Below are 72,089 nucleotides of genomic sequence, written 5' to 3' on the forward strand. Positions count from 1 at the left end.
CACCACACGGCATGGATGTGAAGGATTTATCCATTTGAAGACATTTGGGTTCTGTCTAGTTGGGGGCTATTAAAAATAGTGCTGTTATGAACACTGATATACAGATTTTTGTGAAAATATAATTTTTGTTTTTCTGGGATAAATGCCAAGGAATGCAAAATCTGGATCATGTGCAGTTGTGTGTTTAGTTTTTTAGGAAATTGTGTTTCAGAGGGCTGTATGCTTTCATATTCTACAAATAATGAGTAGTCCAGTTTCTTACATTCTTGCAGCATTCAGTGCCGGGGTTACTTTTTAGTTAGTGGTTCTGATGGGTGTGAGGGGTGTCTCATTACCACTTTAATTTGCATCCCTAATCGGCAGTGTTGTGGAACATATGTTTGTTTTCTATCTGTATTTCCTGTCTGGTGAAATATTTCTTCCTGTCTTTTGCCCTATTTTTATTTACATTTCCTTTTTAGCCTAGTTTTTCCTATGATTAAAATTTTGCATTTGTATGGCTCAATTATCACAATTAATGAGCCAGCACTGATACATGGTATTAATTAAGTCTACTTTATTCAGATTCCTCAGTGTTTAGAGAACACACTTCTGTGACTATCGTGTTTCTTTAGGCTCTTCTTGGTTGTGTGTTTCTCAGACCTTCCTTGGTTTCCCTTATTGCTGATACTGTGATGCTTTGAGGAGTACTGGTCAGATGTTTTGTGTTACTTCCCCAAATTGGGATTTGTCTGATGTTTTCTGATGTTTCACGATTAGACTTGGGTTCTATGTTTTGGGGAGAAGATCACAGAAGTAAAGTGCCATTTTTGTCACAATATATCCAGGAATATGCTGTCAATATGGCTTCTCACTGTTGGTGTAATCACTTGGCTGAGGTACTGTTAGCCAGGTTTCTTTAGCAAGAAGTTACTCCTTTTTGCTCTCTTCCATACTGTGCTCTCGAAAGGAAGTCATTCTATACAACTCACATACAGGAACAGGGAGCTGTGTTCTAATTTTTTTTATGAGGGTGGGCTATCCACATAAGCTATACAAAGTTCTTTTGCATGAGTTTGGCCATTATACATTTTGATCCTTATGGTTCCGTAGGATTGTTAAAATTTAATTTGCATTTATTTTACTATGAATGCATGTAAAGAAACACTTGTTTAAGAATTATTTATGTTTTCATTTCTGTAAACCCTCACCTCATCATATTCATTGCTAATGTTCTATGACAAGATGAGGAGGCTGGCAGCCACCAGACTTGAGCAAAGTTCTCAGGGGCCCTAAACACTTGAGAGGGACTATAGGCACCCTGTGAGTAAACTTGTGCCCAGTGGTATTCCCTTGGCAGCCTCTGCGCCTAAAAGGAACCTCTCTTTCTCCTTCCAATTGCCTTAAGCCTCTTTTATTTTTGTCTCTTCTGGCCAGTATATGAAATCTTTCAGTGAACAACTAGGATGACTGTCTCATTTTGCATTATTTTGATAATTCCACCTACAGAATTGAATAAATTAATGATTGCATTTAAAGAGGATATCATATAATATAAAGATGAATATTAAAATTCATGCTAATAATTTAAAAAGTTGATTTTCCTTTGCTTAGATGACTTTAAATAATATTTAAAAATCACTATGACAGTTTGAGAAAGAGAGACTACAGAAGAAAGGAGAAAGCTTCCTAGGTATGTTCAATGGCACTTTTTCCTCAGAATGTTTCTAACATTTTGCCCTAAATTCTTTAATTTATATAGCAAGCCCTGCCCCCCAAACCCTTGATAAATCCAAGAGAGTATGCCTGGATCAGAGGGTTCAACATGAAGCAAGATCAGGCTACAAGACAAAAATCCTGCTCCAAACCTTGTTTATCATTGAATCAAAGGGAGCCAGAAACAACTTATTGTAATGTGTAATAGTTATAACACCCAGAAAGCAGGCATGTGGGCCTCCCAAGATCCAATGGGGAGCTTTCATCCCAAGATTGCTGGCAGCCCTCTGCCCCTCTGCAGGCTGGTTCCTTCCAACTTAAGCAGCTTGCTTCCAGGTCCTGGGGAAGAGGAGGGATTCAGTCCCTAAGGCTATCTTTCTGTGAGCAAGAGTTTTCTTTCCCTCAATGCCAAGAGGTTTCAGGTGTGAACAAGAGTATATAGTTAGTCTAAAATCAAAATCAATAAGATCAAAGGAGAAAAGGGAATTAAGATAAACTTGATAGGGCCAGAATAGTTCCCAACAGTTGTGTGCACAGCCTCCTTCAGGAAATTCAATGCTGGATTCTAAGCTATGATTACTAAAGACACCAGTCACTGGTTGGATTACTAACCAGTTAGACCATTATCACCAATTCAGGCCATGAGTAACTTTTACTTAATGGTGGTGGGTCATCATTAGTAAATTAAATAGACAAAGTAAAGAGCTAAATGAGATAAACATTTATCGTTCTTTCCACTTAAAAACAGCTACAATTTTCTTGGTGATTAAACACCAAATTACCTTAGTAAAAATCTTGTGCTTAGAATATGTTGCCAACATGGCTCTTTTGTGTCACCCTGGAGATTGTGGCTGAATTGGGGCAAAGGATCACACTGTTTTAATAAGAGACTACAGGTTTCCAGAAGTCTTTTCTAAGAAGGGAGGGTTCATGATTTTTCTTTTCAAGTCCAAGTTAGTGAAACATCCATTTGACTAAATAATCCTGACTGTGGTCACTTGGCAGGAGAAGGCAATGGGGACACTAAGAGGAAATTCACCACTAAGGGGAGGGAAATTTGCATCAAGGCTCTTTCTCCACTCCAAGGCCAAGTTGGTTTTAGGAGGAGTTGACTTAAGCTCACCTTTAGTTCAGGTCATGTCCTTTCCTAGCTAGCTCTTCTGGTACTGTGAGTTTGATAGGAAAATGGCCACATGTCTGAAGACTGAAAAAGCCACAGCCCTGGGAACACAAGTTCACCCTGGCATGGAGCACGCCAGTGGAGAGCCATGCTGACGAGGGAGGCATTCTCCCCTGTACTCTGAGAACACAGCTTTCCATCAGGTGGTGACCGTGAAGCTCTGAATCTCAGTAGTCGATAGAACTTGCTGGACTTCCTGCTTTGCCTGCATCGCTGCCGTCTCAGTAGCAGCAGTGGTGGATAACAGCCCCTTTGGGCAGATAGATCCCAATGCTGGCATCCTCTCCATGAGTGTTAGTGGGCAGAATTTACCTCACTAGACTAAGGAATCACCCTCTGAGATTGCTGGCTTTGTGGAAGAAGGAGATTGAGAAAAGAAAATAGATTTTCATGATCAGTAAGAAAGGGATCTGAACTTATAGTGTGAAGTTATTTCATAATATAAATTGGTGAAGCAAGACATTCCACTTAAATGTCATTGAAGCATTGTATTGTATTAGTTTCCTATTGCTGTTATAACAAGTTGCTGTAAGTTTAGTGTCTTAAACTTAAAATAACACAAATTTATGTTCTTACAGTTCTGAAGTTCAGAGTCTTGACATCAGGTGTCAGCAGAGTTGTGTTCCTTCTGGAGTCTACAGTGGAGTTACTCCCATCTTTTTCTGGCTTCTACCTGCTTTTCTTGACTATGGCTAATCAAAGCTAGTACAGTACCATCTGCATAGCTCTCTTTTCTGTACTCATATCTCCTTTTCTGGTTGCCTCTCCTGCCTTGCCTCTTGCTAAGGACTCTTGTGATTACATTGAGTCCACCCAGCTAATCTAAAATACTCTCCTTACCCTAAATCTTTAATTTAATCACATCTCCACATGTTCTTTTGGCATATTTAAGAACATATTCATAAATTCTGGAGATTAATTGTAGGGGCCGTTATTCAACTTACCATAAAATGAGGGAGTGGCTACTTGCCTCATATATAAGTTGTTGAAGGACATGAGATTGCTCTGCAACTTTTTAAATTTCTACTCAGCACCCTTTATCTATTTTCATTTCTTGTTGCTTCTGGCTATGCCATTCCTAAACTGCTACTGATTAAGCAATCAGATGGTAAGCTTGTTAGTTACATGACTACACTAAATAGAAGTACATCCTTAAATGTAGGCCTAAAGGTCATTCCTGTCAGCCATGAGTTGCAGTTTTGTGCAGGTGTGTCTTAATTCATATGGTGGATTCAAACAGAAAAAATAAAATTTCTGTACTATAATTAAGGAATGTTTAACGGTGTAAGAACAGGGGATCAAAACATTTTCTCAGGGGTTAGCAGTGTGGCTTAAATGGTAAAGTCCCTGCCTAGCAAGCACAAGGCCCTGAGTACCACCAACCCCCACTACCACCAAAAAAAAAAAAAATCAAAATCAAAGCCTTTTCTCAGTAGGGAAATCAAGTTTTTTCTTTATGTTCAGTTTGGGAGAGAAATGAAAAAGCTATGCTAAGAAAGTGAATGAATGAATTTGGCGGTATTAGCATAAATAAATACTGAGCATTCTACAATTTTGGTAATGATAGTTGATATAATACATTTTTCATAGCTAATTAGGGGAATGTGATAAATAGCTTAGAACTCAGAAAAAAAGTGTTTCTTAAAGTATAGTGTACTAGTCAGATTTCCATCACCATAACAAATACCTGAGATAACCATCTTACAAGGAGAAAAAGTTTATTTGGGCTCATTTCTTCAGAGGTTCTAGTCCCTGACTGATTGGCTCTATGACTTTGGGTCTGTGGTGAAGCAGCACATCAAGATGGGATCCCACAGCAAAATAAAGTCACTCACTTCAACACCACGAAGCAAAAGAGAGAAAGAAAAAGGGGCTAGAGTCCTACTATCCCCTTTACAGTCCTGCTCATTATGACCCAAAGGCCTCCCAAGAGGCCCTATTTCTTAACAATTCCACAGTTTCCTAATACGCCATTCTGGGAACCAAGCTTTAAACACATGGGCCTTTGAGGAAATGTTCATGATCCAAATATACCAATTAGTTTCCAGGAAGGAGATTTAATTTAATCTGGGTAAATGTTTCCCTTAGTTCCTTGGTGAACTGTGATAAATATATATTTTAAAGTAATAAACTACTGAACAATATAAAAGTTTGAATTTGAAAATTTTTGCTATTAAATGCAATATGTAGTTTTAAAGTATATAAATTGATGTTGAAAGCACACTGGATATTATTCAACCATTTGTTTTATGTATAAATACCTGCTACTAGTTGAGGAAATCAGATAGGCAAATTTGTTGGTTACATGACTCTAGTAAATGGAATAAACCACATTTATTTTGGTTTTGTGTGACAAACATTTAATAAGCTTTAGAAAGCCTCCACTAAATAACTTAAATAACTCTTTTGATTTGGGGACCATGAAGATACTTGAACTCATGGATCCTATCTTCTTCCTGAAGTTGTGGCACTGTTGCCCTTGGTAACAGTCTCCTTTTCAAGCTATGTCTTCATAGACAAGATGCTACACTTGGACCTTGTGACAACACCTATTTATCTAAAGACTGTTTCACTTTCTTCCCTCCTTATTCTTCAAAGCTGACATTCTTGAGATCGAAGTTAAGCACTGTGGTATTTATCACATTGATTTCTAAAACATACAATTCTAAACTGGCTTGCAAAGTAGATTCCAGAAACCCACATTTTATACCATGTAGCAGCCATTTGAGTTTATTCATTTAATTTTATACTTACAACCTTTCCTTTTTTTTTTTTTTTACAGCAGATTTAAAAGTTACATTTCTCCCAGGTCTTCGGTAAGTTCTGACTGCTGATTCTGGCAGTGACTCCTCTGAAGCAATGCCACCACTTAGACACTTTGACAAGTTGGAGGTGACTAAAGTCCTTGCTCATGTGATTATGAAAGAAGCAAAACATAGAGTGGTCATGTGGGGGGTGAGAGAAGAACCAAGGAGGTGGGGACACTGATCTCACTCAAAGACTTGGAAGTGAGAACTCACATCCCCTAAAAACTCCTGTCTCTGGGTTTCTCCTACACTTTCCCCACTCCCTCAATCTCACATGCTCACCAGCCGCAGGAAACTCTAGGTTCTCCTTCTCTGCTCTGAGGAATGGAGGCTGCTGGAAAGATGCTTAGTATTTTGGTGAAAGGAAAGTCGAGAATCGTAGTTTTGCCATGTGAATTTAGAACATCCAAATACAGATATAGAGTTAGTAGATAAATGTATACAGTTAGACTTCAGGAAAAAGATTGTGGGTATAAATAAAAAGTTTGGGATTCATAGGTTATAAATGGGATTTGAGACCGTGGGACTGATAGAGCTAACCTAGAAAATCAATTTTGAGAGAAGAGAAAGATAGCTTAGGACTGATCCATCTTCTCTCTACATTCATTCTCCACAGTAATTATATTCTCTATGTATTCGGTAACATTGAAGGCTGACTAAAAGAGGAGGAATCAGAAAAAAAAAGAATGAGAAGGAATAACATCTTCCTACTTATATTTTTACATGAAATTTGTTGTTCCAATTTTTTAATAATGCCTAATTTACTTAAGGCTCGAATTTTCCTAATTTTCAGCTTTTACTCTACCCTGAGCTGTTTCTTTCTAGCTTCCTTTTAATATTTTATTAGCTATTATGGAATTGGCATCTTGATGAGTCTAAAGCAAAGTCACAAGGAAATCAAGTCCCTTTAGCCCCTTCTCCAAAATTGGGAATAGCACTTACCTGTTGATGTTCACTCTGCCAGATGGAGGTTAAAGGATATGTCTTTATGCCATTATGAATACTCACATCAATTACATTTATTATTTCTTTAAATTATCTTTTACTAGGCTTCATACTATAAAGCTGTTCAAAAGAGAACATGGTTGCCACTGGATCTTAGTCTAGATTGTGGTCATAGAAACAGGAAATGCATGCATGCCAACTTTTATTAATTGTTTTGGTCACTTTGCTCTCAAGAAACATACTTTTCTTTAATTAAAAAATTAGGGCTGGGGCATGGCTCATGTGTAGAGCACCTGCCTAGCAAGTACAAGGCCCTGAGTTCAAACCCCAGTAACACCAAAACAAACAAAAAAAACTAAGTACAAAACTCAAAACTTTTATTTTCAAAAAGGGAAAGAAATCAAATCATGACTCCTAGCAGGGAAAACATATTAACAATAATTATTTGGACATTAAATCTAATTTTAAGCAGGTTCACTCTTTCTATCCATACTTTCCCTGAGATATTGTTTTATTTTTTTCATGTGGGAATTATTTCACTGTGTGACATTTCATGAAGGGGATGATCACTTGAAAGTATCTTGATGATTTCGTGCATAAATTATAGTTTGGCTGAGTACAGAATTCTTTCCCCTCAAAAGATATGCTAATCTTTCCTTCAAAATATCATTTTTAAAGTTTATTTTCATTTGTATTCAGTATACTGAAGAAGAAGTTTGGTTCCAACCTGAGATCATTTTCTTAATAGGTATTTTTTTCTGTTAGAAAGAAGGATTTAAAAAATATTATCAATATCATCTGATATTGACCAGGTAACGTTTCCTTTTCCTGGTAGTGATGCAAATTTCTCTTCCACTCACTTCTTTGAGTTTGCTTTTCCTCGTGCTCAGTTTTATCCTTCTAAACTACCCATGTAACATGTATGCTAGATCTCCTTGGTCATTTCTCACAACCTCTTGTCATTTGTCTCATTATTATATTCTTATCTTTATCTTTTTCCTCTCGGTGCTGAGACATTTTGAGATTAGTTTTTGTCTGCCTCTCAGTTTCTTTCATTATCCAACCTGCTAGTCACTACTTCCATAATTTTTAATTAGATTTTGACTTATTATCTGAAAAAAATTTTCCCTAATACTGAATATTTTTTCTAACATCTTCCTTACAATGTCATCTGGAATGTCATTGAAAGTGTCAACTGCAAAAGTATATATTTATACCAGTTCTATGCCTCTATTCCTTTTTATTTCAAACTGCTGAATCCTTCCACCAGATGTTTTTTATTTGTTTATTCTCATATACAAGAGTTTCAAGACAAGGTCAAGCTATGTCAAGGAATCTTCTCTCTGTCACCTGCAAACTGAAGGTAGCTGACAGCCTCCCAACATTGCTGCCTTTCAGAGCGGTCAAGCATCCACTGTGAGGATGACTTTGGATTGAGGTCTAGCACCCTCAACTTTGGTTCACTTCTTGAATCGAGGTTGCTATTTTTCCCGCTTAAACACTTGCCTCTAACCTGTGTTCCTTTTATGTTAGAATTCTGATGGGATTTGCTGCCAGTAATTTCCTGGGGTTTTTTCTCTTCGTGCATGGTGAAATGAAAAGGGTTGCCATTCTGTTACTCCAACTGCCTACTCTCTAGACTTTCCAAACTCTGAATAGCACATTTCCAGGACTGATCTCTACATTTTTGTAGTCACCTCAATGGACATGAGTCAGAGAGAAGAGAATAATAAAAATAATCAAACTATCATTTCCAATAAAACTGCCAGGGCTCCAGGTACCAACTACAGTTGCCTATAAAAATTGTAAGCTCTATATAACTAAACAGTATTATGTATGGACCATCCCTTCAGGATTCTATGTAGGTGAATTGTATTAGCCATTAGCCAGCTTCTTTTTTTTTTTTTTTGTAGTACTAGGATTTGAACTTGGGGCTTCATGCTTATGAGGCAGGCACTATACTGTCTGAGCTACACCTCCTCCAGCCCTAGTAGTCAGCCTTTTTGTTACTATAGCAAAATACCCAAGGCAGACTTCTTATGAATAAAAAAAGTTTATCTAACTCAGTGTTGGACGTTCAAGGGCATGGAACTGATACTGGCTTAGTTCTGGAGAGGGCCTTCTGAACTGTGCAGCCATAGCTGCAGCAGATTCAGGAGTAGGAACAAGAGATCCCATCTTGATACAGAAAGCCAGAAAGAATTGGCTGGGCCAGGCTCAGACTTTTAGCACAATCTTGTCGTGATGGTTGTGAGGGTACTCCCAATTGACCTAAGGGCCTCCGACTAGGCCCTATCTCTCAACTGTCCCATCACTTTCCAAAGGACCAAACTCTCAATACAGGAAGCTTTTTATTTTTGGAGGGGGAGGGTGACAAACAGCATCTAAACCATAGCAGTAGAGGTTATCCGGGCTGCCCTGAGGAAGCCTGTGATGCACTGTGACTCCATCTCATTTTGCCATCTTCCTTGCATTGTCTGAGTTTTACTTTTGTAGCCCTCCATACATGTGTGCTCATCAGCTTCCTGCTAACAGCTTGATAACAAATTAAATAAGAATTATACTTTCTTGCTGATTTCCAAGCTGAGTAGAAAAGGTGCCAATCAGTCTCCCTTTTTTGCTCTATAGTTAGCCCAGGGTTGTGTAACATCATAGCTGTTACTGCCCACTGACCACCTTCTCCTTAACTGCCACCACCTCTCCTTAGTAGGCCATTCTGCTGGCATGGTGTAATTCTTACTTAACTTTCTTTTCTGCTAATGAGTCATCCTGTTAAAAGTATTTGAATATCTCATCTTTTAACCACAACTACCATCTTCTTCCAATCCTAACTCAGCAGGATCTTTTAAGCAAAATCATTTCACTTGCTATTTTTTTTCTCTCCCTTAGGGAAGTTATGAGTCAGACAGAATTGAACTTAGATATGGAGCTTGACTATGGCAGGTGCCTTTCATCTCCTAGAGAGAAGGAGCTGTACAGAAGGGGAAAGAGAAGAGAAAAGGTGGGGAAGGTGGATGATAAAACTGAATGACTTCTATTGCCTTGAGGCTGGATTGGCATCATTAATTAATTAGGTATGTTGAGGGTTTTCAGATGGTCAATCTTCTTCACAACCAATAAAAATAAGAGAGCTTTCAAAGCCAAATTAATATGCTATTTTGGACAAACAGCATGTTGATAAGTCCCAGTGAAAACACAGATTCCCTGAGTTTGTACACAAAGGGCTGGAAGGAAGAAAGCAAACTGACATTCTGAGAGTCCTCTACATGCCAAACACACAGCCTGCCCTTTTAATCATTTCCAATCTCAGTTGATACAGTTTTCTTTACACAATTTACCTATGATGCCTAGAGGGCATAAATAATTTGTGCAAAGTCACAAAACTGGTAAGTGCCAGAGCCAGGATCTGAATTTTAATTCCCCCATTTTGTGAGCTTTGTATCATTTCCTCTCAATCCTACTTCATTGCATTAAATCTGAGGCCAGAAAACTATGGCTGATGACTTGCTACCATTGTAAACATATGGAAAGTCATTCATTTACATATCCTCTAAGGCTGCTTTTGTGTGCAAAGGCAGAATAAGCAGCTGTGACAGTGGCTGTAGGGCTCTTAATCTAAAAGTTTGCCAGTCTCTGTGTCTCTGCACTGAGCATGCTCCAATGCTTCTCAGACTTCTCAAACACATGGAAATCTTGTTTAGATGCTGGTTCAGGAGGCTTGGGATTCTATGTCCCTGTTTCTGTTCTGCAGATCATACTTTGAGTAGAAAGGATATAGTCAGGAACAGTACAGTCTGAAAATAACTATCTACTTTTCTCTGAGGTTCTTTGGGGTTGGAGATGACAAATACCTCTTCGAGTCCCCTCCCAGGTGAGCTGGTATCAACAAATTGAGTTCTGCTCATCCAGAGAACTGTGGCCAACACGGGGAAGGCCTGGGCTGGTATAGATGGCCCTACTATTTCTCAGAGAAAGCTTCAGCCTTCCTCCTTGGTTAAATGTAGATAATAATCTCCCAGGTGCACACCTGTGGGTCTCAACCTTGGCCTCACACCACAGTTCCCTAGAAAGCTTCAAAAGCACTCTATTGTCTACCCTTGGTAAATTTCATGTGACAGGGCCAAGCCTACAATTCTCGACATTCGTTTTATATGGACAGCTTTTCAAACCACCTAATGTCTCTGACTCACTCAAACTGAATACGTCAGAATCTCTGAATGTGAGAGCCAGACATCAGAATTTCAGAAATCTTCCCAAGTGACTCCATTGTACAGCCAAAATTGGGAATCAGTAATCCAAGGTAGAGAGACTAGAGAGCATTCATTCAAGATTGTGGTTTTTGGTATTGTTTTGTTCCAAGATAATTCTAATATGCAAAGAGGACTGGATGTCTCTGATCCATGCTCTCACATAGCACTGTCAAGAGTAGAAGGGACTATGTAGGGATCAAAGTTAATACTCTGATAGTGACACAAATGAAAATTATATGCTTCCCAGTGTGACGCATACAGTGTCACTTCTGTGACATTCCTGCCAAAAAAGGCCTAACCTGAATGTAACCACAAGGAACCATTAGGTTAACTCAAATTCAGAAGCATTTTTAAAATGTACACTGTATTGTACTTCCTGAAAATGAAACATCATTCCCAAAATATCATTCATAGAGGACAAAGAAAGATGGAGGAACAGTTACAGAGTAAAAGTACAAAGTATGGAAACTAAAAGGCAAGGAATAGTACTGGATCAGGAAAAAAATGTTACAAAAGGTTAACATTAGGATTTGAATATGAACTGTGAATTACATAACAGCATTATATGAATGTTGCATTTCTTCATATCAGTAACTATACTGAAATTAAGTAAGAAAATGTTTTGTTGTTAGGTAATACACAATGCAAAGAATAAGAGGAAAAGGACAAAGTGATGGCTACTTACTTCCAAATGGTTCAGAGGAGAATTATATATACACACACATATATATATGAACTACATATATTAACTATATATAACTATAAATATGAAAAATCATATGTAAATGAGATGACAGAAAAAGCAGCAAGTGTGTGCCTACTTTTATGTCACTGTAACAAAATCCTAAGGAAAAGCAACTTAAGGGAGGAAAGATTTATTTTGACTCCTGGCTTCAGTGGTTTCAGTCCATCATGGTGGAGAGGGCATGGTGGAACAGAGCAGCTCACATCATGGCAGCCAGGAAGGGGAGAGAAAGAATACCTACACTATGGGATTCTCCTTTTTCCCTTTTATTCTCTCCAGGCCCCAAGGCTATAGGGTGGTACCTCCCATGCAGAGCAAATCTTTCCCTTGTTAATCCTCTCTGGCAATGCATCACAAACACAGGTGTGCTTTACTACTCCTTGGCATCCCTCAGTCCAATCAAGTTGACAGTCAAGATTAACCACCACAGCAAGTAGTGTAGGAAATGTCACAAAATGTTAACCAGTGGTGAACCAAAGTATATAGGAGTTCTGTGCATATTTGTGCTTCTTGCGACTAAATCTTGGTAAAGTATGTATGACAGTTGATTTTATTTTTTTTTGTTACTTTCCTATAAAGTTGGAATTATTTCAGGAATGAAAGTTAAAAATATAAAGTAATACACATTTTATTAAAAATTGAATTGTATTTGGAAATTTTCTAGATAAAAGATTATCGCCCATGCAGTGGAAAGCCCAGCCATATGGGAGGAGAGTAACTCATAGTATGCAGCCATGCTCCTCAAAGCAACTTTCTGGTTTATACATCTGATTTACCACTAGTTGAGTTTGTAGTGGACTGTGGACTCTTTTCCCATGTCACCCAGGCATGGGCATATAGCTGCAGAGGAAAATATGACAAAAACATGAAAGGAGACTGAGTAGAGTCCTCTGTCCTCAAGCAAAGGAAGCAAGAGTGTGTGTGTTGCGTGGGTGGGGGTGGGGGGGTGGTCAGAGTGCTAGTCCCACCTCTTGCAGGGGAGGAAGAATTGTTTTTGCTCATTCTAATTCTGCTACTTTCAAAATAGCATCACTCACAAAGTCTCCTTTCTTTGTGGTTTAGATGAGGAGACACCAGCATGGACACCACCTGAAGGAGAGTGACAGCATCATAATTGGGATCCTTGACTGGAACACAAAGGAAAGACCATGCAAAAGAACTGGAGGGCTTTGTGTGGCTTCACCTTTGTAGCTCCTGGAGTGCATATTTCAACAGTATTTTAAATAAAGTAAGTTATACCTTTCAGACAGCATTCTTTTTAATCATTACAGGATGTTTTAGATGTCGCCACTTCTCACGTAGTCTGAGGACTTCTTGCTTCCTCTTCTCCCCTTTGTCGTGGTGATTTGATCAGTATACATAGTCACAGCATTAGGTTTTCGAATACTTCTGGCTGGATGTCAGGACCTCAGCTCGAGCCAAGCCAAGCATATCTGGGGCTGATTTCAGTGTTTTGGCCTTGAACCTTCATCTTGCTCTAGATCATATTGTTCAACGTCTTCCTGAGTTTCTCATTTGTGACCCATTGCTTTATCTTTGCCTTTAGCTCTACACTTATTTCTCAAAACACAACAATGACTAGAATCTTCCTAACCAATTTCAGAGGAAGAGAATAAAGTTCAGAGTCACTGAGTAATTTATTAAATCATACATCTAGTAAGAAAAGCAATCAGGACTAGACACTGGCCCACTCCAGTTCTGTGGCTTTCTACTACATGACCTTTCTTTAAGCAGAGATTTCCTCTTCCACTTGTATTCAAAGGGATAAATATCCAAGAAATAGAACTGATATTTTCTGCTGTAAGTCACAAATTAGGGGGCCAGAGGTGATCATCTTGTGTTTGGTAAAGTTACTAAGCCTAAATGAATAGCTGTCAGGAAAGAAGTGAGGGTTTGGTCTGCTTTCTTCCTTTCACTGATACTATTTCCTTAGGGTGGACAAAAATAAAACAGAGTCATGTGATTGCAATGAAAAAACAACTTCCTTAATGCAGTATGTGATAATTTGGAAAAGAAACTCCATAAGATAGTATTAAAATCTTTAAGCAATGTTTACTCCTCCAATAGATTCTTCTCTTCTCATGTCTGGACACTGAGTTTAGTAGAAAGGAACTCACCTGCAGAGACCTACAGTTCAGAGAAAGCTGGATGCAGCCTGCTGCTCTCAAACTAACCTTTGCTTTGATTACTGGGAGACTCTTCTAGCTTATTTTATCTCGGTTTCTGGTTCCTATTTCCAGTTGCAAATGCTGAATGAATGCCTATCACCTGTGCTACTTGAGCTCATCCTTGTTTCCAAGAGGCAGGTGTTGCTCTTCCCCAGACAGTCACCTCCCCACCTCCCTGCAGCAAACCCTACAGCCATGAGTCTGAAATTCTCCCCCTCCAATTCCACCTTTTCTCATCTTCTTTCATCTTAGATTTCCCACTCCCTCCAGAAGTGGTCCTTCCACATGTACTCTTTGAGATAAGGATATAGATGCCCAATGGCAGGATAGACTTGGTTGAGGCTAGACCACTGATGGGCAACGGTGCTAGACCTAAAAACTCAGATCTTAACTCCCTGACCCAGTCTCTTTCCACTGCACTGCACCTTCGGACCAGAGGGTTTCAAAGAAACAGCAGCCTTGGGAGTCCTGCTCTGAAGCAAGCAGATGTGGATGAAAACCCCAGCACCACTGCTTGCTGCTGGTGGGACATGGAGCAACTGGATTTAATTTTCTCTTTCCACAGCTGGATCATGCATATTCCCAATTATAATTCCCATACAAAGCTGTAAGGATTGAAGCAGATGATATGGAAAGTGCATGCCATAACAGCAGAGCTTCTCAGCAAATGTTATTCTGTCCTTCATCAGAGATGACTTACAGTGGTCAATCTTCCCCTCTTGTCACGTGGATGAACCTCTGTAAAGAAAACAAATCATCAGATCTTAAGTATATGGATAAATCTTGGGAGTCTGAACATGTGATTCATTTCCTAGAACTTTAAAGAATGAATAAATAAACTGTAACCGGGAAAACAAGGAAAAACATTTTAAAGCTCATAAGGAAGTTGGAAAAGTCAGGGTTTACCTCACTTATTTAAAGCGAGTAATAGCACCCAATACCCTTTCCTCAACTAGGAAGGTAACAGTCAAAAGTCTCTCTCAATACACAGTGCTAATTGATATTAGAAGCAAGATTAGGATCCCTGGCTTGTCACCTCCTGGCTACAGCCTTCAAGGCAACACCTGTGCTGGGATGTGTGATCAGAGAAAAGCATTTATATTTTAAGAGAATTATTTTACTTGCGAGATAGCCAAACTGAGGGCGTAATGAAGTCTCACCTAATAATGTTATTTTTTATTGTGTTTTATAATATAACTCTCAGAGTAAAGTTGTACATTTTTACAAATTCTCTTATGATTCCTTTATTCATTAATTTCCTGTAGGCCTTCATGAATTTATTCCTTTCCTTATTCAATGAAACACTTTTTTTTTTCTAAATACTTGCAAGCAACAAGCATATTTCACAGTTGGTAGAAGCTAAAACTCCCACCAACCCTGCCAGCTTAGTTGCTATGGTGATAAATGGTTTAAGAAAGTCTCATTTATTTTAAAATATATTTAGAAATAATTGAGCCCCTTGAGAGCAAATTGTCCTAAATTCCCTCCATGGTAGTACTTGATACGTTTCCTTTGGGGACCAATAGCCTTCAAAGGAAAATTCCCTTAATCATGGTAGCTCAGTTGCTCATATATGAGTCTCCACTTTCTCATGATTAAATTTAGGCTCAGCAAACACCCTCCTTGACTACACTCCACCAGGGATTAAGAGAAGTCTTGCCTGGTACATGGCGTTCCCTGTAGCAATTATGGTTTGGAATTTGAAGTTAATTAGACAAAATGTGATTAGGATGGAAGTGAATGCAAGAAGCTTAACAAAATGGACATTGGAAAGAAATGTGGGATAAGAACTTTCTATGTGGCCAAAGGGGAAAGGGCCAGGACAGTTACACAGCCCTGTTATTGCCCTCCCATTCCATAAGCCTCACTCTTTTACACATCCTGCTCAGATTCCATTAACTTGTATGGCAGAAGGAACATTAGGCCCATTTAAGACTGTGGATAATAATTTATTGGGGGCATTCTATGTTTCAGTACCCTATATGAAAGTATTATAATTTTCAATTTTCCCATAAACCTATGTGGGAAATGCTATTATTGTTCTTATTTTATAGTTGAGGAATCTAAGTTTCAAAATGTTTGGACAACTTCCTTGACAGTATAGGCACTGGTACTTGAACTGGGAGTCAACTGCATGCCACTGGGGGTCAGTGTCTTGCAATGCCTTCATATAGGCTTGGGGGTTGGAGCCAGGTTCTCTGATCCATGGCCTTCTATCCTGAGCATACATGAACTCCACTACCTTAGGAGATAGGGTTAATAATCTGCCTAGAATGAACACAGACAAGGGGTAGCAACCTCAAAACCTTAAGGCTCTTAGTGCTGTTTCACACAGGACGACTTACTTAGTCTGATGTAACTCTCCATCTGTCTTAATAGTACCACACATTCCATTTTCTTTATCTCCTTGTTCTAAAGTGCCATTATCTCATATATTACAAAAAGAAAAGGAAAGGATGACTATTGTCACGATGTATCAGTGGTGGCAGTACAGTACAGTAACCAAAAGTATGTGGTCTGGAGCCATATTGCTGATAGTTACCTCCAGTTCTACTACTTGATGGATGGCTGGATAATACTTCTTATGTCTTTTTTTTGGCAGCACTGGGGTCTTGGAAGCACTCAGGGCCTTATGCTTGCTAGGCAGTCTCTCTACCTAACTCTATCAGCTCCTTGGGTAATACGTCTTTGTACCTCAGTTTCTCCAGTGATAAACTGGGTATGTTAATACTGCCTATCTCTGGGGGATGTTCCTACACATTAAAAGATATGCATGAAGCTGTTAGAATGGGAAATCCACAAAGCCAGAACCTTCTGTATAGTCTCTCTTCAGTATCCAGCACACAGTTGTCATCCAATAAACACATATTAAGTAAATAAATGAATAAAAACTGATAGAACAATATCATCGGTGTGTTCTTGACTTCCACATGTATGCTCTTCCTAGAGCATTATTCTTACAAACTCGCTTATCTACCTATTATCTCTTTTAATTTTATCATAACCCAAATCACATACTTCATATGCTCAATATTAGATTTTTTACTTTTCCTAAACTGTGGATTTCTACCACTCTTTCTCCCTTTCAGTAAATAATAGCATTACTTCTCCAGGTACTCAAGTTAGAAAGTTAGGAGTTTCCTCCTCCCTTTTACTCAACATATGAGCATATACTATTGAATGGAGCTAGAATCCATCTCACTAGAGGAAATCACTATGCTCTTTAACCTGAAAATATTGCTGAAAAGCAATACTGCTTTTTCTTTTGTCCCATTTTCACCCAATCTGTTCTTCAAACGGCAGAAAGAGTGATCTTTAAGAGCATGAATTGGCATAAATTCATTCAGTTCCTCATTGCATTTAAAGTAAGATTAGTCTTCTCTATGTTGACCTGTTGACCAATCCCAGTTTGGGCTCTTTTCCCCTGTGGACACTGGGGTACAGTCACATCGACATTGACATATCAATAAATATCAGTGTTCATTAAGAAAATTTTTATAGTGAATTCACAATAGCCAAGTTATAGAAATAGCCAAGATTCCCCACTACTGACAAATGGATTAAGAAAATGTGGTATTTATACACAATGGAATTTTGTGCAGCCATGAAGAAGAATGAAATCTTATCATTCACAAGTAAATGGATAGAATTGGAGAACATCATTCTGAGTGAGGTTAGCCTGGCCCAAAAGACCAAAAATCATTTGTTCTCCCTCATATGTGGACATTAGATCAAGGGCAAACACAACAAGGGGGTTGGACTTTGAGCACATGATAAAGCACACAAGGGAGGTATGAGGATAGATAAGACACCTAAAAAACAAGATAGCATTTGTTGCCCTCAACACAGAGAAACTAAAGCAGATACCTTAAAAGCAACTGAGGCCAATAGGAGAAGGGGACCAGGAACTAGAGAAAAGGTTAGATAAAAAAGAATTAACCTAGAAGGTAACACACATGCACAGTAAATCAATGTGAGTCAACTCCCTGTATAGCTATCCTTATCTCAACTAGTAAAAACCTTTGGTCCTTCCTATTATTGCTTATACTCTCTCTACAACAAAATTAGAGATAAGGGCAAAATAGTTTCTGCCGAGTATGGGGGGGGGGAGGGAGGGGGTAGGGAGAGGGTAAGGGAGGGGGTGGGAGAAGGGGGGAGAAATAACCCAAACATTGTATGCACATATGAATAAAAAAAGAAAATTTTTATAGTGAAAATGATAAAGTTTATTAGAAAATGATTAAAATAGGGAGATATGAGGAAAAAAGGGGAAAAGCATTTCCTCTTTCTTGTGCAGGAAATGGGAGTAGAAACTCCTCATTAAGTAATTTTTACAAATGCTGCTTCCATACCTCACTCTTTTGAGATACTTCTTAGAAAACTAGCACCTAAGTGTTCTTGTTCAGGCTATGATCTTCATGTTCCTGTCTCTCATCTCTTCAGGGCTCTTTGCATAGTCACAGGCTCTGTGTAAGGCCTCATGCCTTATGATGCTGCAGTATCTGTGTGCCTGACCTATTATTAACCTTAGGCATCTTCTGCTCTATCTCATGAACAATGGTTAGGCTGTCCTTCCCCTTCCAAGTGGCCTACTTATTCCTTTTATTCCCTCTGGGTATAGGGTATTTCATTCCAGGCCTCTAAACTTCTTGTTCTATGTGCCTTCCATTACTAATGTTCACCAACATTCAGTGCTCTTTCTTCTCCTGCACACTTGAACAAAGGTGTGGCTCTGTGATCAGGTCTTCCAGGTATATGTGCTCGGGGATAACATGCATCACTTGTAGGCAGAAGAATTTAAGTCGGTACCAGATGTACCATATTGTCTTCCTCTACTGAATTGCTCAAGGAAAAATACATTTTGAGATGGAGACTTCATCAGCTTTTGTTCTTAGGCAGAGTACCAATACCAACCTGCTTTGGCCATACAATGTGAAGAAGAAATAAAACTTTTGTTCTTTCAAGCCAGTGAGATTTGAGGGGGTTTTGTTTCTGTAGCACAGAGTAACTTGTTCAGATGAATAGGATCTGGGAATGCTGCCCATTCTGGCCTTGAAGCTTTTCAATGGGCTTACATACCCTGTTGGGCACAGAAGTAAGTCTAAGAATCCTTTTCCTTTCAAGGACACTTATTCTGAATCCATGCCAGAGAGTGCACCATCACCTCATGTCTAGCCTGTCTCCTCTCCAAAGGTTGTATGGAAGCTCTATATTTCTAGGACAAGCTTTTACTAGATCACCTTGACTGGTGTCTGGATTTACGTATGGTCAAACATAAGAACTTTATCTTTATTTTTCTAGCCATCATGTAAATAATAGAAACAAGGACAAAAGCTGAAATGATCATTGGGAATTACAACCCCAACATTTTTTTGAAAATTTCCAAATTTGTATTGAAATATGGCCAACCTGCTATTATTTGGCTTGACAGCAGTGATAATGCTACATAATAACTAAAGGAAATTGAGGTACCTCATTGCAGCTCTAAAAGCTGCCCATGTTTTCAAGAAGATATCAATAATTTTTCCTGGCCAGAGCTCTATACAAGAATTTTCTGAACATGGAGCAGTGTATGATAACATCTAGTCCTCTATTTAGTTGGCTCTTGCTTGCCTACCACTTCAGGATCATGTTTCCTAACCTTTTTGTATGAAAGCCTCATTCCTGGATCACTAATACAGCAACATGTCAAAGCAGTTGCAAGGTCATTTGTTTATCACTTAGTTTTCTTACCCGACTTAAAAAAAATTCTTCCAAGTCCTCCTAGAGTTTGATTTCAGATTATGTCCAGATTTAAGATAAAAACTCAAAATGCTGCCTGTAAGCAATGGTACAGCTGTGGTGTTTTCTAGACATTGGTGATCTGTTTGTGGTCTAGCCACATCTCATCCTCAGCCCAGGCCAAGGTGGTAGTGAAGATTATGCTATGAGAGTGAAAGGCCTGTAAGAGGACCAGCTCCACAATGGCAGTCTCTTTACCCCTTGGCACTGACCCACTGACTGGACTCCCCCCTCATTGTGGTCCATAGGGACAAGGCCATGGAATCAGAAAGCAAAGGCAGGACAGGGCATGATTCCCATCTTTGTTTTATCTGAAAGGTACCATAGATCTTGTGGAAGTCACTGAGTTCAAGATACCACATAAAACCCAAAGAATTCTTATCTCCAGGGATCATCCCAAGAATCTGCCATTTGAAATGGTTTATGTCATTCTTATGGATAGGTATATTCTAGTCCATAAACAATGGATTGTTGGAAATGGCTTCAAACTCTGGCTTAACCACTTTGGGGTTATTTATTTTAGAGGAAGTTATTCAAATTCTCTAAATAACTTTTCCTGGTGACAATGCTATCTACTTCATCAAGTTGTGAATTAAAAAAAAATGAACCATATGTGATGGGAAGAACATGGTTCCTGGTATGTTGTAGTTGCACAATAATCCAAATATCAACCTTCATTCATTCAGACATTCCACAATTTTTTGAATGCTACCAATAAGAATGTTATCATCATCAATAGTACTAATACTACCAGTAGCACTCTGTAACAAACGCTATTTTACTTAATCTTCATTCTATCCCCCAATAAATGTTATAAATATGATCATTATAATTTTATAGATGTGGAAACTAAGGCATAGAAATGCTAAAATCTTCCCTAATTTTAAGTGCTGAAGCTAGAATTTGACTCTGAACTGTGAGAACCTGCTGACAGCCATAGTGCTCAGAGCTGAGTGTGTATATACCAGTCTAGGAGGCAGACAATAGACAATAAAAAAGGGACTACAAAGAGGAAAATGCTAAGGAAATGAACAGGGACTGAGAATGGCAAGTAGTAAATTGGGTGTATAATTGATTTTTTAGAAAGGAAGTCATCATTCCCAATAACGTGACATATATCCCGGAGGTAAGACTATCAGGGAGATGGAAACGCAAGTATTGGGAGGAGTGCACCAGCTCAAGGGCATAATAATGTACACTACGGTCTTAGTATTAGACAAAAGTTGGTATGTTGGGGATGAGTCAGTGTGGCTACACCTTAGCACCCGTGGGAAGGGATGGATCAAACTGAGATTGGAAGTGGAAAGAGATCAAAACATGAGGGATTTCATGGGCTTGCATACAGAATGCAAATTTTATTTCAAATGCAATGCGAAGCTTAATGACTTTAAACTAATTTATATTTTTTAAAAATTACTCTCACTGCTATTTGCAAATGGGGCAAAAGAAGAGAAGAGAAAGCAATTATGATATTATAGCAGTGGTCAGGTTAAAGGTGATAGTTATTTACTCTGGATGAGAAATCAGTCTAGCTCCATTCTGGAGGTTAAATCAACAAGATTTGTTCACATGGTGGGTAAAGGAGAGGAAAGGAATTAAAATGACTCCCAAGTTTCTGCCTTAAGTAACTAGAGAAATAATGAGACCATTTATTAAAATGGAGAAATTGTGGTAGAAATTCAGAGTTTAGAAAAAATCAATTCTATATCTGAACATACTGAACATGTGCCAGTTCAGTATGTTCAGAACACTTAGTTCTCAGAGAATAATGCTCTGAGAAGATACTAATATGGAAATCAAACACATAGGGAATATTTAAAACAGGGTAATCTTTAAACAATTTCAGCAAGGTCTTGGAGATCTGAGAGGGAGAGTAGAGTGAAAAATATGAAAGGATGAATGCTGAGTTCTGAGAATATTTCAGTTTCTCCAGCATCCTAGGGATAAACAAAGTTAGAGGACACAGGAAAAGACACAATATCAATCATACAGGTCTGTGAAAAATTGGAAATGTGCTCCAGAAATCAGGAGAGAAACCGTTGAAGCCATAGGGGATTGTCATTGGTCTGGAACCTGCTGGAAGGTGAAGGACTGATGGGAGCAGAAAAGCATGCAGGTAATTTGGAGAGCCCCATTGATCTTTAAAATAGCAGTGTCAGTGTAGTCATGAACAAAATTCAGCATAGAGCTGTCTGAAGAATGAATGAATAGAAGTAGAAAGATGAGGTTACAAAAATTTTGCCTCTTAGAAGGATGACACAAATGGGACAATAGTTGAAAGTATTGGGAGCTGTGAAAGTTCTTTCCCTTTGTCTGTTTTCTTTTCTTTTCCTATGATGGGAAGTACCAAAGCCTATTCATATGCTGCAGAACATGATCTAATAGGAATATTATAAGGATCCAGGAAGGAAATATAAAGAAAAAGAACAAGGCACTAAGGGAAGTTTTTAAGGTAACAGAGTTAACAGAGCTAACAAATTTGGGGTTCAGGGGATATTGGCCCTTAAGCAAAGAAGAGTCCTTCCTCTTTAGGACAGAAACTGCACAGAAGAAATTGTTAATGCGTGTTGATAGAGCTCCAGAACTGGCTATGTTATCAAGAGGAGATCTCTTTTTGAAGATTTCAAATTTTTCAGTGAAAAAAATACAATAGAGAAAGGAGGTTTGAAGTGGAAGAGATATAAAATAATCACTGATGAACAAACAAGAACAAGATCACCAAGAAATGAGCAGAACACTTAGTTAAGGTAGAAAGTCTATCTGAAGCTGATCATCACCAATGTGAAGAGACATCAACCTGCCCAGGTACAACAGTCCTCCATTATGCATGGGTGGTATGTTCTAAGACTCCCAATGAATGCCTGAAACTATAGGTGTTCCCCAACCCTATGCATAAGTACTGTGATAGCATGACAATTAGCAATTGAGATATAACCAAGATGGCTACTAAGTGATGATTGGGTAGTGTATGTAGTGTTTACACTGAACCAAGGAATGGTTATCATCCCATGAAGGACAGAGAAAGATGGCACAAGATTTCATTATGATACTCAGTACCATTGCATAATATACAAATTATTTTTTCTGGAAATCTCCATTTAAAATTTCAGACCACAGTTGACCGCAAATAACTGTAGTGAGTAAAACGATGAATAAGAGTTCACTGCTACACATGGTTTTTCTAAAATAATACTTGCTCATGGGCACAGGATTGACTGTGGTAGTTTTTAAAGTTCATCTGGATTTTTGGATTTGTAAAGGCATGTATGATGGAGGAAAATGACGTAGGAGATCAGAGAAGTCTGGATATGGAAGAAGCAGAGAAAAATGCTACCATAAGTAGGGGAAAATGAGTAAGAAGAATTGCCTTTGGACTTTTTAAACAGATCCTCCCAATAGGTTAAAACATTTTGGGCATATATTCTTTATACATTCTCACATAAGTGTTTTCTTATTAATATTTATATGTGTTGCAGTATTGTCAATCAAGAAAGGTGACTTTGGTAGGGTAGAAAGATTGGGAATATTCAAGATTGGAATCGGAAGATTCAAGGTAGGAAGAGACTCCACATTTGCCTGTGGTATCAAGGAAGAATTCAGAGAAATTAATCCTTGTCTTGATTTGGGAAAAAAGACAGTGTCAGCCAGATAGAAAGGGAGAATCAAAGTATTAAAGTGGAGACTCAGCATAGACAGACACTGGGACAAGAGAGGACATGGTATAAGTCAGTAATTCCTGAGTGCAGATTTTGAGAGCTGAATTAGGGAGAATGAGACCGAGGTAGGAAGGAGTGGCTACATCATGAAGAGAGTTGCAAGCCTTTTAAGGAAGCTGGGATTTATCTGGTATCTAATGGGTACCCAGGGGAACATTTTGAGCTGCTGTGTGTTATGCTTAGACTTGAACATGGAGGCAGTATTGAGATATGATTGGATGAGTTAGCCTGGAAGGGAGAAGGTGAATGAGGAAGCTCTGAAATAGTTTTGGTGAGATGTGCTGGGACACAAAGTAGGAAAAGTAAAATGTAGATAGAAAAGAATACAATATGGGAGGAAGAATAATAAGACATTGTTTGAATAGTTACTGAGTCAGGAAGAAAGATGAGTTCTCGATGGTCAGAGTTGGTACTATGTACATATGAAGCAAAGATAAGCAAAGGCAGAGAAGAGTGACTTACTTGGCAAGCATTGAGGCTAAAATGCCTGGAGGGGATTTGGGAGGTTACCTCTGAGGGTTTGGATTCCAAATGGAAAGATGCTATCATAAGCAAACACCTTTGACTTTTCCACTGGTGCTCCCAAAGGAGGAGAGAAGTTTCTATCACATCTGTATAGCAAGAATGTTCCTTAGTCTGCTGACCTGAATCAGACCACGTACCCTTCCAGAATCAAATATGGTGTTTGGAATATACTAATTTTTAAAAGACAACTGGCCATCCCTGAGGCTGAGTGGAAAAGTCTTACTTATACCCAGTTCCCAAAGGAAACGCTATCGAACATGTACTGTGTGAACTCTCAATTCTCAGGCACAGGAAGAGCAATTAATAAACCTATGCCAGCTCCCAATTATCACACAGACCTTGGCAGCACTATCAAGGAGATCTACCCTCATTTAGGTCATTAAGGAAAATGGAGGTGACATTTGCTTTTACTTCTTCATGGCAGAAAAGGAAGTTAGAGGCAAGGATAGCAGAAAAAAAAAATGTCCAAAAGTCAGAGATCACATTGCAAAGTTTAATTGGGCTCGTCTGGGGGAATTTCCCTCTCTTGTGATTCAGATATCATCTTGTTTTGGTGATAAAATGTCTTGTTTCTATGCAGAGAATTACATAACACTGTCTTAATCCATTGTATATAACTTTTACTATAATATTTTTACGTTCTTTCCAACAACTTTTGACAGCAAATAAAGGAAAGAGGTGTGTGTGTTGCAGAGGGTTACTGAACATAACTACTGTCCTTGTCATCACAGGTTCTGCCCAGCATGACTCAATTTTAGACACAAACGGGTCATATGACAGCTGTTTGAAGCTAGCTTTGGGAACTTGAAACGCTCACTTAACCTCTCTGCACCTCAATTTTCCCATCTAGGAAATGAAGGATAATAATACATTTGCTGCAGCCTCATTATTAGATTTAAATACTATAACATATGCAAAATACCCTGTAGCTTGTACTCTTTACCTGAACCAGACCAATCATTATTCTTAGGATTATAATTGTTATTATTAAGAACCAAGGGGAAAATAAACCAAAAGGAGCAGTCACAGGACCTTTTCTGGAAGCAAAGTTATAGTGGCCAGATTGCAAGCAAATGAAGCAGCAGGTGCCAGCCTTCTGAGCAGGTTGAACACATTGCCTCTCAGTCTTCTGGTTATATAGGACACAATCCATCAACTGATTCCATTAGGGATACAAGTGCCATAGTCACCAAAAACAGAAGGCAGAGAATTGTCTTTATCAGTAGCACAAACTGCAATTGGTTTATGGAACTAATAATAACTAAATTCCTACAAATGTGGAAAGCATTCTGCCCTGGGCATTTTCATGTTATGTCATTGAAGCCTCAAAGCAATTACATGAGGAGCTGCCTTATTTGCAGATAAGCAAACTTAGGCCCAGAATTCCCAAAGACACACCAGTCACAAAAGACAAGGATCAAATTTCTGACTCCAAACCCAGGCTCTTTCTGTTATGTAACTGTGCATCTTCTGCCGTGGTTCTCCAGGTCAGCAGCATAAGCGTCACTTGGGAACTTGCTAAAAATGCAAATTCTGGAACCTCACTCTTTACCTACTGGATCAGAAACTTGGGAACAGAGAAAAGCTTGGAGGAGGAATAGTTAGCAAAAGGAGATTTTGAGTTGGGTGGGCAGGGCTCAGGCAGGTAGAGAAAGATAAGATTGGAGGATCTTTCCAAAAGGAACAAAAATGAATGGAAGTAGAGGTAAGAAAGAAACTTCGTTTGGGAAACAGTGAGACGCAGGGAGATTGGTGCTCCCAGCCTGGTAAGGAGGTGGAATTTAAATTAGCAGAGAAGGCCACAGTGGTATTGGGAGTTTCTCTTGTTCTCTAGACCCTGTGAATGGTCAAGAACCTGGTCTGTCCAGAAAACAGCCTTACAACATTACATAAATCTGGCAGAGCACTGGTGGCTCACACCTGTAATGCTATCTATTCAAAAGGCAGAGATCACAAGAATCAAGGTTCAAAACCAACCCTGGCAAACAGCAAGACCCTGTCTCAAAAATATCCAACACGAGTTGGGCCCCGGTGGCTCACACCTATAATTCTAGCTACTCAGGAGGCAGAGACCAGGAGGATAGAGGTTTGAAGCCAGCCTAGGCAAATAGTTTGTGAGACCCTATCTTGAAAAAAGTCATCACAAAAAGAGGGCTGGTGGAGTGGCTCAAGGTGAAGGCCCTGAGTTCAAGTGCCAATACCATAAAAAAAGAACATGCCCAACACAAAATAGAGCTATTGGAGTGGCTCAAGTGTAGAGTGCCTACCTAGAAAGTGTGAGGCACTGAGTTCAAACATCAACACCACACACAAAAAACTTGCACAAACTGTCTCCCTCAAGGAGCACCAAGAAGGAAATCCTAGGTCTCTGTAATCTGACCTCTAACTCACCCCAGCCCCATGATCTTTCACAGTGCAGAAGGAAGTAAGAATCAAGAAACACATGCAGTCCTTGCCTTGATACAAAATCATCAAAATAGGTTGTGTATGTTCTCCATCCATCTATCCTTGCATCCTCCATCTTCACTTCATCAGTCCATCTCAGGCTTTGCTTCATAAATAATTTGAGAAGCCTCATTATGCATTTCCCTTGTTCTTGTTTGTGCCTCTCTCTGTTCCTGACACTGTAAATCAGCCTTATCTGCCAATCCGTAGAGCAAATCATGAACACTACTTAGCCATCTCTGTCTGCCCCTCATTCCTTGGCTTCCTAACACTTTCACTTCAGTCTTTACCTGTGCCCCGATCCCTGTTCTGAGCATTCAGCTCCATGATCCTCTCTAGGATCCTGGCTTTGGTTCCTTTGTCTTGCTTCTGCTGGCTGCGCTCCATGGCATCCAAGAACCACCTCCATTTATTCTTAAAAGTACTCCTTTAGTTCTGCTGGGAACACTGTTTCTGGTGTTTCCTGCAGTTGTAGGGAAGATATCTGGACTTTTGTCCTGAGTCCCGCATCCAAATCTGCACTTGACCAGCTGCTCATAGGATTAATAAATTTTGACAGTGATAACGCCTCTGGTTTGAATATCAGATTTGCTTATGGCAAAGCTGCCATCTGCTCTAGTTTCTGTTCTTAGCCTCATTTCAATTCCTTTTTCCTGCTGTGACTCTAGTGTTAGGGCCTGACCTATCTTTTTCTTCTCAAGGTATAATTTGTCTTCCTTCCTAGATTCTCCCTGGGGAACAAGCTGATCTTGTCCCTTCTTTGCTTTGGGCTTCAACACGTCTCTCCCAGAGTGTGCCCTGATTCATAGTCCATACTAGGACAGGGCACTAGAATAAAATAGGTATGGGGATTGAGGGTAAGTCTGAAAATAGGCTTTTTTTTTTTCCCCTTCCCTGACCTTTAAATCTGTAAAGACATAGAGGCCTAAATCAGAGATAATCTATGGCATGGACTAGACTTGGAGATATTACTACAAACGTATTTTCTACATAATGATGCTGAAAGAAAGTGCATGATCAATACATTTGAGGGCCTCTTTCTTTTTTTTCCTGAGAGGTGATCTTGATTGTAATTGGAAAGCACTATATAAAAGAGGAGCTATTTATTTCAGAATATCTTTAAATTAGTTAAGGTATTGGAGATAGTTTGTTGTAATTCCTGCTAGTCCAGCAGCCCATGTGAAATCAATTATAATCTTTTGCTAGTAGGAAATTTTAAAACAGGTGAGGCCTATTTAATGAGTATAATTAGGATACAAGGTTGCAATGATAGAAACTGTCAGTAATCATAATCATCACAATTGTGATGGCTAATTCTAATTGAGCACTTACTATGTTGCTTATCACTCTACTACCATCAATCCAACGAATTTCCACACTCTTGTTTGGAAAAGGGGTTGAAGTTGTGATGGAGAATAGGCAGCACAGCCTGATTGAGGGGTTTGGACATAAAAAGTTGGCTGGCCACACAGCAGGGCCCTTTCAGAGTGAAACTTCCCTCACATTTTAACTAATGTTGAGAGCCTGGCCGTCAGCCCATAGGCTCATGAAAACACTCCCACACATGTATCAAAGTTGATTGCATTTGGAAATGCTGATTCCAGCTAAACAAACAAAAAATAAAGAACAAAAAAATTTCAAAAGACAGATAAGTAAATCAGAATCACTACTTAGCCATTTGCAGTAAGAAATAGCTGTCAAGCAAAATAGCCATTTGTATCAGCCTGCCCGGGACATTCCCTCCTTGTAGGCAACTGGGTAGGAAAGCCAAATGATAATTAGGAAGAGTCCTGGTGAGCCAGGGGAATCAGGGACTCACATCAGGCTATGTTAGCCAATCACATTAATTTCCAGATGGAGCCAGTCCTTCCAGATGGGCTGGGGTCAGCCAAACATTGATAGGATTTATCCTGCCAAAATTTGCATCTCCTACTGTCTGTTTGCTGCATTCAATTGTGGACTGTTCTGATTATTTAAATACAAACAGTTAATTTCATTCTATCTCTGTAAACAAGAATGCCTCATGTACCTGGTCCCATCCATGTGTTAAACTGAGGTTCAAAGACCAACTCTAGCCTGTACTCTAACTTTGTACTACCCACAAACTAAGAATATGTTCCAGGTTTAAAAAGGTTGAAGAAATTCATGTAATAATATTTTATGCTGTGAAAATTACACAAAATTCAAATTTCAGTGTCTAAAAACAAGGTCTTCCTGGAACACAGGCATGTCCATCCATTCATTTACATATTTTCTGCTGCTACTTTTGAGTTACAGTGGCAAAGGAATAGCTGTGGCTGTATAGTGGACCTTAATTCCAACCACTACATGGCATTTTATGACCATAAAATGTTGATTAAAATCTGGAGCTAGACCTTATACAAACAAAAATGTCTCTTCAAAAATGAAGAACAGGAAAGTAAAACAAGTCCTGCCTGGCTGGCATTAGTGGGAGGGGGGAGGATGTAGAGAAAGGACGTAGGAGGATGAATGTAGTGGAACTATTATGTACTTGTGTATAAAAACAGAAAAGTGAGACCTATTTAAACGTTTGTAGGAATGGGGGCAAGGGAGTAAAGGAGAATGATGGAGGGAGTGAATTCAACTATGATGTATTATAAGAATTTTGGTAAATGTCACCCCCAGTACAATAATAATTTTTAAAAAGGTAAAAAATCTGGAGCTAGAATATAAAATCCTTGATCGTAATTAATAACAGGTGTCACTTATTGAGCAGTTACTATGTGCTGGGACACTACTTTTACTTCAAAATTACCAGTGTGATGTTTCATTATGCCTATTTTTAGGGAGGAGGAAAGTACGCCTGATAGATTGTAACTTTCCCCAGGTTTACCTCTTGATTATTGGCAGAGGTGAACTTGAAGCCGGGCTGCCTAACTCCAACACCTGTGTTTCCTCTTCCCCATCACACTGCCACTGCACATTAAATAAATCCAAAGGGTATTAGGAAGGTCCAACCCATTTTCTGGGAAATCTATATATTCAAAAAATCAGGCTTCTTTTTGTAAAAGATTGCTGTTTATTGGCATCTTCAAAGCAATCCCAACAAATTCATAGCTAGGCATTTTCTGCATTAAGGGTGACAGGACCAAATGTTATAAGACACTAGGCAGATGATGCAAGCAGTGGTATAGAACACATGGATAAAAAATCATATGGGCCTCTTTGTTTAGTTTTCCACTTCATTGTTTCATTTTTATACAGGTAAGGATATAGAGAATATTATTTCAGAAATATAACACAAGCAATAACACAAGCATTAAGCATGAGGTAAATGCAGATTTCACATTCTGTCTGAAAGAGACAGATGCTACTCAGATACAGCCAAATATTGTCACCTAGGGATTGGGGCCATAGTTCCCAGGTCTCCTGATTTTTCAAGTGAAGTAATAGATCCAAACTTTTTGTCCACTAAATTATCTGAATTTAAGACACTGTGCAAGACACATACACACACACACACACACAAAGACATGTACCTTCAGGACAAATATAACCCACAAGCTGCAAGGCTGTGACCGTCAGGCTGAATCTGGAAGCCAGCGCCTCTGCCTCTGCAGACCACATTGCTCTTGCAGATGGAGGTGTGGTAAGAGAGTTCCTGCCAGAGTCTCCATCTACACAGACAGGTCCTTTGTTCTCCCTAGAGATATCTAGGGATAGAGGCAATAAAAATCACATATGAGGCTTTAATTATCCAAATGGCCCTTTTAGCACCAAATTCCTTCATAACAGTTGTATCTAACAGGCTTTTGATCTCTCTAGGGGTACCATCTCCTGATTAAAAGTCTTTTCTGCCTTTTTAAATTCCTCAGACAGTTTTTACGCTCTATGCCAACTAATTTGGCTGGCTTTCTCCACTGCCTTCTCAAGCCTGTTGGGAGTACACCAAACCGAGGAACAGCAGGTTCGCTGATTTGTGCTCTCACTTTGCTAGATGTCTGCATCCCCACCAGGCATTTGATACAGCCTGGCCTGGAACACAAACCCAGTCTCACTTTTGACTTGTCCGAAAGTCACAGAACAAACCCAAGTGTTCATTTCCTCCTCTCAATTGCTTAAAATATTTTAACAAAAAACAGTAAACCAGTTTGAGCTGAAACAAATATATTTTTCATAGATATTGAATCGAAATTGAAAGTATCTTGAATCCTCAACCCAAACTCAGCCAAAATTTCATTTATTTTGGAATGCTGATCTGAATGTGTTTTGAGAGGGGAACCTTTCAAAAATCCACCATGGAGATCTAGAAGTTTCTGTCAGATTTCTCTCCTCCAGTTCCTAAACACAAGCTCAGCTGGTTTTGGGTGAGATAGGATACAATAATTACAACAAATTGTGTATATACACACTCACAAGAATGTTGCACATTCCTTGCTGACCTTTGGGCAGAACTTAGTTGGCACTGACTCCTGGATACCTGGTACAGAGTAGATATTCTATCTATGTCCATGGAATAAATCATGGATGAATTTCAAGAGACTTTCTCTTCTGCTGGTGCTTATTACACTTAAGCTCCCCATCAAATCATAAAAAAACCTCAAGGACAAATCATAAAATGTCTCAGTTTCCCTAAGAAGTTCGTATTTTTATAAGCAACTATTCTTTTCCAGAGAATGAAACAAGCCTCTTGCAGTAACTAGTCCCCTTCTTATAACTTGGTTTCTAAAACAGAAAAAAAACATATTCCAAACACATGGAGACTAACCAAATGAGAAAGTTATGCTCATTTTAACCCCCCCAAATTATTTCTTAACTTTAGCTGCACATAGTAAAGGTATAAAAATAATTTTAGAGAAAAAAGTCCTTTTGCCCTTGGATTGTTAAAACTGTGGCAATTGTTACAAATGCCACTAAAAGCCAAGAACAGAGGCCAAGGTGTGGCGAACTATTGCAACACACCTTGTTATAGGCTGAATATGTGAAAAGAGAGATAAAGAAAGGTAAGAGCCCAGGTGCACTTGGAATTAGGTTTCTGGATCTAGACCTCATTCAACAGTCCAGCTCTGGAGTCACCAGCACAAAGTACTGTGATCACCCTAGCTTTGCAATCCCTACATCTTATTAACCACAGAGCTACTGATTTCAAAATGGAAGCAGACATACAATAAGTGTAATTCAGCTAAAAGACTTGGATGGACAAATATCTCAAGCATGCTCTCCCAGGCAACCTTCCTTACCTTGTGTAATTCCATTCTCACTTCTATTTTCACAAGAAATCAGGGCTAACAGAGAGAACATGATCAAAAGACAAGATATTCTCCATCTCAATAAATGATGCCTTTTGCCTACCAGTTAAACAAACTAGCATCCTAGAAGTCATTCTTTGGCACCTTCCTATCCCCAGTTGCTTATATACAGCTAAACAGCTCTGGAGTTCATTCACTTCCCTGTATTTTCTTGCTACTGTTCCATTCCCAATCCTGACTATAAGCGTCTTTCACTCTACTACTGAAACGGTCCAAAACTTGGCCTTTGACATCTCTGTTATCCTTCCATAGCATGTCATGTTCTGGTTTAAAATATTTCAATGACTTCCTCTTGCTCAAGATACAGAATAAGCTCTACATTTCTCCAGTCCACTTCTTCCTCTGACCCATCTCTCTACTCTCTAGCCTCACCATTTTCCCTGGATTTCAAGAAAATTCAGCACAGGGCCTTTGCACAATGGAAATCATTCCTCCCCACCCTAATATTCACCTAACTAATTCTTTCTCACTTTCCAGAATAAATTTGAGTATTGCTTCTTCAAACAAGATGTTCTTGACACTTTTCATCCTTCTGTCAAGACCCCAGTATATGACTCATGGTATTCTTTGCTTTACCACATCTTTTCGCAGCTCTGCTCTTCATTGGTAAGATAGAAATGATACTGAAGCTCATCTATCATGAGTAAATTAAGACATGTGCGAAGAACATAGAAAGATCCTGGCACACAGGAAAATAAATGCATGTGATGAATGAACTGTCATTATTAAACACTACTATTTTTAGTAGTAATTGTAGTGGTAGGATGGGTGGGCTTGTGTTAGGAGCTAATAACATGAACTAGACCAGATTGCCTAGGTTTTAGTCTGCATTTTACTAGCCACATGAATTTTCTAAGTTTTCATACCTTCTCAGGGTCTCTGTTTCCTTATTTATAAAATGGGCAAAGCACTTAAGTACCTACATCATAGAATCCTGAAGATTAAAGGAGTGAACATATAAGCAGTGCATAGAGCAGTGCCCAGCACATAGAGTCTGAGCATTACTCTTTAGTTACATGGCTTCTCACGATAGGCAGGGCTCCTTAAACACTGGGACCTGACTTGGGAAACTCAGTTTTTGTAGGGCTCTCAAAGATGAGGCATCAAGCATTTATTAATTGTGACATTTCAATGATTACACATTTAACTGTATCACTATTAGTCTGCCAATTCTTGGAGGGAATTGAACAAAGATTTATCACCAACATTTTATTGAATCATGTACCAGGTCACTTTTGCTTCTTTATTAAACCAAATGAATCCCACTGCACTATGGTGTGTACTTGGTTTAAAAGCCAGAGCAAATCCCCTTCAAAAGAAAGTGAAGCCTGGCCTAAAGTTTGTCCTGCCATTCCTCTGTCCCCAGGCTTGACACTGAGCATCATCCCAAGATGATTTCCCAAAACTCCTAGTTGAGGTTGGGTTGTGGGATCCCCAGCCTAATGATTATTCACCTGTGGGCATGTCAGTTTGAGTTCCCAATTCCAGATATTTTAGCTCCAACCCAGGTATTAACTCACTCAGAGATGGCCACTTCTTGTGATAAAATTATTTTGACCAGGTACATATAAGATCAAAATATAAATTGGATTATGTCTTATTACATTATAATAGGGAATATTAGGTGTTTTGTAATGCCCTTTCTTGTCAACAGTAGTAGTAACAATAAAAATATCTGTTTTTTATTGAGCACTTACTATATGTGGTGTTTACTATGTAGAATATAATTTAATTTATTCCATAGAAGAAAAAAGTAAAACTAGGATAACTTAAATAATGACCTTGAGGGCATTATACAAGCCTATCTTTTCAGTAGCTAAGACAGAAAATCAATATAGGCGTGTTTTGGAAAGGAGAGCTTTGGATGTAGGGGGGTATAGGTTCGCCAACAAACAAATAGTCTACAGCTATTCATGAAGAAATGCTGTGGGAATCAGACTCTGGGACAAAACTCAAAGACCCTCCATACTACCAGGGGGCATGAACACATGCTTTCCCCACTTATTCCCGCCTGTCATTGACTTTCTTCTGCAGGGAGAGGACAGTGAGATGGATGCCAATAGTCTCACCTCTAACTGGAATCCTACAGAGAAAATCTCTGAAGGAATAGTATAGGTCATATGTCTATTTGTTGGGCCTGTTACAGAAGATATTGTACAATGGTGAGTGGGGAAAAGGTTGACCAAAAGAACTCTGGGGAATTCATTTCCTGACAAAAGGAGATGGAAAATGCATGTAACACACAAAAACAGTGCATTTAGCATGTACTCCATTTGCACAGTGTGTGACAATGTCAACAGACCCATCCACCTGCTCTTGCTCAAATCCTGCTGCTGTTCTACTTATCACATGACCTTCCATTTCCCCACAGGGGAACAGGCTCTCAATGAGCCATTGTCATTTAGCCATTGTTTTGATGTAAACTCATAGGCATATCTTGGATGTAAATGAGTTGAGAGGTACTGGTGTATACCAGGTCCTAGAAAGTTATATTATGAAAAATAGTTGATGAACATTTCTGATTATGTTTTGTGTTTAATAGTTCTTTTTGTAAATAATTATTTGAATGAAAGAGAAGGACTGAAGCTCTGCATTTGAAGCTTACAATGCTTTGAGTCATGCTACCTACCCTTTTTTTACTTCCCAGAAACAGGCTTTCCTGTGTCCACTATCCACTATTTCCACCATCAGGACTTCAAGTACCATAACAGAAATGAGAGACTGAATCACCCTTCAAGCACAGCTCTCACTTTTTCCTGCAAATGTGTTTGTCTCAAGGGAATAAAAATATCTATGAAAAGAAAGACTTTGAGTTCTGTGTTGACTCATTCTCTGGCCCAGGAGTCCCTTTGACTAAATGTTATTCACTGTCAAAGTTGACTTGAATGGAGGCTAAAAAAAGTCCTCTATGGAAACCATTTCCAATTAGGTAACCCGTTCTTTGAATATGAGGAACTAAAAGCTCAGCAATCGCCTAATCATATCAGTAACCCAGACCTGGTGCTAGTTTTCTTGGTGCATGGCCTCTTTAGAGTTGGCTTGGATAGGTGGTCACTTTGTATAGACAGTCTCATTAGATGGACACAGAGGAACAATCACAAATCATGGACCAGTTTGCAAGAGCTGATTTAAGAATGTTGGAACAAACGACTTTTTTTTAAAAAAGACAAAGACAGTACTATTCCAGGCAAGTGATGTGTGGATATGTTTAAAACTAAACACTTTAACTGATTAGGTTATATACACAAGGGCAATCCAACTGAAGTTCACTTATGCCCTGAGCACAACACCTGAGGCTTAGGGTTCATTTCAGCATGCAGTTTATTTCCCATGATTCTTGGCAGTGAATGTAACATTTGGCAAGACAAGTGGAATTAAAATAAACATAAGCACTCTTTCAGAGATGAAGGGTCTTCATCATCTTCAAGACAGCCTTAGATTTTTGTCTCTGATGACTCATTGTTTGTGCCATAATAGAGCACTGTGGAAAGCCAAAAAACATGATCAAGTGTTTTCCGGATATCCAAGAAATGGTAAGTGTTTTCTTTCAGTCACAGCTTTGGTAATGCCAGTTTGTCCCTAATTCTTGACCTGAAGAGTCCTGTGCAATCTATATGTCCTCAGTGATGTGAGGGCAAGTGTAATGCTACTTGTTAGCTATTTAACCTTCAGATATAACTTAAACACTCCATGCTTCAGTTTTCTCATCTATCAAAAAGCAGGATCAATTATAGTGACCTCATGGAGCCATAAGCAAGGATGAAAAGAGATTCAATGTGCACAGGCATCTGACAATTACTCTATCCTATAACTAGCACAGTAATATTAAATAGTACCTTTATCAATTTATAAATATGAGATCTTATAATGATGACTTATGTGAATTACAAATAATGAGTTCATTGAACTAGTGGTTTTTTTTCTTTTTATTAATGTTCATTAGTTGTACAAAGGAGTTTCACTGTGATAGTTCTACACATGTATATAATGTACTTTGATCAAATTCATCCCCTTGATTACTCTTTCTTATCCCTCCTCCCCTGCTTTTTAAGACAATGTCAGTGGGTTTTTATTAGTATATTTTTATATATGGGTATGAGGTATTTCAATCATATTAATCCCCCATTAAAGATGTAGATTCCATATATGAGAGAAAATATGTACTACTTGTCCTTCAAAGTCTGGCTTTTTTCACTTAACGTGATGATTTCCAGTTTCAAATGATTTCCTGCAAATGACAGAATTTCATTCTTCTTTATGGATGACTAATACTCATTGCATATTTGTACCATACTTTCTTTATCCATTTACCATTTGATGGACACAGGTTGATTCCATAGTTTGGCTATCATGAATAGTACTTCTATAAACATGAGTGTATTATTATTGTATGCAGACATATTTCTTCAGATAGATACCCAGTAGTAATTCTACTTTTAGATTTTTTGAGGACCCTCCACACTGATTTCCACAGTGGCTGCTCTACCAACCGTGTATAAAGATTGCTTTCTTCCCACATCCTCACAAAGGTTTGCTGTTGTTTGTTCTCTTGATGGTAGCCATTTTGACTGGGGTGAGATGGTCTCAGTGTAGTTTTGACTTGCATTTCCTTTATGGCTAAGGTTCTTGAATATTTCTTCATGTGTTTATTGGCCATTTGCACTTAACTTGAGAACTGTATCAATTCATGTGCACATTTGTTAATTGGATTGTTCATAATTTTCATGTTTCATTTTTGGAGCTCTTTATGTATTCTGGATAGTAATCCTTTATTTGATGAATAGCTGGCAAAGATCTTCTCCCATTCTGTAGGTTATCTCTCAGTTCTAGTAATTGTTTCATTTGCTGTGCAGAAGCTTGTCAATTCTTGCTCTTCTTTCCTATTCAGAAAAGTGTAACCTATGCCTATATGTTCAAGAGTCTTCCCTATGTTTTCTTCAAGTGTTTCAAAGCTTCAGATCTTAAATTAAGGTCATCGGTCCATTTTGAATTAGTTTTTGTATAGGATGAGGAACAAGGATCTAGTTTCAGCCTGTTACATGTGGATATCCAGTTTTCCCAATACCATTTTTGTTACCTATGTTGAGATTCAGGTGGCTGTAGTTGTGTGGGCTTATTTCTGGATCTTTTATTCTATTCCATTGGTTTACATGTTTTTGTGCCAGTACCATGGTGTTTTTGTTACTATGGCTCTGTATTATAATTTGAAGTCAGGCATTGTGATAGTTTAGGTATTGCTCTTTTTACTCAGGATAGCTTTGGCTATTCAGGGTCTTTCATGCTTCCATAAGAATTTTAAGATTGAATTTTCTATTTCTGTGAAAAATAACATTGGAATTTTTATAGGGATTGCATTGACTCTGTCAATTGCTTTTGGCAATATAGTCAATTTCACTATACTAATTCTGTTGAACCATAAACATGGGAAGTCTTTCCATATTCTAGTGTCTTCTTCACTTTCTTTCTTCAATGTTTTATTGGTTTCTTGGAGAGGTCTTTCACTGCCTTTGTTAGTTTCATTCTTAGGCATTTAACATTTTTAAGACTGCTGTGAATCAGATTGTTTTCTTAAATTCTTTTTCAGCCTGTTCATTATTGGTGGATAGAAAAATCTAATGATTTTTGCATGGCTAGTTTGTCAAAAGTGTTTATCAGATCTAAGAGTTTTTTGGTGGATTCCTTAGGATCTTTTAATTTTAGAACAATATCATCTGTAAATAGGAATAATCTGATTTCTTTCTTTCATATTATAGCCATTTTCTTTCTCTTGCCTCAATGTTCTGACTAGGAATTTGAGCACAATATTAAATAAGAGGGGGACAGTGGACAGATACCCTTGTCTTATTCCTGATTTTGGAGGAAATAGCTTCATTTTTCTCCTTTTTAATATGATGTTGGCTATAGCTTTATCAGATATAGTCTTTATTATGTTGAGGTACATTCCTACTATTCTTAGTTTCTTCAGGGCTTTTATGATGAAAGGATGTTGAATTTTATAAAGGCTTATTCGGAGTCTGTTGAGATGATTGTGTGATTTTTGTCCTTAATTTTGTTTATGTTCTGTATTACATTTATTGATTTGCATATGTCAAACCATCCTTGCATCCCTGGAATGAAAACAACTTCATCATGGTGTATTATCTTTTAAATGTGCTGTTGAATTTGGTTTGCAAGTATTTTATTGAGAACTTTTACACCTGTGTTTATTAAGGAAATTGATCTGGAAATTTTTTGTTGTTTTTGTGTCTTGTGTTTGTTATTAGTGTAATACTACCGTCATGTAATGAGATTGGTAACATTCCTTCCTTTTCTATTTCGAGGAATAGGTTGAGTAGCATTGGTGTTAGTTCTTCTTCAAAATTCTGAGAGAATTCAGTATTGGCTCTATTTGGTCCTGAGTTTTTCTTTATTGGGAGACTCTTTATTACTGCTTCAATTTCATTGTTTGTTGCAGATCTGTTTAGGTGGTGTATATCTTCCTGGTTCAATTATGGTAGATCATTTGCAACTAGAAATTTATCCATTTCCTCTAGATTTTCTAGCTTATTGGAATATAACTTTTCAAAGTATTCCCTAATGATCTTCTGAATTTCATTGGTATTTGTTGTGATACCACTTTTTCATCTCTAATTTTATTAATTTTGATCTTTTCCCTCTTTCTTTTGGTTAATTTGGCTAAGGCTTTTCAATCTTATTTGCCTTTTCAAAGAACTAAATTTTGTTTAATTGATTCTTTGTACTTTTTGCCCTGATCTTATTTCTTTCTGTCTACTGTTTTTGGGTTTGGTCCTGAATTAGTGTTTTCAAGGGACTTGAAATAATGCCTGCTAATTCTTCTCTATCATCTTCTTCTTTTTCTTCTCCTTTCTTCCTAGAAAAGTTTAACTCCTTGTATTTTTATGTATTCCAATACTTAATGCCATCTGATCACTCATGTGCACATGCCTGTCATTCATTTGAATAGGTGAGCCCATCTAGAGACCTGCAGTCTTGCCTGGGCATAGAAAAGCAGAAGTTATCAAGGTATATTCCAAGAAACTTACCCATACTTTCCCATTTACCCTTGCCTTCTTTAGATACTAATATCTGTCAGAGTTATGTATAGTCTTGGAAAACATAGATCCATTTGGTCAGTATGTTCCCACAATTACAATGTCTGTTGCCTGACCTAATTGGATAAAACATCATTGTTAACACTTTAGCCAGCTTTTCCTTCAAGCAGTAACATACACATAAAAATTGTGTTTCCAGACATCCTCTTTGTCTGGAAGAAGTTGTTCCTTTCTTTATCTTCTTTTGGAATTGTCCTATTAGCATGGTTAGGTCAGTAGAAGTCCCACATGGAAAGAATGGTGAATTGCCTTTTTCACTATCACATTCCCCATGTCTAAATTATATATCAGACAGTGAAAGTATAGTTGATGAATGAATAAGTGGATTTTTTTCTGGGCTTCCTGTATAAGCCAGGTTGCACCCTTTGGGTATCCTAAGATCTTCACTTCCTCAGGTCACTTTGCCCATGAAGATTTAAATAAAATTGTCTCAAACTATCACAAAACAAGCACACCATTTAACTCTCTGAAAAACAGATTGCTAATGAGTTAATACTTTCTCCTTCCCTCTCTGACCTTAGTTTCCTGTCTGTACTGAGATTTTTCTAATGTGCCTTTCGTTTTTTGCATAACATTTTTCTATACTCTCTCCTCACCTCAAAACTAGATACCCTACTATTATTTAAGCTCTTTGAAGTGTTTTTGGCCTAAGAGTGTGTTTAGGAAATTTACTAAAGGTTTATAACAATGGAAAGGGACTCCAACTCCAGCTCACACAACAAGTTAGTAACAATTGAACACAAGACATTCCTGGCTTAAGAGATTTAGTCAGTCTTGTTAGCAGTGTTCAAACCTCCCACTGATATTCTGAGCTCTTCTCTCTCCTTAAATCCCTCTCCTTTTTTCTCAAGCTCATTTGTCTTCACTTCCATATTCTGGTAAATGTGTTTTAACTATCTGTGTGTAATCTCCTAGTACTCTCATCTTTCTCACGTAAGCTTGCCTTTCCCTTCACAGAAGCCAGGGTCTCCATGAAAGAAATTGTGTGGTTGACTAAAAATTCTCCTTTCCTTTCTTCAAACATTTCTAATGCTTCCTGTTAGAATTTTAGTCATTGCAAGCATTTCTTAGTTATCTCTTGCTATTTTAATATGACTTATGTCATAGATACTGAGTAATCTTCATCTCTTTCAGTAAAGAGAGACAGTTTTTATGTTTATCCCATTCTGCTTTTTGTGCAGTGTCTAGTGATATCCCATCCAACTTTGCAAATGAGGAAGTCTAATCTTCTCTGGATTTCCCTTGAAGTTCAAACTGAAAATGTTCTTCCAAGGTAACTGCTTGGAAGTTACTTATATGACCCTGGGTTCTTTTCTTGGACATTTAGTCAAGTCTATTTAGTGCCTTTTCTAGTTTTTTTCTGGTGAGACTCCATTCTTTCATTTCTAACTCCTAATTCTTTCCAACTTTTTAAGGCATTTCTCCTGATATTAATATTTTCCCACCTACCACCCACATTGGTTTCTTACTATCTATCCATTTATAACATGATAATCTCTCAATTTATCCATACATTTCTCTTTTATTAATGCATGCCAGCTCCATTTTTATACTTTACACTCATATGGTAGCCATTGTTCCTAAACCAAAGAAATGCAGTTGCAATACATTACAAGAATAAGCTTAAATAATTAATTCAAACATTTACTGTGAACCACAGTATGCTTTAGGGTAAGCCCTGTGTAGATTCATACCAAAATTAAACATAAATCATGACTCCAGTTTCTATAGGAGACAAAATGTGTGGTGAGAAAAATCAAACACAAATTGGATACTGGTAAAAATTCTAGGTAGGTACAAGTAAAGTACTATAGAAATAAATTAAAAGGTTTTGGATTTTCTAAATGACCTCCTCTCCCCGTGGACTTAATCTTTGGATGAGTCACTTCTTGCTAGGATTCCTGTGTCTAACGATGTAATTAAGAAAAGGAAAACCTCTTGATGTTTCTGAATCTCTCCATTTTTTTGACTGTCAAAGAAACATTATCTTCTCCAGAGATTACATCAGCACAGAAGATGGAAAAAACATTTGACTTGGCTTAAAAAAATCCCTAGGTACAAATTCTGTGTTTGTTACTAGATAGAAACATGACAAACATAGCTATATACTAATTATCTTCCTTAACTCCTTGTAAGCCATCTGCATGATGATAACAATAGCAGATTTTTGTGATCAAACTAATTAAGTGAAAATATTTCAAAAGGAATTTAGAATTTGCTGCATTATTAATCTAGTTATATGGAAAATTTTTTAACATAAATGATAAAATAAAATTCCAGCCTTAAAAAGTTAAGAACTGTGAAAATATGGGAGAGAGGGTCATGATTCTGCCCATTTATAATGGCTTCCTTAAGATTTGCTTACATTTATCATTAGGGACAATTTCCTGTTGTGTATACAGTTTTATCTTTTCCTTTTTTTGCCAGAGATGCATGGAGCATTTATCTTTCTAAGAATATCCAGTGTACATAGTGATTTGCTCATTTTTAGGCATTGCATGAAGACCCCTTTATGTTAGAAGTAGAGTTGCTTTTATGAAAGACACAGACTGTAGAAAGTAAAGCCAAAAAGAAGTAATCAACATATAATAAACTAAGAAGTGATAATAAGTTTTGTCCCTACAAAATGAATATTTTCCTCTTAAAGTTCATGTTCTTCTATCCAACACACTCTTGTGTTTCTAAGTGGCTAAGGTTTTTTGACACATAATATGTTTTTATATTAATCAATTGACTAGCCATTTGGAGACAGCAGGGCATAATTTTGTACCTTATATCCTTAGAAACAGTTATACAATCCCCAAATCTTAAATTCTCAGTCTAATCATTGTCTTTTACATCTAGAAAAAGTATCAAGTATTTTTCAGGTTCATTGTAATTTGATTTCATACTTACAAGCCAGAAAGTTATTTTTTTCTACTGTAAATGTACTAAAGGAAAAGAGGATTTTATAACTTCTCCCTCTGGCTTATTCAAATATTTAATAAAGAAACTTTCCTTTTATTACTAATTTTATTTTTGCCATTTTCTTTTATATTAAAATCATAACTGAAGACAGAGAATAATAGGCTACCATTGTCTTTGAAATAGTATGTAATGCATACACAGATAACTAATTTATTCAGTGTTTTTATTCTTCATACTCTTTTTTAGTCTTCCCTCAAACTCAGGATGAAACTCACCCTTACTACAATTTACCCTCTCTACTCTTTTCCCTGATCAGGTAGGTGTATGTGAAATCTGTGAACATCCACTATAAAGTACTAATTTCAATATCATATAGCCTCAGCCCTACTCTTTGCCTTTCTGAAGCAGATATGATAAGGCACTTAGCATCATTCTGGTGTGCATGCATGTACTCATGTGTGTGCATGGCACATGCACATATGTGAGTAGTCAACTCTTTCCCACTTCATAAAAATGGACCAATGGTACTATTTCTGGTAGTGGTAGCATAGTGTGGAGAGAGGGAAAGGGAAGAGATTCTCTTCTTATACAGAAATTATAAACTGAAAAAATTATTAAATTAAAAGAAAAATTAAAGGGCTCAGGGAATTGACCAAAGGTAGGCAACAAGTTAAAGGGGTTTTATTGTGAATAATTTATGCTTCATTGGTTAAAAATGGATTGTGGCCTTACGCTGTGACCATTCGTATCCCTCCTACTCACAGATAACGTAAGCCTTTGGCTTTATAAAACAGAGAGTAGGCTGAGTTAAGAGTTGCAGAGCAACTAAAATTTAACAGAAAGATTTTAGAAATGAGATCCAAGAGGCACATCAAAAAACAGATAATAAATGTTGCATGTATGCCTGGTTAGCTACGTAAGTCTATGTGAGAGCCAGAGAACCTAGCAAGCTTGGAGAGACAGTAAAACGTTTTTTGCCTTTGAATGTGTTCTTTACATTTAGCAAGGCTAACATTATAAAGACTGACAATATCGTCTGTTGACAAGGTGTGGAGTAACTGGAACCTTCACTGGGAATCTCAAGTAATACAGCAACTTCAGAAAACATGTTGGCAGTTCGGATGATACATATGATACATTCTAAGAACGTTCGTAAATACTCCAATGTAGCCCCACCTAGCACAACAATAATGAAAAAGTAAAAAGTAAACATACCCTATAACCCAAGAACTCCATTTCTCAAGAAGTATGAAACCTGCATTTGCTAAACAACTTTATGAAAATGTTTATAGCAGCATTACCCATAAGAAATCCCAAACTGAAATGACCACAGTTGTCCATGAAATGTTGAATGGACAAAAAAAAGTCACCTATTCATATAGAGAATTTATCATCCACAATAAGGAACAAACTAAAATACAAAAAACAGAGGTAAATCTAAAAGTCCTCATGCTAAGTGGAGGAAGCCAAGGCACAAAAATCTACACTCCCTATGATTCTATGTATATGAAATTCTAGAAAAGGAGCAATGATAGTAAGTGGAAACACACTAGTGGTTCCCAAGTGAGTGGCTGTGATCGCTTTTCAAGAGTACCAGGGAACTTTTCAGGGTGATGGGAATGATGTTAAACTTGATAACTCTGATATTTGCATGACTATATGCTTCTATATACAAAGTAGACTTAAAATGGGTGAATTTTGTTGTATGAAGATTATGCCTCTATAAAATTATAAAAATGCATTAAAATCCTTTTTGTGTTATCTAGTAATTTCTACGAATGAACGGAATTGTCTAGAGACTTCTATTAATTGATAAGTTCCATTTCTTAATTTTAAAATTACTATCTATTATTCAGATGCTGTTTATGCATCTCAATTTCTGTTTTAGACTCTAGGAGTCTGCATTGCATGGGACTACTACATGCATCTAAAATATTTTTATTAATATTACATATTGTGAATTTAATTTATTAAATAAAATCATTGACATAATCTGGTTATGAGTTTCTATCTTTCTGATTTTTTCTTTTGTATTTTATAAGCATCATCACCCTCACCTACATTATAAGACATATTTGTAAAGAAACACCCACCCTATATTTGTATCTAATACTTTTTCAGTCATTATATGATAGCATTTGTCTAGCATTCTTTAATTTGTTTCACTCAATTTCCAATAGAATCCCTATGGGCACTCAAGAAATGATGATAATGTGTACCCACAACTAAAACTGAAGTTGACAGTCAACATATTGTCAGACTACAGGGAACATTTTCACTAATTAAAAAGGTATGAAACAGAAATGAGCATTATAATATAAAAGAGAGATTGACATATGGTTTTCACTTAAAGGAAAGTAAATAAATTCTTGCCTTGAGAATAAAGAATATAAAAATTCTCACCCAACATCTTTGCTGTGGATCCAAAACCCAGGCCTTTTTTATCCAATAATAAGACAACCAATTCTCTGCTGCAGTAAGTTCCTATTTTGAAGCAATGAGACTCTGCCCCCACCCTCCAAAATTCTTCTTAGTCAAGTAGCCTCAAAGATCGCAACACCTAAAAAATGAGCTATACAAAATAGGTGGAACATTATGATCTTCTAAAAAGAAATGCTACAATATATCTTGCATTAAGGATTTATATTTTTACAAATATGTGTGTGTGTGTGTGTGTGTGTGTGTGTGTGTATGGATATATACTCCATCAATAGTTTTTGTTTTTCAAAAAGGAGGAAAAAATTTGGTTTTTAAAATCATTTCTATTTTTGGGGGAGGCAGAGACAGAAGGACCAGGAGTTCCAGAAAAGCCCAGGCAAAGTTAGTGAGATGCTGTCTCAAAAATAAAATAAAAGTAATGGTCGGTAGGCATACTCAAGTGGTACAGTGCTTACCCGGCAAGTGTAAGGCCCTGAGTCCAATACTCAGTACTGACAAAAAAAATAGGTAAAGAGAAATCCAAGCCACAGAACCTAACAATTGGAAAGCACATGATCCACCTCATTATTTTAAAGACTTGGAAGAAAAATGATTTCATGAATAAAATAAGTTTCTTTAAAAAAACAAATATGAAGCAAGAAAGATGAAATGGAAAGAGAAATACAAAGGGAATGGATAGTACAAGGAAATTAGAGAAGAAACCCAATACCTCCCACAGAGTGGGAGAAAATATTTGCCAGTTATATATCAGACAAAGGGCTGATAGCCAGAATATAAAAGGAATTAAGAAACTAAACTTTCCCAAAATCAATGAACCAATAAAGAAATGGGCAACTGAACTAAACAGAACTTTCTCAAAAGAAGAAATTCAAATAGCCAAAAGGAAACCCAATACCTGAATTTAAAATTCCACTCAAATATAAACTTTGAAATTCAGAGTCTCAAATTAGGGATATAAAAGGTCAAATTTATATTATGCTGTGTCACAAATTGTGTTATGACTTAGGGGGAAAACAATAAAAAGAAAGAAAAAAGCTAAAAATGACAGTAGTGGAAGAGTAACGACTAGAAATCCAATCTAAGAATTATGAATGCCTTCAGAAATAATCACAGCAATTAGAAGCAAAAACCCAAATACATAACTGAATAACTCTCTGGATGAAAGTATAACTGAGTATGCAGATAAAGAAAAGAAAAGGTATACCATGCGTACCCTAGAAAAAATTGAATTGTGACGAATAAATATCCTACCACATCTCAAAAATAAATTTGAAAAAATAAGAATAAGACATTGACAACACTCCAGAATAATTAAACTGCAAAAGAAAACAACTTGAAAATACCAAAGCTGATTCAAATTCTGAGCAAGAATTGTTAATGGAGATCCAAAATATTACATTCCTTTGGAAGATAGTTTGGCAATTTCTTACAGAGTTAAGCAATCCAATCATCATAGTTCTCAGTATTTGCATGACTGATTTGAAAATTTATGTCCACACTAAACTGCTCATAGGAATACTTACAGAAGATTTATCCATAATTACCAAAGGCTGAAGAAACAAAGAAGTCTTTAACAGAAACATGTATAAAGTGGAATATTTTTTAGCAACTAAAAAGAAATGAGTAATCAAGCCACAAAAAGACATGGATAATCATTAAATGCAGATTGCTAAGCAAAAGAAGTCAGACTTCTAAGTCTATATATTATATGATTCAAATTATAATTATATGACCTTCTGGAAAAGATAGTTATAGTGACAGTAAAAAGATTTGCAGTTCCCAGAATTCTGGAAGGAGAGGGAAGGAAGGAATAGGTGAGGCACAGTAGACATTTTAGGGTGACAAAACGGTTCTCTATGATACTGTAATATACTATTAATCTATCAAAACCCATTGAACTTTGCAGCAGAAATGATGTACTTTAACGTACAAAAAAAAAAATCACATGAAATGACAGATATTCCCAAGAATGCAGAATGTGACAAAACAGTATCTAATACAGATGTAGGAAGCAACCTAACTGAAGGAAGCAGAGAGAAAAGGTTCTGAATTAAGCAACTTTGGGAATGAATTAAATCTATAAGATTGAAAACAAACTAACCTGAGCATGTCCACTGTACTTGGTTGATGGTTGATTCTCAAAGGCTATATGTTAACAATTCTAATAACACCATATATGTGTATTAGAATTTAACAGCGGAGTGAGTGGAGAACAGGAGGTGGGTGTTAGGGCAAACATCAGAGCAGGCTCCTCAGAACCAGACCCCGCCCCTCCCATGTGGCTTACTGGAAATTCCCACCCGAGCCCAAAGGACATTGGTCTTTAGCCATTATCACCAAAGACCAAGGGCAGCTGAGCAGATGAATGACCTAACCACAGCTTATCTTCCTTAGGTGCCTAGCAATGGCATTCCCTAGCAAGAATTCCACAAGAAAATTTTCCCACCCAGCGGCCTTCCTGGTACTTTTCCACCAGCTCCCCCTCTATATCGCCCCAGTCTGTAAGCAGCAGTGGGTTCTAGCTTCTGATAGAGACCCACTTCCACAGGCTCTCTTTCCCAGATAAAGCCCATGCTGACATTGAGCCATCTCCTTGTCTGTCTCTCCATGCCTTTTCAGTCTAATAGTGAGAACAGCTTTCTCACCGCTAGAGTGGAAAATCACAGATAAGTAACAGGAGAAGGCAAGAATAATCCATGCAGTAATGGGTAGAAGTTGGAGACAACAGTAAGAACTCAGGTTTAGTTTAATATTGATATAGATGGTTGTAAATAGGAATATTTATAGATATGTACACTTAGATGGCTTAGTGTGCCGACATATGTTTCCTTGCTTTGTCAGTTGAGAGACCATAGAAACAAAAACACCCCAGTAGCAAAGATCATGCTTAACATCTAGGTTTTGTTTTCTCTATAGAGAAAAGGATGAGTCTATGACAGGGTCTAGAATTGTACAAGATGATCTCAGAATATTTGTAGTATTAAAAACTAAGAAAAATTCCAAAAAAAAAGGAAAGAAGGAAGGAAGAGAGAGAGGAAGAAAGTGAGGGAGGGAGGGAGGGACGCAAAGGGAAAGCATTAGAATCTCTGAAGCTACTTGATTGACATTGAGGAGCAGAGGATAATGTCGCACTACTTCAAAATAATAACTTACTGTAGCAAAGAAATAGGTGTCTTGATTGGCTATGAAAGGTCTGGGATTCTGATCTACAGCAAAAGTGTTTGGAGAGAATTTTTATATTCTTCATTCTTTAAGCAAGAACATTTATTTTTCCTTACCTTGCATAACACATTTCTTTTATGCCACTTAAATAGTAAATATTATAGACTGGATTTTCACTAAAGGTAAAAGGTCACCTATCAGAAAATAACTTTCAAAATAGTGGAAGGAAAATAGATATTCCATATGAAAAGCAAAAGTGAATAAACAGGAAAATTAAAATAAGAATATAGGTTTACAAAATTATATCCAAACACACTATAAGGCAATAATTGTAAATTTTCTTAATAGAAGATAACCCATCATGTTTTTTATGTATAAACAGCATATAAATAAAACACAAAATGGTACAGCATTTGAAAGAAAAAGCTATCATGCAATTCCAGTTAAAGCCAGGGATAGACATAGTACTATCAAAAGAAAAAGAATTAAAGGCATTTTTCTGAGAGGATAGAACCTAATTTGCATTGGCGAAAGGAAAGTATAAGAGTAATACTATGAGAAACACATCAGTAACATTTAGGAAACATAGAAAGAAAAAATTTAGAATATGGAAAAACAAATCTTTTTAATTAAAGGAAAATTTTCTATAGAGTTACCAACTTTTGATAGATTAAGACAGCAAGCAAGAAAAGGAAAAGTGTGACTACTATTGGGGCATTTGTTTCATGCCAAGGTCTATGCATAGTGCTTTGCCTTCATTGTCTCCACCGAAGATATTTGTATATGTATGATTAGTCTCTGCTTGCAAATGATGATATTGATTCTCAGTGATGTTTAATGAAGACAAGAACATTTCCACACCATGAGCACAGCAGGACCCAAATGTAATAGTGGCTGGCTAGACTTCAAAGACTGCACATTTGATTCCAATGCTTTGTTCATATGTCAGATAATAATGTGAGCTTGTCTGTTCCTACCAATGGCATCCTTCAAAGTCTGAATTTAGGAGAAATTGCAAACTATGTAATTCAGTTGCTTTAATGTTAATTATATTAAACATATTTCTGCACCACACAGAAAAAACATTCTTAGTTTATTAAATTTAAGCATATAAAATTTAATCCACCAAAGAAGAAAATTTTTTAGGAACATCCTAGAATTTGAGGGCACAAAAATCTAATGAAAATAAATCACATAAAGAAGTTTATGATGTAGCCAGCTTGAAGTTGAAAATTAAATTCCTAGTTTTAAATATTTCTATCATTATTTAAAAGAAATAGAGCAAATCTATTAGCAATTTTACTGAAAAGTTAAAAGTAATGGCAAAGTCAGATGAAAGTGGAATAAAGAAAATTACCGTAAGAACTAATTTATTGGAAAATATAAAAACAATAATTAGTAATTTGAGACAAAACAGCAATGAGTAATTTGCTAAGTGATTAGGAGGAAACAGAAAGCATTTATGAGTCTATAATAATCAATGTTTTGCTCATGTATTCACACAAAATTGGGCTGCCAAACATTATTGATAAAATGTGTCCACGTCATAGGAAAATACACATTCTCCAAACTAAGTGAACTAGAAAACAGAAAGAGACCAAAAGCTGAGAAAGGAATAAAAAAATATTCTGAAGTATGGAGCTAGGAAGGGTTGTAAGAAGAGACATTGAGGGAGGATGAGCAGTAAATACCAAAATACAATTTCACAGGAGGAATAAGCCCCAAGGTTCCATAGCTCAGTAGGGTGACTATAGTTTACAACAATTTATTAAAAATCTCATAAAGAACTAGAAGAAAGGGCTTTAAGGCTTCCCAGCATAAAGAAATGATCAAGTTTTAAGGAGAAGCAGATACTAATTTCCTCAATCCAATCATTTCATGTTGTATACATCCATAGAATTACTACACTGTACATCATAAATACAAACAAACGTGTCAATTAAAACACATTGGAAGCAGTAACCAATCATGTTTCAAGTCTATCTAGAACAAATAAAAGAAACACTCTAGAAGAAAAATGCCCCAAATACCAAGCTTTTGAAGTGAATTTATTTACCCTCTTCTAAGACAGGTTTTTATGAACTATCCCACATGGACGTAAACTGTTTCAAATGCATTCAAACATAGACATAAAATTATTCCCAAATCCTTTAACAACTATAGTAGCAATAATCTATTTGTTATTTAGTTTTATTTTGCAGTGCTTCACATATGCTTAGACATGTGCTCTACCACTCAACTAAACCCCTCGCCCCAAAATAATGTATTTAGAATCTAGAAATAAAATTTTAAAAGAATATGAAAGAACATGTAAACATTTACTAAAGGACACAAAAGGAAACTCGAATAGAGTGGTATACCATGCTCTTAAGTATTGAAAACATATTGATTTCTTGTAAGTTAATAGGTTTAATGTCAGTTCATTCACGTCTCAACAGATTTCTAAAATTGATCAAGTAATTCTAAATCTTAGAAGAATGATTAACTCAAAAGGATTCCAGCATTTTTAATGTTTTATTTCTTTAAATCTTGCCCCAAAATGCATTATGTAAATTCAAACATTCAAACTTTCAACTGTTGTTTAAGCTATTTGTTTTGCTTACAACTTAAATTTCCTAGTTTAAAATTTTGCATGCTACACTAAGAATAAATTGGAGCAAAAATCCAAAAGAATGCACACTTCATGGAAAAGAGTCAAAACAGAGAATGGATTCATAGAGAAACCAACAAATGTCCGATGTACCATCCCTTCCTTTGTGTTTTGGAAAGTTGCTTAATCTCTCTCTTACCTGAGGTTTCTTCCTCTGTAAATTGGAGGTGATACCTATCCAACTGGATTCATGAATAAATTAGATAGCATCCATAAAATACACATCAGTCAGCACAAAATGTGCTCAATATTTGTGTTAGTCCCCTTTCCAATACTGTGAAAAATACCTGAAAATACCAACTTTAAGGAAGAAAGATTTATTTTGGCTCATGGTTTCAGAGGTTTCAGTACATGGCTGCTTGGCTCCATTGCCATGGACCCGTGTTGAGGTAGAACATTCATGACCCAGGCAGCATGTGACTGAGAAGGCTGCTCATCTTTCGTGTCCAGGAAAGAGAGAGAGATGATGGGGAATGATATAAAAACTGCATCGTTGCTGTGCTCTCCTGCTCCAATGTGATATTTCCAGAGGTAAAGTGAGTTCTACAACTTCCTACTTAAAGCCATCACAAGTTTCTCACTAGCCTCAAAATAGAACTCACATGCTTTACTACAGTCTTAGAATACTCACCCAGTCTGCTCCCATTCACCTCTCTGACCCCATTTTCAAATCTGTTTTCTTGCTTCTGCACCCAGAGCCACCAGTATTCTTTCTTCTTTTTATATACATAAGCTCCTTTCCTGCTAGAGTGTATTCCCAGAATAATATCATCTCCTCAGAGCCATCTGCCCGGTCATCCAGTCTGAAGCAGTCACCCAGCCACACTTGCTCTTAGCTCCATCCTTAGCTATCTTCCTATCATGCACCACAGTCTGATCCTCTTCTTACGCATCTGCTCAAGTCTGTCTCCACTACAACGCACATTCTGCGAGAGCAGAACCATCATCTGTCTGGTACACTCTCTACTTGTTATGCCTAGAACAGTCCCTGGCACACTGGCAGCAAGGAAATGGTCATTGAGTTAAAAAGAGAAAGATAAGAGGACAAAAGGACACAAGGCAGAGTTGGAAAAAGAGTATTTTGCTTTGGACTCAGAAAAATATGAATTTATATCACATTTCAACCACCTATTAGCTTTATAACCTCATGAATTTCTCAGAGTCAGTATCCTAAAATATAAACTAGGAAGAAATGTCATCTTTCTTACATTGTTTAGGGGTTTATCATATAAGACAACATGGAATTGATATAAAGGAGTTTCCTTTCTTCTCTTTTTTCCTCTCTTCTTAGCCTCTTACCTTCCTTCCACAATTTCTCCTCCTCTCAAATATTCTAAAGTCAAGTTAACTAAGAAAAGCATATCATTATGGCCATTTTCAAGAAAGGAGGTTCTCCTTCAAAAGTTACTAGAGTAAATCTTTGGGTACACGAATCCCTTGTGCTCAGCCAGGCATGTGCAGTTCTGTTCGGCTGCGGTTGAATACTTCGTGTATCTGTATGTGACAATGCCTCTGCCTTCTATAATTTATAACTAGGCTGGGAATAGCTCTCATCTGGTTATCATTTCAATACTGGATAATTCCACAGGTAAAGGAAAGATTCATTCTAACTCACCACCGTCTTACAAGTAGATTAAAAAAATAGCAGAGAAAAAGGCTTTCTTCTGAATGCCTTGAATCATTTTTTTCTCACACCTAAAAGCCATTGCATAACAGTTAATTGATAATACCCCAAAACATGTCATCATTCATACCTTCTTTGATTTTAAGAGTCCCTACTTCACTTGCAAGTAATAGCACATCTGATCATGTGCTATTTTTTTACTAGAAAAGCCCAAACGCCACAAGTATCCCGACTATGTATCTGCTGGTCCCTTTTGCTTTATCTCAATTGTTTTTGGCAGTTAGGAAATGAATTTTTGTATTCTAAAAACTTCTATTGTATGAATACTTATTAATATTGCCCTTGGTATCTTTTTTCCTTATTTATCATTTTGCTGCCTCATATTTAGTTTTAGATATGACCCTTGGCTGCCATCTATGACCTATAATAAATAAATTTACATTATTCTAGTCCCTCTTTTTCCTTTCCGTCTCACATTTTAAAAGTTTTATTCTTGCTAGTTGGTCAGAACTGATGATATTTTATAAATATTCTTTAACAATATTCCCACCTTGTTTTATTCTTTACTATATAATTAAGAAATAAATTAGATTCTTGCTGTCAGTCCTTTCACTGAATTTTCCAATCATCTTTTGTTTGAATAAGATCATATTTGAATAGACTGCTCAGGAAGGGCACATATATGTAGTATTCCCCTAATGCCGGCACATTCAAAACCTTTTTTTAAGTCCTTGATAATTGAATGACTTTTAAGCTGGTTATCATAGCCTTAGTTCACACTTTTTTTTTCTTTCTATTTCTTGAAAACGCAGCTTTAATTTCATCTTTCCTTATTTGATGAATCTAAGAAATTTGTTGCCAGATTGATTCTCCTGTACTTTGACCAGGAGTATTTGAAAAGTTTTTAAAAAGTTTAACAGTTAAAGTAATACATGCCTTAAAGTTGATCCTTCAGAGGCAAATTTCCAAGTATCTACTATTATTTCTTTTCAACGTATAGATTTGTTTATTTAATTCTGGAAAGTTTTCTTAGATTTTTATTTTATTTTAGGTGGTGAGGATTGAATCCAGGTCCTTGTGCTTGCTAGGCCAGTCCTCTGCCACTTGTGCCATACCTCCAGCGCTTTTCTTTCTTTCCTTTTTTAATTTGTTTTTTAATTTTATTTTTGAGATATGGTCTTGCAGCTTTGCCCCAGCTAGCCTTGAACATGCAATCTTCTTGATTTCACCTCTCTCATAGGTGGGATTAGCTGTGTGTACCACCATGCCCCGCTAGATAATAATTTTAAACAATTGCTCTTTGTTTTGAGATTTTTCTTTATGGACACCAGTTCTCTCATTTGTGTTCTTCTCTGTGTAGTTTCTTTTGTGGAATGGGGAATGGTTAGTAGAATAGTCAGTGTGTTTTGTTTCTCTTTCATTTTGTCAGGTTTTATACCTTTTACCTCTTACTGCTTTTTTTCTTTCATTGTATTATCTCCAAGACACAGCACAGTTTCTCTGAGCATCTAGATCTTCCTCAGAAACAATACTTCTCCAAGGCCTTTTAGTGGACTATGAGGCAAAGAATCACCCCAGGTCTACAGCTGGAATCAGCATGCAAAAAGTCTCTTATGGATGGTGCTTTACCAGTAGCATTGGCAAAGGCACATCACACAAGAGACTTCCAATGGAAGATTATAGGAGTGATAAAAAAGTTATTGAAAATTCACATTAGAACCTTGTGTCAGAACATAGAACTATTTACTACTTATGGGAATCACTGAGACATTCATTTGCTGCATTGTGCTTTCTGAGGATTTGAAGGTTTTTTCCCCAAATAGCCCACATTTCTATAAATTTTGTTTGGTGGTTTTGTTTCTTAAGCAAGTAATATGTATTAAATGCCTCCTGAGGAATAAAACTCTGAATAGTCCCAGATCCACCAGAAATGTACTTTGGATAATTCAGGAAGCTGACCTATATGCAGGAAAAACTCCTGAAATATACTATCGTTTCTATATGTATTTGGGATAATTCAACTTTTCTCTACATTAAAATAAAAAAGGCATATCACAGGGATTGAAAAAGCAAACTATGGAACTGAGCCATTCTTTCATTAATGTTTTTGAGCCTTTGAGTAGCAAGCATGATATCAAGAACTGCCTGCACAGTGGTAAGTCAGCAAACACGTACCTAGCCTTGTGGGAAATACAGAGGCATTTGGATTAGTTAAAGATTTTATTAAAACCGTGTATTATTGTTAACATTTTCAATAAGAAATGAGAATATAGAACCCTGTGCCTTCCCCATTCTTGTTCTTTATGGTTCTCAAGAAAGTATCCTTAACTTATTTTAGAACTCATTGTAAAAATTGCTCTAAAAAAGGTCTTAGAATAGCCAAGGGATGAGCTAGAGCTCTCATATGCACTCTTCCCATCAAACACTCATTTGTAGTTTTAAATGTTGTTCATATTCTTGGAGGATGTAAAATGCTACTTAGATTGTAATCCCAGTGTGAGCTGCTGAAATATAACTCTAGTTGTACCACGGTTTCCTTTGTGGTATCTTTGATTCTCTTCAGGTCACAGCATTCTTGACACCCCTTTAGGAAGTATGTGCCCAGACCCAGTGCCCTGACTCCTTCCTGAGGGCCTCACATCTTATGTGGCCTGAGTCCTCAGCCAAGAACCTGAGAAATCTCTCTCTCTCTCTCTCTCTCTCTGTCTTTCTCTCTCTCTCTCTTTCTCTCTCTCTCTCTCTTGGGTTTATCCACTGGAAATCTTTCACTATTATATAATGAGACATGCAACACTATTGGATCTGAAGTAGTCTCATCTGGCTGTACATTTGTCTTAAGTCATTTTCCTCTTCCTCACTATGGCTTCTAAAAAGCCTCAGCAGGGAGCAGACAGCTTGAGTTTCCAGCTCTGACAGCTGGCTTCAAATTCTGGCTCTTGTGCACCATAGTTATACAACTTTGTCAACTTAATCTCTTTTAGGAAAATATTTCTTTTATGTGGAGTTAGTTATACGCTTACATCGCAATGTTATCGTAAGTTATATGAGATCACATTTATTATGCACTTACAGGACACCTAGCACATAGAGGATATAATAAGTAGTACTCAGCATTGTTTGAGTAAATGTCACCATGGCTGTGACAGCTATCATCTGATCTCCCTTCTCCAGTTTCACCTCTTCCAACACACACTCCAAGATTTTACAGACTGATCCTTATAAAATGTATGATCTGGTTTTTCCACCTAAAAGATATCAAAGACCCCCACGACCTCTTGAATAAACCCAAAACTCTCTGTTATGACCATAGCTTTCATTACCATGACTGACTCTCAGGCTTCATTTTGTCATGTTTTTGTGATTACAAATCACCGCACACCCCAAACTTGCCCTTAGCTACCTCTTCACTTCAATTCCACATGCTTTCCCCAGCTGAAATGCATTTGAATTTTCAAATTCTAATCTGCCCAGAATATTCTAAGTCATTTACTAGAATTTAGAAAAAAAAAAGAATAAATACAATTGTAAAATAATGATAACCCCAGCATGTTGCAAGAATTATGTCATATGATGCTCATAATATGATTACACTTACAGATATGTTATTTTTTAGTGGAGGAAACTGAGACTTGGAAATTAAGTGAACACTGCAAGGTCATACAAAAGTATTGGCAAGTATTCACTTTAAACACAGATTCATCTGTGATAAGAACTGCCCCTTCTGCAGCCCAAGCTGCAGCTGGTCTCATCCCTTGCAGATCAAAGCCTACTGTCCCTTATCTCCCACCACCTCTCTTTGTCCGTCCCTTGCCCTTGCTTTCTCCCAAATGCTACTTAAGGTCAGACCCGCCTAGAGAAGCTGCTGCGCCATTTTTTCTCGGCCAGCCAGCCTGCTTATTGAACTTTTGGACATGAGATATCTCTCGTGAGCCTCCTTTGTGTGCGGTGTGCGGCGTTTTCCTAAGAATCTGACTTCAAGGTTCATGTTTTTTCCCCTGCAATATGCAAATGCTCCATTTTCTTTCCTAAACTCAGTCACCAACACTATGAACTCTTGCCAGGAACCTTAAAGGAAGGTTCCTATACTGTACTTATATGTACATTACAGCCAGAGCTGTTCAAGTTTGAGTTCTTTAAGCTAAAGCGTGTGTAACAAGTAGTATTCACTGGAAAGATATGAGTGACTGGGAGGACAAGGATGAGAATTTTAGAGGGAATCTGAGGGAATAAATATTTATTAGAGTTCTCCAGAGACACAGAACCAAAAAGATATCTTTATCTGTAATACAAATACAAGGAATTGGCCTACTTGATTAGCAGTTGGCTGGAAATCTCCCAACATTGGCAGCTAGCAAGCTGGAGGCTCAGAAGAGTTAATGGAGTCATTCTGGTCCAATTCTGAAAGTGTAAGAACCAAGTTCTACTCCGGGGACAAGAGAAGACTGATGTCCCAGCTTGAGCAGCCAGGCAGACAAAGACCAGGCTTGAGACTTATTCTTGTTTAGGTCTTAAATGTCACCTTTACCAAGCATTTTTTTCTATTTAAGTCTCCAACTGATTGGACAATGACTACACACATTAAAGCTAGCAATCTGCTTTACCCAGTTTACTGATTAAAGTGTAAGTCTCACCCAAAACATCCTCACAGACCCACCTCTAATAATATTTTACCAAATTTATGGATACCCATAGCCAGTGAAGTTGACATGTGAAATTAATTATCACAAATATATAGTCAAGTTCATTCAGTCCAAAAATGATAGGGTCAGAATTTTGTACCATAAGTTGCCCACACAGCTGTCACCATCACTACTAATGAGGCTCTCTGGCTGCCAAGTGTCCCCTCTGCAGATCTCACACTCAATAGAGTGCCTATCTGACTGTTGAAGCACAGATATTTGGCAGGACAATCCTGGCAGCCAGAGTGGGAGATGACAGTCAGGTGAGAACTTTCCATGACACACTCGCAAACACCTCAAATGCACAGGCAAGCCCCCATAAGAAAATTGGTGCTGTTCGTAGATGAGCGTCAGGAAGGTGAATAAAAAAACATGGTAAGCTCTTGTCAAATTGTTTTACATGAATCAATCATTCCCTCCAACTTTGAGCTCTCTGAGGGCAAGAAGGGTTTTATTCATTACTACATCCCTCACATGCAGAATACCTTGAGGAAAGGATAAGCTTCATTTAAGGTTATACAACAGTTATTCAATAGTCTAGCAATTTCTCAATGTGGAAGGTTCCCAAGCATCTTAAGAGAGCATCTTTCTCTACTGGGATGTTTGAAGTTTCTGGCACCATTCTTTTCTGATAGTTTTTCCCCTGATTAAGTCTCATCTATATTGTTTTCACTTTGCCCACTGAGAGTGAGGAAATACAGGAGACAGCTATGTCTCCTCTCAATGTCCCTAGCTGAGCACCACCTCCCTCCAACAGGTATTAAGTCTGTGCTATTTTTACAACACCTAGTAACTAGTAACTTTAATGTACAACTATTTGTGGAATTATTGCTTCTAGAATGTATAAGAAAAAGATCCTTCTAGAGCACTGGTTTTTCTCTCTACCTTCTCTTCTGTCCCCAGTCACAACACCTGGTCATCCCTCAAAGGAAAACAGGCAACATTTCTGCATTATGCAGCATTTCAACTGTACATATCTTTGGAGCCTGCTTCAGAAAACTGAGGGTGAAGGGGAGGGTTATGTTAAAAACAGCCTTCTGTCAGTTGTCTCTTTCCTTTCTTCTTTTGTGGGGAGAAGGGGAGTACTGGAGTTTGAACTCCAGGGCTCCCTGCTTGTTAGACAGGTGCTCTACCACTTGTACCACTTAAGCCAAGCCCCCAGATCTTTTTTCCTTTAGTTATTTTTCAGATATTGTCTTGTACTTTCTGCCCTGGTTGGCCTTGGACCATGATCTCCTACTTCCAAGATCCTTCTCCTTCTGTAATCTTCCTACCTCTACCTAACACAGAGCTCCCATACACCACCTTTCTTGCCTTTCTTATTTCTTGAGATAGAACCTTGATAATATTTTTCCAGGCTCCTGAGTAGCTGGGATTACAAGCTCTTGCCACTACATTCAGCCATACGCACTCTTTTTAATGTATGGTTCATTATTGAGTTTATGGAGAAGCACAACCTCCAATGTTAGCCAGGGGTAGTACTCAGAGAGGAAGGGAAAGGGGGAAGGGAGGAGGGATAAGAAAGAATAATAGAGGGAGAAAATATGATCAAAGTACATTATATGCATGTATAAAATTGTCATGATAAAACCCTTTACTGTGTATAATAATGAAAATGATGGAAGGAAAGAGTCTGTGCCCCAGAAGTCTAATGTGGTTTACAAATGTCCCTTCAGCCAAGAACTAATAAACAGAAATTTTGCTTTTGAGGTCATTTTCCTTTATTTTAATACTAGTATTCTCATAGACATTACTGGTTTCTCTAATAACCATCTCCATTCATAGCCTTTTACCACCAGGCATATCAGAGACTTGGTAATTCAGATATATTTAGATATGCCTTATAAATAATAAATAGAAACTCCAGCATCTCTGTCCAGTCTTATTAATAAAACATATGACTGCTTCTCAGCAAGTAGCAAATTTTATGTTGACTTGCACATACTGTCTTATCAAAAATTTTTTCCAGATTTGAGCAATCATTCTTTTCCTGCAATTTTAATGAACAGGGAATTACAGCCAAAACATTCCTGTCTTAATCTACATGCCTATAGCAAAACGCTACAGACTGGGTAATTTATAAAGAAGAGAAGTTTATTTCTTATGGTTCAGCAGACTGAAAAGTCCAAAATACAGGGATCAACAGGGAAATGTCTGGTGAGGACTGCTTTCTGCTTCCAAGTTACAGCTTTGTTGTTGTGACCTCAGATGGCAGAAGGGATCGGAGGAAAGAGAGAGCTCCCTTCAACAGCAATTCTTTATGAGGATGCTAAACTCATTCACGTGGGTGGAGCCCTCATGATTTCATCATACCTCTTAAACTTTCTGCTTTGGGGATTGGGTTTCAACATGAATTTTGGACGGGACACTGTCATCAAGCCATAGCACTTCCATTCAATTGATGTTATCTTTAAAAGAGGTTAGCCTTTTTGAGTGTCGTCATTATGTCTAGGACTCTCAGAAGTTGCTGTGTACTGATGGAGGATTGGTGTCTGTCTCTTAGCCAGATTCTGTTCACTAGAGAATCAAACGGCAGATCAAAGAATTACCATTCATGAGCACCCAATAACTCCTAAATATAAAGTTGCTTGGGTGATGTCCAAATGGAAAACATACAGAAACATAAAATACATTCCCTTACATTCTTTTCCTAAATTAAGAGTAAATATAGAACTTGGAATAAACCTTGAAGGGAGACTTTGGTATACACATCTCAGAGTTCACTTACTCAGCTATGCTGATGACCAGGGTCTGTCCTAAAATTTCAGATTCTAGTAGAATAGAGGTCAGAAAAAAGATGGGTCTATGTTGTCTTTTCAATGTCAGGAATCAGCCCTCTGATGAGCACTGCCAAATTGAGTCAGGGTCTCACTAATATCATTTATTAAACAAGTCCCTCCTTTACCCTGGAGAAAAGTTGAGGATAGATCAAGATTTTAGAACTATCACCTTTAAAACTGTCTATGTTGACATGATAGGGAAAATCTATTACCTCTAAATAAATGTAAAAAGGGGAGTTTCTTCCCTACCAATATGCTCCTAGTTTTTGCTTGTAAGGAGAACAAAAGATGAACATAGGTCAGAACCATAGTTGCAAATTAGCACTTCCTGAAATAAATCAACTGTTGTATGGTATCACAGAAAATGCCGAGTCACCAACAACAAAAAGTAAAAAGCAAAGAAAAAGAAAAGGAAAGAAAAAAGTCAAATATCCAGCTTGGCCCTTGAGAATCCGTTGTCTACTTTGGTAGTATTATATTCTTCTGTGGAAAGAGGGAACAGACACATGGGTCCTATCTCTCTAAACCACACTAGGGTCCAGTCCTTTCATAGAGCTCCATTTGGTGCACCTGTGGAGCATATTTCATTTTGCTTAGTTTTCTGCTTCCTTACCCCTATCTCTTGATCTTAAGTGAGCAGACAGCCTTCAGTAGAATTGTCTATTCCTCACTTAAAACCACAGGCTAAATATAAATACCTTGAAAGAATATTTTACTTATGGACCTTAGATTCCTGTAAATAAATGCATCATCTGTAATCAGCAGGACCCATTTAAATTTCTAAGTCTATGATTTTGCTAATTCAGAGAAATCATCTCTAACTATCCCAAGAGAAATATAAGAACACCACTTCCTTTAACTAATCCAGAACTATTTATTTCTTTGTTCTGGATTATGACTCTTAAAAGGGCAGGAGTAGGTTGTCTCCAACCATTAATGGGTTGACTCAAAAAGTGGCCATACCAAGATTTACCTTTAATAGATGGAAAGGAATATTTTAAATGTTTAAATATTGAGGTAAAGACCACATTGTCTCAAATCAGGGGCCACTGGTCAGTTAGTGACTTAAACAACCTTTCCAAAGACAACTTGAAATGGCACTGTCAGAGTATTAGGGAGTAATAGTTTGATTAACTTGTACTTGCTTGATTATTTTCCCCATGTGCCAGTACTGGCTGAAGAAATGATACAAGAAGGAGGAAGACTGCAGTGAGCTGTATGCTGGATACCCTCCCCACCCCAGCCTAGGAAAAAAGAAAAAGAAAAATTGATAAGTTGTCATGGGAACCAGTTTTGAAGGAATCTAAAGTGGAGACAGGAAGTCTAAAACATGCCAAAGAAGGTACAAAATCTGTCCATGAATAGCGGTGATTTCAGAAACAACCACCTCAAAGGAAATTTGAGCTGGGTCTGAATTTCTATTTTTAATTTTTCTTTACTATTCCCCGTACCATGAATTCCTTCAGCATCAAGACTCTGATCAGCAGAGAAAATTGGTCTTAAGTTCTCTTGCTAAATTTTGCCTTGGGGGCCCACAGTTCCTGGTTTCTCAGTTGGAATATGTACCAGACTGCCTTAGGGAACAAACGGCCCACATCAAATTCTGGATGAGATTGGCCATGGATGGCTTCTTCAAGATCTTGCAAACATCTCCTCCCAAAGTGTTCAAAGTACTTGCACAGAAATGCAGAGGCAGAGAATTTGATTTAGAAATTTGCACTTTTAAGTCACATGTATAAGAAAGCATTTCAGAATGGGACACTGTAGGTGATGAATATGCTGATTTTTCTGATTGGAAATGATTCTAAAACTAACTTACTCATTTAATCCATCAATAATAGTAAGACTCTTCTAGTTTTTCTTGTTAACTGCTAGGATAACTAGTAGATATGGCCATCCATCTGTAGCATTTTTTTTGAACACCATGGACTTTTATTTCTTCATTTCTCTCTCTTTTCCCTTCATTTTCTTCATTGAGACCCAAGAGATCATACCACTGAACAAGTGTTAGCAATAATTCATTCAACAAATATTTACTGATCACTTACTGCATGCAAGATGGACTCTGTATAACAGCTGTGGTTAGAGAAGTATGATAGCTCAATCCTTTGCTATTATATACATGGATATTACTTACTACCTAACCTTCCTTGAAAGGTCTGTCATATTTTTGACTCATGTTCTGCAAAAAAAAAAAAGTACAGCAGCAGCTTTCTCCTCCATTGTCTCATCATTTATCCCAGAGGTTAGAAAGCGAGAGAAGAGAAGCAAGGCTCAAAGCTAAGGACAACGTGCTAAAAGGATCTGTTCCTTTTTGTTTTCTTCACAGTCTTCACAGAACCGTTTTTGTCAGTGTGAGTTGGAGAGACGGCTGTATTGCGGTGTGCTTTGGTTCTGGAGCTAAGCAATGCCAAGAAAGGAAGACAATTAATCAGAGTGTAATGAAGCTGATATGATAACTGAGCTGGGGACTTTAATCTGATATCTCTGCTTGTTCTTCTTTATGATTTAACTGGGGGGGAGCACAGAGGGCTGTTCACTCTTTTACCCAAGTCATCTGGAGAGTTTGCTTTGGCAAACATTAGGAAATTGCAAAACTTTAACAAGAACACATGAAAGAGAAAAATAGCCACTACTCCACTACTCAGACATGTCATAGGATGGTGCCTGAGTCATGACACTATGCCCTATGAAAACCTGAAGCAGCTACCCTTAGGACCTGTGCCAGTGAACAAGAACAGGAAGGAGCCCATTCCAAAGGAGACCAATTCAAAGATGTCCTTAGTACAGCAAAACTTGCTTTGTTTATACTCCCTTTAATCAGAGCAACTCACTGACTCTACTTTTCAGTGTCACGTGCTTTCGATGTCCAGGAGTTATGGACTGAATTGTACCTCTGATACATACACAAATGTACATATGCTGAAATACCAACTCTAAATTACCTTTAGAGAGGTAATTAAGCAAGAATGACATACAAAGGGGAAGACCCAATGAAGACACACAGAAGAGATAGCCAGGTTTAAAGCCAAGCTTAGTGGCCTCAGGAGAAACCAACCTGGCCAACACCTTGATCTCCAAATCTATGAGAAAACAAAATTCTGTCATTTAAGCCATCCAGTCTGTGGTATTTTATTAAGTCGACCCTCACATATTAATGTACCAGATAAGCAATACACTCAAATTTTTGTTCACGTTTTTCAGCTCTGCTGTTTGCATTTGCATAAGCAAATGCTATATTGTGTTATAGGTAGTACTAAAATATATGACTGGTGTTTATGAAACATTTGATAAAAGTTTTTAAAAAATTAAATACCTAAACTACATGCCAAAACTCAAGTATTAATATTGTGATGAAAATAATAAAGCAACATTTATATCAGAAAATGATGGACTAACATGTTAAATGCAGAGAGGAGACAAAGCTAAAGATCAACAAAAATCATAATCCCTAAAAGCAAGCAAGCAGCTACTTTAGTAGGTCTGAAGGTAAACTTTACAATAAGATTGATTTCAAGAGCCAGGCACAGGTGGCTCATGCCTGTAATCCTAGCTACTTGAGAGGCTGAGATCAGAAGGATTGTGGTTCAAGGCCAGTCTGGGCAAATAGTTCTCTAGATCCCATCTCCAAAACAACCAGAGCAAGATGGACTGCAAATGTGGCTCAAGCAGTAGAGTACCTGCTCTGCAAGCACAAAGCCCTGAGTTCAAACCCCAGTCTCCCATAAAGAAACAATTAAACTTAGAAGCTCATGATTGCCAGGCCAGTGCTCTACCACTTGAGTCAAGCCACAACCCTTTTGCTTATAATTTGTTTTGCAGTGAACCATGATCTTCTAAACTCTGATTCCCCAGTACCTAGTATCCACAGGCATGTGACACCATGCCCAGCCTATTTTTGAGATAGGGTCTTGCTAACTTTTGCCTGGTCTGGTCCTAACTGGTATCCTTCTGTCTCTGCCTCCCATGTAGTTGGGATTATAGATGTGTGCCATTATACTCAATATTATCTTATCTTCATTTTGAGTTATAGCTCAACAAAACAGCATTTTCATAATATGTATTGCTATATTGATTGCTTTTAGAAACACATTGATGCCGGGTGAATATGCAATCATCATATTCATATGATGATTGGAGAAAAATTCATAACACCTATAATTGTATCATTCCCCAAATAAAGCATGTAATTTGTCTTTCTCTCTCCTCTCTCTCTCTCTCTCTCTCTCTCTCTCACACACACACACACACACACACACACACACACACACCAGAATTTTCAACCTGAAAAATTTGGGTGACCTTTCATGGTTCTGAGAAAAATGCATGCAAGTGCACATATAACATATTTCTGAGGAGAGGATTTAAGTCTTTGCTTAAATTCTCAAATAAGAGCTACTTCCCAAGAAGATGAAGAATAATACATCTAAAGTATAATTTCATTTGCTTATGTTTCAGTATACTTTAGAATTAGGAAATCTGGTATTTACCAAGTTCTATCTGTACAAGCATTCATTAAGCCTCACATCTATAGATTTGGCTTGGGAGGCACTGTGTTTGTCAGAGATGCCAGGTGTATGTTTGCATGCATGTGCTTGTAGAATAAATTGTCTGATTGAAGTGTGACCTTACCCATGTCTCTGGGCATCTGTCAGATAACAGAATCAGGCAATCCCAAGGTGATAAAGTCCTGAGATATCATCTTATCCTATTATTATATCTTAAGAGAGAAAAATGGGGTTCCTAAATTGGAAGTGTTCAGGATGTCAGAGCTTGAGTGACAAGACTCTTACTTTCTCAATGTCTACTCAACGCATTGTAGCCCCTGACATTAAAGAGTTGGGCAATCTCTTTTCTCATCTTCACAAAGTGAGGTGTCTTCACCAGAGTTCAAGTGAGCTGCCACATGCTGTCAAGCCCCATCTCTGAGCTCCCAGGCATGGTTTTACCTTCTCTGTAACCCATATGAGCTGCTCTGAAAATGCCATGAGTTAGCCATCAGAAAGCTATTTGAAGATGACTGCATAGTGAATACACACTGCGTAAGGGTGAGCTCATTCTCTTTCCTTCATTTCTACTTAGGTAAAGTCCTCTTTAATGCCTGTCCTCAAGAAAGAAGGAGACTTTCATTAAGACTTTTTAGGCTGAAACCTGTTAATTCTGTTCCTACCTAACACAATTCCAACATTAACACATGACTGAGGGACTCCAGGAAGGAGTTTTACTATGGGAGACAGATGACATGGGTTTATACATTTGTTATTTTTCCTATGAGTTAGCTTTCTTGGTAGCCTTACACTCTGACATGTAATGAAAGCCAAGATAAGTCTTTTTTGCATCTCCTTACATATTAGCAATTCTAAACTTCTTATATTTTTATAGAATGGAATGGAAGAAGCATGTATTTTCCACTTTTCTACATTTATCCTTTTTGACCCTACACAAATACATGTCCCTGAACACAGAAAGGACATATGATGTGGATTGACCATCCAATTGCTTTTCTTCTATAATAATAATAAAAAAATGGGAAGGTGAAAATACCCACATTCCCAACTTCCTAGCAGAAGAGGTCTTATTTCTGGCCAAAGAGATTAGTGTCTAAAGCTATGCCTTAGATAACTGAGGTAAATTTTAAAGGACAAATAAGCCTAAATGACATGATCCATAAACCTTTTCTTCCTACCATACCCCTCTCTCTGAAACATATAATATTCAGAAATAAAATCTGTGGCATGGAGATAAGAGTCACATGTTGAGGATGGCAGAGCAGAAAGGTAGGAAAAAATGGAATCCTTCATAGCATTATTCAGCTATCACAGCAGCCTTTGATACCTCACATGTACTTTTGCTCTTATGTCAGGAAACAAAGCCATTATTACTTAATCTGTTCAAATTTCATGCAGCTTATAGCCAACCACAATTCAAACTGATATAATAGGCATTCTAATTCAACTTAGCTTTAAATAATAGGGACCAAAGAAAGTGATCATTCAAAATGTGTGTCCCTTCCAAGTCACACTACTTCATGAAGATTGGCAGAGAAAGGCAGCAAATGAAAGTATATTTTGAAAATGTATTAAACTCTCTTCAGTTAGCATAAGGCACCTGAATAATTACTAAGAGTATAACTAAACACAAGACTGAGTAAAAGAAGAAACTTCTTGAGAGCCTAGGTATATATAAGGAAACCTTGAAGCTCCAGCTGTGTGTCCCATTGCTCTGGAATCTGCCTCTTTCTCAACTACCTCCAAGGGAGATAAAGTAGTATATACACTTGTGGGAGCATCCACAGAATGCTTGCTTACAGCTTTACTTTGATGTCATAGGAAGAAAAGACATCACCATAACTTTTCCATTAAAACATTAAACATGCATTTAGAGTCTACTCTCTATAATTCACAGTATTAAGAGCCGAGCATACAAAGACAAAAAGGCTTAACCCTTATGGGGTGTTATTATAATTATTGCTGATATAGCAAAGTATTCATTTCTTATGTCTTTATTTTGTAACCATCCAAACTATATCATCAATCATGATATATTTTTGTTTTGCTATGTTTTTATTTTGCTATGATATATTTTTATTTTGCTATGTTTATTTTTTTAGGTCATTCTAGTAGGTCAATAAATCTAGAAGGCAAAAAAAAGTGCAAAAACAAATTAAAAGAAAACCAAAGTTAAATTTGCTTTTTCTATTTTTAGCATGTTTTCTCTCATTTCTTTTTTCTTGTCTGATTACACAGGCCATCCTGGTAGAATAGCATCAAATGTCTGGAATGATAGAGGCATCCTTGCTTAGTTCTTTCCCTTAATGGAAAACTATTTGCAGGTAAGAAAAAACTATCTGCTACAGAATCCAAAGTGATGGATGACTATTGGCTGCTGTAGCTCTTTCTTGAAACTTGTTATAAGGTGGGGCATATAGTCTCTGAAAGAGCATATTGTAATGGATTAGCATTTTTCACCTAAAATTTAGAAGAAATGATGGTGGTATGGTTTCTATTTAATTTGGCTTGAAAAAGATGTCCTTTAATATACTGAGGCCATATTGCTAGGTGTCTATTTTACTAAGAAAAAAAGAAAATGATACTGAATTTTACCTAGTCCTTATTTGGTATCTATTTATTTGATTGATAATTCAGATTTTCACCTTTGACCTTTTGATTGGATTTATTAGGATAATGGATTAATGTTTTACTCATATTTGTGTTAGTCAAACCCTGCATTAGTCACTGATTTTTTTCCTTTTGTGCATAGATGGATTAGGTGTGCTGGTTGTATGTTTCAAAATGTGGCATCTGTATTCACATGTGACATGGAACTTTTATATCTGGATTGCATTTGTCAGGTTTAGAAGCAGTTATCCTACATATACAAAATACAGGTACATTTTCTTGTGCCTTGGAACTGTTAAATATCATGAGGACAATACATTTCTTACCAATATGAAAGTCTGTCTGCAAAGTGGTCTACGTCTATCATTTTTGGAAATGATTTATCAATAATTTTGAGATTTCCTCACTACCTTATTTATTGATGTAAATTTTCTGCTGCTTCTTGGGTCAACTCTAGCTGTTTTTTGTGTCTCAGAAATTTACTCATTCATCTACATTCCCAAAAACCTTAGCACAGAATCAGTACATGGGTAAGTGAAATCTCAGTCCCCTCCAGCTCTTAGTTTTATCAAATTTCTCATTATCTTAATGGCTTTATTTTCTTTAAATTCTTTTTTATTGTTTTTATTAGTATATATTAGTTGCACAGAGGGTTCATTGTGACATTTCTATATATGTGTACAATGCACCCTAGTTTGATTCATCCCTTCCATTATTCTCCTCCCTTTCTTATAATGACTTCAACAAGTTTCAATATTCCACATTCACACATATGTAGAAAATATAACAGCTATATTCACTCTCCCTTACTCTCTTCATTTACCCTACCTCTCTCACTAAGACCCATTCCTTACCATGATCTGTTTTCTTTGAAGTTTCTTTAAAGAAAACAATAGATCAGTTCAATTCTAAAGCAGTCACTTGCTTAACAGGACTGTTGATGACATACATGATTTAGAAGACAGATACTAGGCTGTTTGTGCTGGTATTTTAAATATATATATATGTATATATATATTCTTATGTAAAAACCTTTATAATGATTTTGAAGTTTTCAAGGGTAGATTTCAGGGGTAAGAGGGATAAACTGACACTTGTGCTATAAGCAAATGTTATATATTACAGAAAATGTGAGATGTAAAAACAAACATTTACTGGGCATTTATAACATACTGGAGATTTTCTAGGCTTGTTCCCATATAAATATTTAATTATTATTTTTGTGAATGTGTGCAGGCTCTAGTGTAGATTTACAAATAAAGTAAACTCATTTTTTTTAAAAAAAAGGAAAGAACAGAGTAGCTCTGTTTTACATGTTAAGTACTTAAAGATTTTCTGTCACAGAAAAAAAAAACATTAATTCAGCAGCCAAAAAAGATATGTCTTTCTTCTCATGGTATATCTTAATTATTCTAAAATTTACAATTCAAAAACTTTGGCTGATGAAAAAGATACAGGATGAATGATACTAAAATCTACTACAATTTTAAAGCACATTTTACTATTGAAGCATATTTGGTTAAAAAAAATAGGCCTCATGATACTGATAGTTCTTACCACGGATATCCAGAAGCCTCTTCACCACCAGAGGAAATAAATTGCCTTGAAGTTGTTACCCTGGTGGAGCCTCCACATAAAAGGAGAAGCCATCTGGCAATGCTAGATCCTTCTTTCCTGCCATGTTTTCATTTTGATTCACCATAGTTGGAAAGCACATTCTAGCACAGAATGTTGGCAGTTCAGCTCCACCGGTAACTACTTGCAACTATAGACAAGTCTTCCTTTTTCCTCCTTCTAGCTTTGTTTCATGATTATAAATTATAGAGACTATACTCTCTGCCTACAATATTCCTTCTAGTTCTAACACAAAATGAGTTCTTGAATCAAATTGCATGTAGTATTGCAGAGACAAAGGAGTGAGAGAAGTCTGTCAGGCAAATTCTCCACAAAGTATCCCCAACATCCCAGTCAAAAATTATCTGTTTTCCTCTGCTTTTCCATTAAAATTATAACCCAACAACATTGAAGAGGTGGCAGGATGTTTCAAGTTCAATTTCAAGGAGAAAATACTTAGAAGATTTATATTGGTTAAATTTGACGCTAATGAGAAACATTTTTCCTAATCTCTTCCTTATTGATGCATCTCCTATTACCATAAAATTCACAGCTCATGCAAAGCAGAAGGGGGCCTTTAACATAAAAACCTCAAAGGGAATTAAAAACAAAACAAAAGAAACAGAACAAAATAAACCCTTAATTGAGCAACCTCATTGAACAATTTAATCTACTTCTCCTTGGCCCTCAGGATCTTGTGACATCTGGTCTCATCCTAGAGGTCCTAAATCCTTTTTAGATAAATATAATAATTTAGCAAGCATGTGAAAACATGTGCACATCCACCCACATACCACGATACAGCTTGGTTCCATTAGGTCATCCCTCAGAGCACAGAATGAAGTACCATCAACTATGAAGTACCATCAACTTACAAAGCAAATCTTGGTTCAGTAATAGATGAGATGGGCTTTTTAACTTACAATATGCTAAAGGAGACAGAAAGGAATGCAGGTCACAGGGGTTTGAAGTGTCCATAAGTCTAAATTTCCTTAGTACTTAGTACACTGGTAGAGTGAGATGCCTTAGGAGGACACAATATGGTGTGCATACCTTTCCCAACAAAACAAAGCACAAAACATAACTAATAACTTGCTACATGATTTTGCATATATTACTGAATTTGTGTCTGAGATGTTTCATGAATGCCTCTAATAATAAAGCCTACATCTTATCACTATGTATGATTTTTTAATCCTAACATACCTAATACCTAGTATACTTTTAAGTGAAGTCACCTGGCTAGACAAACTAACAATCTGTAACTCCTGACCTTGCCTGTTTCTTAAAAATTCAGCTCTATTTTCCCTGGTTATCTAGTAAATAATAAGTTACAACAAAGGTGGAAGTTATTGGGACAAGTCAGTTTTTAATAGATGATATCCTTTGTGAAATGAGCTATTAATTTATATCTTTGCTCTTACAGAATTGTATTTTCATCTCTTTGGATTCCTTAACATGGATATTAACCATAGTTGAAATTGCTTGTTACATAAATGGTTTTTTAGTATGCCACTGTCATTCTGCCAGCTCTCAAATTTTTACATTGAGAACAATGGATTCTAGAAAGCCAGTGCTACTTACTTTACATGTTGCCTCACCACTGAAATTTTAAAAAATTCTGTCAACTGCAACCCCAAATAATGCCATCTGAATTCCAGTATGCAATTTTCACATATCTATGGAAGTATCCTGAGACAGTAATTAGGTAGGACTAAATTCCTAATCATTATTTCTCGCAGGTAGTGGATAGCATATAACACATTTCACCCTTTCAAGAGGTTAGAGCATTTTATTTTTACTTCAGTCATCACAGAGCATAGGTTGGAATCTGTCAAATTCATTTCATTGACTATGATTATTTTGTAAAGTCAAATTGGTAAAGCATTTGGAAAGAAAAAATTGGGGGTACACATTGAATTATGGCCACTGTAATTGTCTAAAAAACATAGAAAGACAGTTTAGCCTTAACATGCACTTGGGATTGTTTTAAATCCTACATTTCATGTTCAACCAACAATTTTATGTGTGTTGGAGATATACACATATATCTCCACACACATGAAATATATATATCACATATATATCATATATAAACATATATGTATATTATATCATATATATATGATATTATATATGATATATATGTGTGTGTACTGAGAATTGAGCTCAGGACCTCATGCTTGCTAAGCAAGTGCTATACCATTTGAGACATGCCCTCAGTCCTTTTGTTTTTAAGACAAGGTCTCTTGCTTTTACCCTGACTGACCACAGACCATGATCCTCCTAATTCCACTTCCTGACTAGCTAGGACTGTAGGCATGTACCACCACACACAATTTCTTTGAACAAAACAAGTGGTTTTCCCAAAAACTACCAACTGACTTTCAAAATTGAAATATAAAAATTGTTTCTATCATTTGCTTTAGACCACAAACTTAAAACTAAAACTAGAAAGAGAGGTGAAATTTTTATAAGAATATACGTACCTACTTCATTTATTCATTCATTCAAGTAACACCAGCATTTCCCCTGTCAATGTCTTTGTGTTCACTGAAGGGGATGCAAGGTAAGCAAGAAGGTCATAGCAGCTACTCTCATGGAGCAAACCAGAAGATAAGCACACAAACAAATAGGAAAACTCATGTCATCTGTGAAAAAGGCTACACAGAAAAAAAACAGGTAGAGCAATACATATAGAAGCCAAGTTAGTTACCATGGTAGAGGAGGATTTTTTTCTGGGGAGGTGACATTTGTCCTGAAGGAGGAAAGAAGTACCCGTGTCCCCTTCTAGGCATCTCATGCAATGATCTGAGGATCTCATTGGTCACTGATCTCACAGACAGTAGATTCTATGCAACAAGCCTGGATCTGTGAAGATTCCATCTTGACTATATAACAACTTCAAGTATGAAAGCACACTAAAAAGTAGCATGCATACAAAATAAAGTGCAGGGTGTCAACTGGATACCCAGTTAAAATTTGGAGTGGACTTTTTCCGGTTTTTGATACACTGCCTCTCCTTATTTTTATTTTTGTAATTGCAAGTCGTTTTCCCTTTTGGGAATCTTCTTTTCCCTGAGGTGTGCAATATTGATGGAGACGTACATCGTTATGTCCACCTGGCCTTCCCAAGCCACACTAAGGCTGTCATGAAGGGGCTTTGAATATTGAGCACAGCAATGCAGAGAAAAGCACAACTGGAGTTCAGTCAGCCCAGCAGCACTGTGAGGTGGCTGCTAGTGATTCCTGGTGCACACAGCCAGAGAGTAACACTGGTTTCCATCTTCTAATTTACTTGATCTTCCATTCAGGCTTTTTGCCAGTTCTATTAACCATGCAAAATCCTGCCAGTAAATCATTCTTTTTGAGAGTTGGTTTTTATTTTCTACAACCAGAAACTCTTATACCTCCCAATAGAGCAAAGTGCTGTGTGACCTATAGCTGTAAGCAAATAAATGCTGACAACCACCATACGGGAAGCAGATACTTCCTCAATTGAGCTTCAGCTAAGAACACAGCTATGGCCAATATGTTAATGACCACCTGGGAGCCCAAGCTTTTGACCCAGCTAGCTCTTAGCCAAAAATCTGACCCATAGACAGTGAAGTCATAAATATGTGTTGTTTTGAGTTGCTAAGATTGTGATGATTTGGTACACGAACAGAAGAACGAGTAGGCAATACCATGATGTTGCAACAAACTGATTACAGACTGCAGAGTCATCTGTACTACAGATAACTGTTTCTTTGAAATATTAAAAACTTAAAAAGAAAGAAGAATTTCATTAAAGAAAAAAGATACACAGAGAGAAAACTGAGTATATAACCAAATGCATTGCCTGGAATTTGCATGAATGCTGATTAAAACAAACAAATCATTAAAAAAGCTATTTTGAGAAAATTAGGGAACTCAGATATTAAGGGATGCTAAGGAATTACTATTCTTTGTGTTATGTATGATAATGACATGGTATAACAGATATTCAGAAATATCTATTATATGCACATGCTAAAGTAATTCTGGATGTAATAACATGTTAGGGAATTGCTTTCAAATTATCTAGAAAAATGGGCTAATGGATGATATTATATAATGTGTACACTGGAATTCATTATACTTTCAATTGTTATGCCAATAATTTTTAATTTTCTGTATACTTGAAAGCTTCCATTTCAAAGTTTTAAAAATAACATATGGGAACATTTTTGGAATAAAATTTGTAGCAGAGTAAACAAATTAAAAGCAAGAAATCAAGAATGAGAATATTGTAACCCATGAAAAACTGAGAGTGAACAGTATAATCAATATAGGTGGGATGAATTTTTCATCATTGTGTCTTATAAAAATCAGTTTATCTTTTATAACTCAATGATCAATATTATATGATAAAACAAGGAAGGAAAGACTGAAAGAAGGAAGGAAAGGAGGGAGGGAGGAAGGGAGAAAGGAGGAAAAGGAAGGGAAGGAAGAGGAT

The 72,089-nt window shown here is 37.2% G+C and overlaps 1 long non-coding RNA gene across 1 annotated transcript; it reads right to left on the bottom strand.

Moving 5' to 3' along the window:
• Positions 1–11,703: 11,703 nt before the first annotated feature.
• On the bottom strand, positions 11,704–50,649 carry LOC141417378 (uncharacterized). The gene is made up of 3 exons (XR_012441919.1): positions 50,429–50,649; positions 29,758–29,931; positions 11,704–14,528 (listed from the first exon to the last, which is right to left on the bottom strand). It is a non-coding gene; the product is annotated as an uncharacterized lncRNA (long non-coding RNA).
• Between the last annotated feature and the right edge of the window lie 21,440 nt (positions 50,650–72,089).

The sequence above is a fragment of the Castor canadensis genome, chromosome 2 (assembly GCF_047511655.1).
Source record: "Castor canadensis chromosome 2, mCasCan1.hap1v2, whole genome shotgun sequence".
Classification (NCBI taxonomy): Eukaryota; Metazoa; Chordata; class Mammalia; order Rodentia; family Castoridae; genus Castor; species Castor canadensis.